At 31.3% G+C, this 70136-nt stretch overlaps 3 protein-coding genes, 1 long non-coding RNA gene and 1 pseudogene across 5 annotated transcripts; 3 read left to right on the forward strand and 2 right to left on the reverse strand.

Moving 5' to 3' along the window:
• Positions 1-9456: 9456 nt before the first annotated feature.
• On the reverse strand, positions 9457-11147 carry LOC122605141 (guanosine deaminase). The gene is made up of 5 exons (XM_043778021.1): positions 11009-11147; positions 10770-10829; positions 10134-10324; positions 9899-10003; positions 9457-9769 (listed from the first exon to the last, which is right to left on the reverse strand). The coding sequence occupies exons 1-5, from the start codon at positions 11022-11024 to the stop codon at positions 9581-9583; spliced, it is 561 nt and encodes a 186-aa protein (XP_043633956.1). The 5' UTR covers positions 11025-11147; the 3' UTR covers positions 9457-9580.
• Positions 11148-14441: 3294 nt separating this feature from the next.
• On the reverse strand, positions 14442-16604 carry LOC122603975. 2 transcript variants are annotated; one of them, XR_006324510.1, is made up of 4 exons: positions 16474-16604; positions 16291-16395; positions 15568-15784; positions 14442-15404 (listed from the first exon to the last, which is right to left on the reverse strand). It is a non-coding gene; the product is annotated as an uncharacterized LOC122603975 (long non-coding RNA). The 2 variants fall into 2 exon arrangements; XR_006324511.1 differs by having other exon boundaries at positions 14442-15784.
• A 4864-nt stretch (positions 16605-21468) lies between these two features.
• Positions 21469-26637, forward strand: LOC122603011 (acyltransferase-like protein At1g54570, chloroplastic). Its single transcript, XM_043775623.1, has 13 exons — positions 21469-22084; positions 22489-22540; positions 22644-22699; positions 22915-23073; positions 23173-23277; positions 23480-23580; positions 23676-23797; positions 24045-24153; positions 24259-24389; positions 25221-25584; positions 25676-25789; positions 25905-25990; positions 26191-26637. Exons 1-13 carry the CDS (start codon positions 21652-21654, stop codon positions 26489-26491), a joined length of 2133 nt encoding a protein of 710 aa, XP_043631558.1. The 5' UTR covers positions 21469-21651; the 3' UTR covers positions 26492-26637.
• A 1284-nt stretch (positions 26638-27921) lies between these two features.
• On the forward strand, positions 27922-31570 carry LOC122603012 (annotated as a pseudogene).
• Positions 31571-57857: 26287 nt separating this feature from the next.
• On the forward strand, positions 57858-61598 carry LOC122603526 (heavy metal-associated isoprenylated plant protein 34-like). The gene is made up of 3 exons (XM_043776252.1): positions 57858-57999; positions 58117-58198; positions 60034-61598. Exons 1-3 carry the CDS (start codon positions 57970-57972, stop codon positions 61413-61415), a joined length of 1494 nt encoding a protein of 497 aa, XP_043632187.1. The 5' UTR covers positions 57858-57969; the 3' UTR covers positions 61416-61598.
• The last annotated feature ends 8538 nt before the right edge of the window (positions 61599-70136 follow it).

Genomic DNA, 70136 nt, shown 5'->3' on the forward strand with positions numbered 1-70136 from the left:
AGGAAGAAAGAACGGAGCAATAACAGAGGCAGGTCTAAATCCAGGGGCAAGAGAGGAAATTCTAAAGTCAGAAAAGAAAGAACAGATATCAAGTGTTGGAACTGCAACGAGAATGGTCACTTCAGAAGTCAATGCACTAAACCACCCGCAGACAAGAATGAGTTACATTCTGCTACAGCCGCCTCTGATTCAGATGATGCTTTAGTTTTATGTGTTGAGGATGCAATTGAAGCATGGATTATGGACTCGGGAGCATCGTTTCATGCCATATGGAGTTCAAGAAGAATGAAGAATCTCAGGTTGGGTAATTTCAGTCAGGTAAAACTTGCAAATAATAAATTACTTGATGTTACCGAGATTGGGGATATTGACTTGAAAACAAGCTTGGGTACCGTTTGGACATTGAAAAATGTTAGATTAATTCCAGAATTTAAAAGAATGTTGATTTCTGTTGGGCAATTAGACGACCAGGGGTACGGTGTCTACTTTGGGGGTGGACAGTGGAGGGTTGTCAAGGGTAGTATGGTAATTGCCAAGGGAAAAAAACGAGGTAGCTTGTATATGGTTGAAGTGCCTGTAGGGAGTGCTAATGCCGTTTTCAGAATGCCGAGTTTGTCAAAGCTTTGGCATCAACGACTCGGCCACATGAGTGAAAAGGGGATGAAAATGCTTGTCGCTAGAGGAAAATCTCCAGAACTGAAGAAGGTTGAATCTGAATTTTGTGAACCGTGTGTTCTTGGCAAGAAAAAGAAAGTATCCTTTGCGAGGACAGAAAAAGCACCAAAGTCTCAGAAGTTAGAGCTTGTTCACACTGATGTGTATGGACCTACTACAGTTGCTTCGGTGGCAGGAAATCACTACTATGTCACCTTTATCGATGATTCAACACGCAGGGTATGGGTAAAATTTCTTAAGCATAAATCTGATGTTTTTGATACTTTTAAGAAATAGAAAATTGCTGTTGAAAATGAAACTAACTTGAAGGTAAAGGCTTTGAAGTCAGACAACGGAGGAGAATATGTCAGCAAGGAATTCGTTGAGTATTGTGCTGAACATGGCATTCGAATGATTAATACAGTCCCGAGCACACCTCAGGAAAACGGGGTTGCAGAAAGGATGAATATAACATTAAATGAAAGCAGAAATACACCAAGTGGGAGATTGTTAGTCGTATGTTGTCTTAGGCCCACTAATGGGCTACATAATTCCTGAAGTAGTTATTAGATGGGCTGGACAGTCGTCCTTAATAATTAGGTCGGTTTTAGATTACTTGGGGAACAAGTATTAAACCCTAATTATGTAGCTTATAAATACTCATCTCTTGTACAGGTTTTATTATCACTCAATAAAAGAAAAACCCTAGTTGCCCCCTGTGGATTAGTTCACACACATACCGTGTGCGAGATACCATGTTAAATCTTCGTGTTCTTTACTTTCTGTTTAATTTCCAGAATTTCAGTTTGTGTGTGTGTGTTCAATCAGACTCAAGTTCCTAACACATCACTCATTCAAATTTTGATGGCATTGCCACCATTCACATATCACTCACTACAATTTTATTGTTATTTTTAAAACTAAAATTCCATTATTAAAAATATTACATAATATTACTAAAAAAAAAAAAACTACATTAATAATACCAAAACACATAAAACAAATACTAAAAAAACATAAACCAAATACTAGTTCTCCTCCTCAACGACCAACTTGTATTGCAAATACCTCTAGACTACTATCCTTTAACCGCTCGAATGGTTCATCTATAAAAGTGGTGAAAAGACCATACTCGACTTAACCGTTTTATAAGATTTTTTTTCTTAGAATGTACTCAATTATAAATCTCGATAACTACATTAACCAAAACTAGTTATAAAAGACAATGCACAAAAATTAGAAATTTCTGCGTGACTCGTCTGTAAAATTGTCGTCAAAACCTGTTACGGATTATGAGTTTTCCAAAAATACATTTCAATCACAATCCAACACATTTCTAATACAAAATGACTCAATAGAAATAACCAATACTTCTTAATTCATACACTTGACGTAATCAATAATTATACCAAAATAATATATATATATCATGAGCCAATAGTTCAAAGGGCTCGGGTCCAATCAACGTCACCATTTTCCGCATTAGCTAAACCAATCAATATCCATAAATCAACTTCAAACTTCAATCTTTATATTACTTAACTTGGCTTCCGCTTCCGGGACAACATATAAAAATGGTAAACAACTAAAAAGTAAGCAAAACTTAGTGAATAATCTTGCATACGTTTATACACATGAAGGAAGGCAATGCACAAAGGTCTATTGCATATAGACTATGACACCGTCGTGCCATATCTATAATACTCACCTTTGTGTCAACGCATTACATATATCCATATAAGCAAATGATTACAATCTCAATAAACAATATCAATGCTCCACATGAGCTATGTCCCACATGGACTATGGCTACTACTTAGGCCTGTAATCAAAGACGGCCACTACTTAGGCTCAACGCCAAATCAATTACCACACACGGAATCCACCATCATATGGTAATTGACCCAAGGCATATATAAAAGTATGCAAGAAAACTCACCTCCTCTGCGATAACCAAAATCATTAATCAAGAAGACCGCATGAACACAAAACATGTATGCTTCAACCTAGCAACAAATCACAAACGCATATAGGTTCATCAATCACATACTAGACCATCTAACCATAATCACTAGCATCTTAGAACCAACCCATCTTTTATAGTCTCACATTGTTCTTAGTTTGATTTACAAAACATGCGTCTCTTATATCATTATCATAATGCCAAACTTATTTTTATAACAAAATTCCCATTTTTATATTTGACTAGGCTGCCTTCAAACAAGTATAACTCGAGTTCTACTCCACATTTTTACCCCATTCCAGTGGCCACTTCAAGAAGACACATAAATATACATTTTCTTTTTAGAACTCAACAAGTGATTTATCTTTTATAGAGGAGTTTTAATACACATTACAAAGTCAAAAACAGATTCTGATTTTCACTGTAAAACCAGGTTTGACCAGCTGTAAGTTTAAGCAAATTTAACTTACTTTAAAGTTGAACTAGGACCTGAAACCAATTTCATATGAAAGTTGACTCGTACACCTTTCAAATGACAGCTTACACGACTCCTACGGATTTACGAATTGAAAGATATAAGCATTTTAAAATGACACATTTTCCATTGAAGTTGCTGATCTAATTCCAAGTTTGCACAAAAACACTTCTAAATCAACTCAAACAAGTTCATGACACTTCCATTTGATAACCTTAACTTAATATACATACTAGGGGCTGTTTTTAACATGATTTTAACATCAAGTAGTATAGTATTATTATACTAAAAATCATCTCAATTCAATCACTAACCAAGTTCCCATAACACATATAAATAAATATTGGTTTCTTCTTAAAAAAACACATACATACTTTTATATATCACTACCAACAATGTATTATGAGATTCTAACTTTATTATTCAACTTTCAAACTATGTTCATTATTTATTTCATAAATCCTCAAATATCTATAACAATATAACCCTAATTCATAAGAAATCAAAATAAAGATTATACATTCAAGTAGATATATAATTCAAACACTCAATCATCCATGCAAGATCTAAAATCAATCTATTTGCGCTCTTTTTGCTTTCTTAATTTCGGCCATCACTACACCACCACCATAAAAATAGGTTTTCTTCAAAGATTACTGTTATATATTTAATTATATTATTTATTTGGTATATTTCTTTTCTTCTCTCTTTTTCTTCTTTAAATTCGGCCATATTTACCACCAATCAATCAATATTGTTAAATAAAAGATGGGTTTTGATTATTATCACAAAATCTCACTAATTTGATAATAAACTTTGGATTTATTGATGAATTTTTGTAATTTTCGGTTAGGGTTTGTTTCTATCATGAACACCTACACAAAAATAATGAAAATAGATGGAATGGGGTCTTTGATTCTTCTCCTACATGTTATGGACGATTTTTGCATTTAAGTCATTGGAGTTTGATCAAGTTTACAACTTTAGTCCTTTTATCCAATAACATAACATAACTTGTCCTATTTCTTTACAAAACTAGTCCTTTTTCTAACCTTTTCTTTTATAACTAATAAATTAGTATAAATTCTAAACATAACATTATAATAATAATAATAATAATAATAATAATAATAATAATAATAATAATAATAATAATAATAATAATAATAATACTGCTACTGTTGTTGTTGTTGCTGCTGCTCCTGCTCCTCCTCCTGCTCCTGTTGCTGCTGCTGCTGCTACTGCTACTACTCCTGCTACTACTCCTACTATTGCTACTGCTGCTACTCCTACTGCTACTACTCCTACTACTGCTACTGCTGCTACTCCTACTGCTACTACTCCTACTGCTGCCACTACTACTCCTACTGCTACTACTACTACTGCTGCTCCTACTACTGTTGTTGTTGCTGCTACTACTACTGCTAATGCTACTGCTACTTCTACTACTGCTACTACTACTGCTGCTCCTCCTACTACTACTCCTCCTGCTACTGCTACTTCTACTTCTACTGCTACTGATAATAATACCAATAATAATAATAATGATAATAATAATAATAATAATAATAATAATAATAATAATAATAATAATAATAACCTTTTGAATTTTGGGATGTTACAACTCTCCCTCACTTATTTTAGATCACGTCCCCGTGATCTATTTCTAGTCTTTGTTTTCATTTTATAATAACTAGATTATAACCCGCGTAAAACGCGAAAGAACCATATAAAAAAATACATATATTTAAACAAAAAAAAACTGACATAATAATAATAATTAAAAAAAACATTTAAGGTTTGAATTATTGGAAGAATAAATAATAAAATAAAAACAATTACACAAACTAACAATAAAAACATAAATATCTTTCTATATCTTCATTTGTTTTGAAAAAACTACAAATCATACTCTTTTTTTTTATCAATCAATCTTCTAACAATGATCATAATTTTTAGCCTTACTTTCACAATTTCTTGGACCATTAACTCATTCATATAAATTTTACTAGTTCTTACCCATCAAACTTAAGAGTCGAATCCTATAAAAATCTATTATACAATATCATAATGTAATCATTCATCTCTCTCTCTCTCACTCTCTCTCTTTCACTAATCATTTATCATTTCACTAATCATTTATCATTTTCATTTATCATCATAAGGGTTATTATAAATATTGAAAACATATCCCTACTTATTTCTTTTCATTAACTAAATCACATTTTATCAACTACTACCCTTTATTTCATTCCAATCATTCTCATTATACGCCATTTTCATTAATCATACATTTCCTTTCTTTGTTTATGATCATAATCTATAATCTTTTAGACTTAAATATATTATCTCTTGAGATATATCTTTCAGTTCCTACTTTATATTTTAATTTAAAGTCCTATTTATCTTTAAGATTGATTAATCTCAATATTGCACTCACCCTAGTTGTATTTCTCATAATCTCATCATACATTTATTAGTTCCCCATCATGACATTGTATATAACTTAAATCAATTTTCTCATGTTTATTCACCATCTCATAGTATTATTATTTGTCCCCAATATAAATCATCTCATAGTATTATTATTTCTCATGTTTCTTCACAAAATTGTGCCGCCAAGGTTTACGTGTGTTTTTAACATGAATGTTTTAATTACCGTCGTTGTTGGACGTGGCTGGGATCACGATGTAACACCCCGCTAAAGCGGAATATACGGGATGCACAGACAAGTACAAATGCACACAGTACAAGTTCAACACAGCCATTAAGATTAATCAAAGATCAAGAGAACAAAGTCATTACAAATCATAATTAAGCCTAGAACAAAAGTACAAATGTTATTACGGAATATATCTGGATCAGAATAGACAAATTCATGGGACAAAACAATTGTCTCATCGAACAGAACTTGAACTGGAATAGCAATAAAGTCTTCGTAGCTCCTGAACTTGTACGCACGAATCGTCACCAAAGGAATGAGCTTAGAACGGAAGACTCTTATGCTAAGATCTAGAACCTAGCCTGAAAAGCATGTAAGTTCAAAGGTCAACTACAAAAGTAGTTGGTGAGATTCACATAAAGTACTTTATAAATATACATAAGTCTGATATGTACAAAAGTCTAGTCAAAAGTTTGTATGCCTGTCAAAAGTACCTTGCTGTAATAACAGTAGATTAGAGTCCGTAATGTACTTAATATGCATGTCTATTATTACTGCTAATCCGCTTGGCCATAACGAGCTATGAAAATTCAGGGAACTCATGTAATCAGAAAGTATATAAGTACGAACTAGGTCAGAACCGGTGACCAGAGCATGTGATCAGAACAGGTGATCAATAAGTCTAGGTAATATGCATTCTCCTGTCCTGAGGAGAATGAGGATGGGCCTACCCTAACAGCGCTGTCCATAATACCTACGGTCCATTCCCAGAACAGGTGGGAGATGAATTGATAGCAGTAAATCATAGGTCTCGTACATAGACAATAAGTACATACAAGAATGTATTCAAGATCCTGCCCATTCAAGATCTAGAACACACATTTAGAAAATAAGTATCATAACATAAATAGTCTGTCTGTAAATAGTCTGTCTGTACATAGTCTGTCTGAAAATAGTCTGTCTGTACATAGTCTGTCTGAAAATAGTCTGTACATAAATAGTCTGTCTGTCTCAAGATAGTACATAGTACAGTCAAGAAGATATATATATATATATATATAAGTCTGTATATATATATAAGTACAAAATAGTTTTCATGCTTTTCAGTCCCCGATAAAGAACTTAAAAAAAAATGTACGAAGGGGGAACAAGTGAACTCACAGTGATCTGGTACAATATAGAGAACTAGTACAGTGAACAAGTACAAAGATAGATAAGTATATCTATCGAGATCCAATTACGCCTTGCCGAACTCTTATGCACATAATAACCATATAGAAGTACATATATTAGTCTAAGTGATTATTCAAATCACAAATGTCCTTGATGAACTGATGATTTGGTCCTTTGAACGTTTTGACTCCAAATAGTTTTAACTGAACTTTACGTACAGGAACTGAATGAAAGTGAGCCTTAAGTTCGTTTGACTGAACTGAACGAATTTAGACCTTAAGTTCGTTTGACTGAACTGAACGAATTTAAACCTTAAGTTCGTTTGACTGAACTGAACGAATTTAAACCTTAAGTTCGTTTGACTGAACTGAACGAATTTAAACCTTAAGTTCGTTTGACTGAACTGAACGAATTTAGACCTTAAGTTCGTTTGACTGAACTGAACGAATTTAAACCTTAAGTTCGTTTGACTGAACTGAACGAATTTAGACCTTAAGTTCGTTTGACTGAACTGAACGAATTTAAACCTTAAGTTCGTTTGACTGAACTGAACGAATTTAGACCTTAAGTTCGTTTGACTGAACTGAACGAATTTATACCTTAAGTTCGTTAAGCCAATTTCGTTTTGAACAAGATAATTTCGTTTGATGTTGCAGGCATACGGACATAAGACTGAACTTAACAAAATCACGAGTTTTGAAGATTAAGGCATGTTACGACCCAAATTTGATCACAAAACAGTTACTAGACTTATTTAAACATAAACCCATTGTTCTTTAACACGTTTTTGACATCAAAATCGACCAAATCATCAAGAACACAAGTCTAAAAGTTTATTTTTAATTTCATCAAAAACATAAGATTTGTTGTTGTTACCTCAAAACCGATTACAGAAACACGTTTTGATGATTACAAGGAAGCTAATGGTATCAATGATTTCACCCAAACCAACCAAAATCAGGAGATGAATCTAGTGTGTGTTTTAAGGTGTGGGGAGTGTGTGAAGAGAGGTAGGAGATGATGAATAGTAAACTTTTAGGGTTTTACACTTTCTATTTATACCTTACCATAAAAATGAAATTTCACAACTACAAGGACCATTTTGCAATTAATTTAGGCTGAACTCTTTTAGGAACTTTTAACATTTACGAACCGAACTTATTATATTATTGCACGTAATCACAAACTCGTCGTACAATATTAATATTTAGATCAATTTGAAGTTCACATAAGCACATAATGAACATCTAAAGTACGTCTATAACTCATATAAATTAGACTGTCTGACCGATTTAGTGGCATATGTACATTTTTAAGAACTTAAATAGAACATTTCTGGGACGGTTGTTACACACGAGGTCGTGATCCGTTCCAAGTGTGGGAAAGTTGTAACATCCTGAACTTTTATGACCAATGAAAATTAACCTTGATTATAGTTTTGACATTAAAATAGTTTCCTAGCATTTTATTTTTAAATACAGGGTTAAATCAGTTGGAACTTTAGCGGATAGCGGGTAAAATACTCTTCTTTTTTGTCAAGGGTGTGGCACTCATAGGAGTTGGCAACCATTTTTCTTTATGACTCATATCATTATTTTCTTCTTATTCCTTTCTTCACTTCCATTGATCTTAATTGCTAGTTTAAATTCAAGTATTTTCATCTTTCATTCAATTTATCAATTCTCTTAAATTACAATATCAAGTAATAATCATCTTTTAGAAAAGAATAATTTTGGGATGTTACAAGTGGTATACCAATTCGTTGGACCAAAAATGTAATTTTTTGAAAGTTAGGGATGAAAGTTGCAAGTTACCGCCCACAACAGGGACGATTTCTGTAATTAACTCTGGGTATTATTAAGTCAATTTGCGAGATTACCCATCACGTGCGAATCACGTGACTTGATTTTAAACGGACGTTTATGGCCAGGACTAAAACTGTTGACGGAGCAAAGTTTTTTAGACTAAAACTGTAATTTTTGAAAGTTAGGGATTAAACCTGCAACCTGGGTACCACCGCAGGAACGATTTCTGTAATAATAATAATAATAATAATAATAATAATAATAATAACAAAGAGTCGTTCAACAGTCAAATTTAACCTCGACATACGCACCACTAACTCCACGAATCGCGTGCTCCAACCACCCATTTTGCTTCACGCGTGAGTTCTTAGGTGACGGCGGCGGTGTGCAAGTGAGTTGTCCCACCACTTACTACCGTAAAAGTGGGTTCAATTTGAACATGGAGTTAGGGAAAGAAAGAAAGAAATAGCAGATATTCGTACCATAGTTTTTGATTGACATATTATAACGTACGTAATATACATTTGTGGTAAATTTAAGAGAAAGAGATATGAATATCACCTCCCAAAGGAAGACCGTAGAACTATAAGAGAGTGATGTTGGCGTAACAATACATTTTGTAGGTTAAGAGGATTGCTCACCTAAATATATCATTATTATCATATATTTGGTGCATAATGAAAGATAATTTAGGGAAAATCCCTCTAATTGTCAAAGCATAAAATGCAGAAACATCGGATTCTATACCTTTATGATTTCGTAAGTAAATATGAACCAAGGCAACAAATTGTTTCAGAAATTACAGAGTTAGAAATCAAATTCATATGCAAGTATGTGGTCATTTGAGATCAATACATTGAGAACTTGGCTTTGGTTTTCTCAAAAACTTGTTCGGCAATCAAGGCTCCATTACCATCTGCCTTTTTGATTTCCAAGTTAGCCTTCTGATAGAAACCAGTACCTCTCAATGCATCTGCTATAAAGTCATCAAACCCGATTGCAATTGCTGCTTCAGCTTTGGCACCGTAAACAAGCCTCTGCAAAAAATATATATATATATATAAGTTAAAAAAATCTGACCCCAAAGGCATTCTACATATAGTATTTTTATGTAGCATGCGTTCGTTGATGGTTAAATCAAGATACGATACGGGCAAGAACAGAACCTTAAGTCTTGAAAGATGAATGGCACCAAAGCACATAGGGCAGGGCTCACAAGAAGCGTAGATCTCACATTCAGAAAGCTCAATCTGGTTCAGCTTCTTACAAGCCTGATATGAAGTACAAAACGATTCAAAAGTAAATACACAACGAACAAGATGATCAAGCTTTTAACTTCACAAAATATGAAGCTGCTATCTCAAGAGATCAATTTATAATAACTGCAAACGTAAGACTAACCTCTCGTATAGCAGTGACTTCCGCGTGTGCTGTTGGGTCGGTATGCTTTAGTACCATGTTATGGCAACTTACTACAACTTCATCATTATGAACAACAACTGCCCCAAATGGGCCTCCGTCACCACATTCGACGCCTTTATAGGCTTCTTCGACAGCTCTGGTTAGAAACTTGTGGTCTCTATCCTGAACAACTGAATCAGCACCGAAAAGTTAGTTGATTAGAGATAAAGACAAGTAGGTAATCTCATATTAAATTTTCTCTGCAAAGCTAAAGCATGTTATAACCTTGTTCAATACATTTAACTACTTTAACCCAAATAACCAGGAAATCAGAACCAAAGTCACTTTTACAAAAACTCTCAAGTAAATGGTAAATTATGATATTCGTAACCTTTTTTTTTTTAACGGAGTAGTAACATCAGGGAACATCTCACCATGAGGAACGGTCCCATTCCCACATGGTTCAAGAGATGGCAGACATTTCGTGAAAAAAACACAAACTTGTCATTCCAAGGGTTGGAACCGTAAAAACCAGGGATTCATCTACCAGTTCTACTAGCATCAACCAATCTAAATTTTGTATTTTATTTATATATTTTTTTTGAACGGCAATTAATCATATGTAGTCTTAATTACCTTCCTGATGACCAGCAAATGCAGAAGCAACAGCGATCTTTCCGTCTATAGCTTCAACACCTACATTTCATTACAACACATATAAACAAATAAAAGTTATATTAGAATGTAAGATCGGTTTATATAAAATACAGAAGAGATGGAAATTGATATAATATGATGAAGAAAAACATGGCAAGAAAATATACATAAATATATAAAAATGATCAAATCGGAAAATTAAATGGGTCACTACTCACCGTTAATGTCTTCCATGTGTGAATCCAGGAAAAAAGATGACTTGGCGTATGTATATATATATTGATGTGTGTATATGTGTTTGATTCGTATGAATGAACAAAACGATATATTATATGGTAAGATAACGAGGGATATACGTGGAGGTAACGGGGACGTCGGTCCATGTATTTATATAGGTGTATACTAGTCACATTTTCATACCCAAACTTTTCCTAGGAATATTTTTTTCTATTTTTAATTTACAACAACTAATTTTTGTTTATCGTTTATTGTTTGTTGAAAATTATTAATCAATTGGTAAGTAGGTGTGAACGGAAACAAAAAGTCATGATTCATGTGTTAACTACTTTGATAAAATTCGTCACATTTTGTGACAAGGATTATGAATCCGCTAACTATATATAACATAATGTTTGGGACTTCATACATGACGCCTTAATGACCCGTTTATCCAACTCGGCCCTAACCGGATTTCTTCCTAACAAAGCTCGTCACACAAACACATTCACTTTCTTTGGAATAATATTGTTCCATTTAGTCGCATTACTTGTCCTTTCTCCATTTAGAATCGTATTCTCCACTTCCATTTGTCCCTAACTAGTTTCTTCAAAAAAACTATATATGGTTAACAACTTGATTTCTATTATAATAAATTCATTCATGTTCCAATACGTAATACCTATCTATATCTATACGTATGTAAACAATTAATTAATTAATCTCTTTACAATTGGGTAAATGTATGGGTGTATTGTGTATAAGAATAATTGAATAATGAATTGAACATAACAAGTTGCATACATATTTGGCATTTTTTGAATCGTTTAGGAGACGGACAAAATGAGCCAAGGAAAAAATTTAAGATTTCTATTTTAGACTATCTTCTCAACACTAGGAATATTATCCTTTAATTGTATCTTTGTGAAGTTAAGAAATAAAAATAATGTTCACTTATCATCATGACATACGTAGATTACATTGAAATTAACAAACTAGTACGCTAAAGTAAACTAATGCTTAAAATATCTTCGATCAAAATCGAAAGAATAAAACATCATGAATTACAAACTCATATAGCGTTTACGTTTTTATTTTATTATTTTATTGAAGAGGTCAAGTAAGCGTCACTTTTAAGTAGGCTAGCTTGAATTTCAATTGCTTGAATGCAACTCAGACTTCCGAAAATACCCGTTTTAATTCATATTTACATCCATCAATTTCATTGGCTTAAATTAGAATTCAATGTTTATGCAACTTTTATTTATATTATATAATTTGTATAACGCATATATAAGTAGTACCAATGACACACCGAATGTGTGTATTGTTTCCTTTTTTTCTTAAATAATAATTATCTATATCTATACTATCTAATAAAACAAATCATCCTTTTTTTTTAACTTTCTGCATTTAAAAAACTGAAAATATCTTTTACCTTTATTCACTAATTAATTTAAAATCTACATCTAATATACCTATAATACCCTTAATGAAATAATTTACAGTATAGATCCCCTAACACTTACAATAATTACAATATCATCTTTAATATCGATTACTTTTACATTTATCACCATCGACGCCCCTATCACCGTCTCCACTGCCGCCCCCACCACCGTCACCACCACCACATCCGCCATCACTACCACCACCGACGCCGCATTTGCGCGGACATAAGTCTAGTTTATAAATATAATACGAATTACCGATTATCCATAGATAGATTGGTATACCGTAAAGTTTGATCGAGTTCAAATCTTGGTGAGAAAAATATTTACAAAAGTAAAGATAGGGTTTTTGTTAAATTAATCTAAATATAAGTTTTCTCTAACATTAGAGTTAGATATATAAAAACCATACAAATCCTAAATTTATCGTTAAAAAAAATATGAATTTACAAAATGGATGAATTATAGGATAAGTATAGAGGCAAAAGGACATATTTTTCCACGTAATTCATAGTTCAACATTTTATCCATTTTACAGCTATCCACTTTGAGAAAAAATATGTGGGATGTACGTAAACTCGTAAAGACATCAAATTTGAGATACCTTAGAAATAAAGTGATGAGAATAAACGTGTATACAGATAAATTTATGTAGACATATAACATCTATACTAAGTTTTCTATGTAATTTTTTATATAAATATTTAGAGTAATTAATAACTAATTTAATTACTAATAAATTATAAATAAGAAGGTATCCTTTTGTTCGCTTCATACTAACACGGTATCCAAGCAACTGACGTCAGCAGTCTGGTATGGAGATGGCGGTGACTGGTGGCGATACTGGTAAAGGTGGTAGCGTCAAGTAGTGTAGGTTGATGTAAATGTTGTAATAGATATGTTTTCGAAGACTAAGTACCCGCACAATGTGACGGCGGCGGTGACGGATGGTTGATGGCGGCGGATGCTAATTACTAACTATTAGCTTGCTGTTAAAAAATATATATATCTATATCTCAAACAAAAAATTGTAGGGTATATAATTAAATGATTGTCATTGCAATGATAAAATCTATTTGTATTTTAATATTTAGTTAATTAATTTTTTCTTAGTATATTAAATATCTATTCAATATTTACTTTATGTTTAATAGGGAACAATTTAAATACAATATTATGTTATCATTATTTTTTTAAAATGACAATAGACAGTAAAAGGTCGCTGGAAGTGCAAAGAAATAACAAAACAAGGATAAAACCAACGAATACGTACGATGTCTAGATCAAAAACAACTCGACAAGATTATAGATACATCTTGAGGCTTAGATTGCGAAAATTACAAAAAAGGATTAAAAAAATTGTACCAATTACAAACAATATACAAGAAAAACCTTCACCAAATGAAGCCAAGCCATTGGTTTTTATTCCAAAGATGTATTTGATGTTATTATTGAACTAATGTATTGATATTTTCTTTTAATAATATGAGAGTATGTAATGAAACACGTTCTTGTTTTCTTAGATTGGAACACATCCTTCTTTTTTGAATTATTACTTTATGAATGTAAATCATGTCATACTTATCTCTTTTTGTCGATTGAGATATATTGTTTTATATGAAATGGCATGTGCAGATGTTGACTTGTTTCCATGAATGCTCCATTGAATAAGAGTTCTGTTATGGGGATCGTTTAATTTTATCGCATTGGGTGACAGGTTCTGTTATGGGGATCGTTTAATTTTATCGCATTGGGTGACAGTTAGTTTTAGCCATTTACAATAATGTTTATTTTATATAGTTGTACTAGCTAATCAATTCGGGTGATTATCCAGGCATGATTAAGAAAATTAGAAATTTAAGCCTTCTATAAATGATAATACTCACAGGCATGCAACATTGTTAAGCTTCAAATAGGAACCGTCTAATCACATTATAAATGCACACCTATAAAAACGAAATTATTACGATACACAACATTTAGATGACAAACTGGGCAGATCAAGTGAGTTAATTAAGGTAAGACAGATATTTTTGATACATGAGTGGGTCAGATCACCGGCACATGATTTTTCTGAATTTTCACAAAGTTCTTGCATTAAACGTGATTATAAAAACTACGCTAAGAAAATAATAATCTGATTAACTAATGGGTCATAAAAGTCACATTGGGGACACTTTGGGCGACTTTATACAAGCTGAACCTATTTAATATTGCCAACTTATTCAATGTACCCATTTGACCCACTTGGGATAAATATATTACTCAAGTTCACCATTATAGGTAAATGTGTTAGAAAAGATTACTTATAGATATTCGCTATAGGTTTCAGCATCAGGAGCACCTGGACCATTGTCCTTTATCAGGTTTCCTCCAATTCCACCATAACTCTTCACTTGTAAGAGGCGCTTACATCGGCTTCATAACATTAGGATTAATAAATGATAAAGATGTCCAAGCGCCTTGTTAAATTCATACTCAGTCAACTCCCCTATATCATTTTCATAAACAAAATCAGAAATCTCATATGTTGATTCATCTGATCTCTCATACAAACTTCTATCCTCCGCTTCCTGTTCGGGAGCTGTATTCATTTCTACTGACTCAGCAACAACACTCGGGGCTTTAGACGTTTTCCTTCCACTTCCAGGAGTTTCACCATAAGATGATGATCAAGTATCAATTGACACAGTGGCACCGACTACTTATGCTTAACCAACCCTGCCCTGAAGTAAAAGATCCTGCCCAAGGATATCTGCTCGAGCCCGAGAAGCCACCTTAACTTGACAGCCAGCAACTATGATATGACGCCAGCTCAACATAAAGATTCTCGAAATGACGTTCAGGTGGTTGTTCGTAAGGGTCATGTCATCTTTTTTTTTTCACACTCTAAACATGGAAATAGTTCTTTTAGTACTCGGCCTCATTTTTAGCTACCATACTGATGCTGGAAACAAACACCCAGAAAACATTAGTCAATCATACAAACACTACTCTACGTCATAGATAATCCACAATAAGGCATATAAAGTTATAAACTTAGATTTTCAAGTTTTGGCTACACATGCTAAAAATAGCAGTGCCTTATGGAAAAGGTCCCTTTTATATACCTGTAAATGGCTACATCGCCTTTTGAACACTATTATATGCCGTCTTTAGAATGCTTCCGTTTTGAAAGCTCGTGCATAGTGGTATTTCCAGGATAATAGTTCATAGGGGGAACCATAATCCAAACACAAAACTTGCAAACATGGATGCTTTAGTGATAAAATTAAATAAAAATGCCACGTACATTACCTTAAGGTCCGAGTCAACAATTTGTGGCCTCTACAATATCCAAATGCACCAAAAGGGTTTGCAGAATTAGTAGAAAAAGCGATGCAACATCAAACAAAATAAGCTACGGAATTTATGTGTATATGACGTTAAAAGCAATGATATTTGGTCACATTAGTTGCCTGAAATTAATCACCCGAACATTACCAAATAGGCTGGGGAAAAAAAAAGACAAGCGTCATATAACTGTTGATCTTACTTAACTTGAGTAAAGAAGGTACCTAAAATAGTGATGTTTTAAATTTACATACTTAGCTCTTATTCTTGAATAAGAACCTGAATAAATGTAAAATGTACCTAAAAGTAGTGATGTAGCAAACAATGTATGTTTTTCGAAACAATCAAATCTTTCTATGAGTAAACAAGAATTTGAAAGTTGAGAGGAAACAATATAATAGAACCCTAAAATTTACTCAAAAAATTAAGAAAATAATTATTATTAATAATAAGAACCCTAAATCTCAAAAACACCTAAACTGAAATAGGAAAATTGATACCTTAAATAGCTTAGTAATCCAGGCAGGTAGGTGTGTCGATTATCTCCAGAGGTTTTCTAATGATTTTTTGGCAGCCCATTCTCATAACTTATAGTATTTGATAACCTGATTGAAATAGAAGTAATTCAAATCAAGACTATCCATGGATTTTAATACAAATTATCTCCGTGGATTTTTTGTTACCTGATTAAAAGAGAATTATCTCAATAGAGATTTCGATAGCTATCTCCATGGATAGATGGTTTGGGATAAAAAGAGAAGAAATCCTTGGATCCGATTGTTTTGAGTAAAATCTAAAAAGATGGAAAAAAAAAAGAAAATTTCCCTTTTTTGCGGAAGTTAGCTTCAGAAAGGGTGGTAGCTTGCCACGTGTAACTTTTTTAAAGACTTTTGTTTTTGAATTCTCTTTTATCATAAAGAAAAAAATACTATGCAGAAAAAAATATATATTTGTTGTATATGGCTAATAGTTATTGGAAATTTCTCACCTTCCTATTGCATTTTATCTTTATTATATAAAACTAGCTAGTATTTTTAAAGTCTATATCATTACCATATGCATATACTATATCATAAATACTAACTTTCTAAATTATTTTATATGCAAAGACAACAACAATCCAATCCTCGCATAATTAAACTAGATATGAGAGGTAAGATAAAACTAAAAAAAATGAGTTAAATTGATTGAACAAATGTTTTCCATTTCATGTTACCTTTTCAAGCTCCGTCATTAACTAATTTCAGAAATTTTTGTGATTGGTTGAGGTTTGAATAGTTATCTTATACAATATTATAGACATTGCTTATGTCATATTTTGCACTGTCAAATACATGGATAATTACGATATTTTTAAAATAAAATTAAGTTTTTTATATATGTATATATATTTATAATATAAAATCATCAAATTTTAAAATATACCAAAAAACAAATTAGTAAATAAATATGAATAATGTAAGTCAACTAAAGTAACATAATATAGTTTACTTTAATTTTAAAAAAATTTATTAATAAATATAGTGAGTGGAAACAAAAATAAAAATTCTATAGTTATAAATTTATGAAATATTAAAAAGTATAAGTTGGAGAAAGAAAATTAAAAGAAAAAATAAAAATAAATAGTCACTAACATATATAGATTATTGAATAGAGTTCAATAGCTCCATAGTCTTTAAGACTTTGGCGATTCATATCAAAATAGGTATAACATTTATGTTCAAAACATAAAATATGAATAGTGAAACATGAAGAAGAGTATACCTTGTAGTAACATAATTGTTCTCCTATTCGATTACTTATCATAATGAACGTTTTAAAACTAAAAGTCTTTCTCATATTTGAAGCGATGACTTAAGCCTCTTTCATAGCTTAGGCCTTTAAAGTGAAAGAGCGCAACTCTTTAAAGTAAAGCCCTTTGATTCAATTCATGAATTAGCCCACTATGAACCTACTAGAAGCAAACCTACATAAGGTACAAGATCGGAAAAAAAAAATTCAAGCCCTAAATTCTCATTTCTTTCCGTTGGTCAACAACCAACAAAACAAAATAATTCCTCACAACTCCTACAGATTAGACCCTCTTTCTGCCTGGAGGGATTTAAAAAAGAAAAAAAAATTATGATGTCTCTAAAAAGACGTCTCAGTATAGTGTTCACAATGGCTTTTTCAACTATTTTAGGTAAACATTTTCTTTGGATTAATGATCATATGGGTTTATAGATGAAATTTGTATGTTACAAGTTCGAAACTTACCAAAACCAAGTGAAAAGGTATATCTTATGATCCATGTGTTAAGATTGTGATTCATCAGGCATTAAGTCTATGTTGTGTGTGCTCTGGATATATAACAAGACAGTACATGAGAGCAGAGAGTTCTTATACACTTTTTCTTAGATGTTAAGACAAACGAAATTAATGTTTGTTTTAATAATAACAATTATACATATATGTCAAAAATAAGCATTGTGGTACCATATATCATTAAATTTCACATATAATTATGTTAATAGGTGTTCATTAAGCATTGTATTAATTTTGGAGTATATGATTAAAAAAAAACCAGGACATTCCTTAATGATTTTTGTTTCATTTATTTTAATTTAATTTTAGTTTTGTAATAAAAAAACTCAAAATTAAATCTAAATTTTATAGTTAATAACAACAAAGCTATATAAAACCCATCATTGGAGATACTCTAAAATACTAACAATGTCTAACTATAAAACGAATACTTATTATATTATATGATAAAAATATTATATAAAATCATAAACTAATAATATGATAATGATGTATCATTATTATTTTTAATGGCATTCTATACTACTCCTACTTCTAAATTACACGTATGTTTGGAAACCGGGATTCTCAAAAAGTCCCTATTAATCCACCCCCACAAATATGGGAAGTGGGACTCGAACCCAGGTGGATCCTCCCAAGGTCAAAGACCTTACCAATGATAATGATGTATTGCATTAAGAAAAATAAATTTATGAAGAAACACAAAATCAAAATTTGATTCTCGGAAAGAAAAATGATTCAAAATTTAAGAAATATTACTTTTAATAATTATATCATTAAATATGTATAACATCATTGAAGTATTTTAAAGGTTAAAAGTCATATAGAGTTTCATTTAAAGAAAAAAAATTATGTAAAAAACTTTCAAAAGCTTAAAATAAAATAAAATAATGAGACATAATGAAAAGCTTAAAATTTACAAACTTATAGGTTTTGAATTATCTATTATTGATTATTTCATTTCAACTTTAAAATTTAAAAGATTTTGTCATTGAAGGCAAAACTTTAATAAAAAATCTTCTTACACATACTTTTTCAAAAAAACTACACTAATAAAAATCCACTATTAAACTCTTTATATGTATATAATGTTTATAATAATGATTAAAAAATAAAGGATTATAAAAATAATAACATCACTATTTTTTAACACCCTTTATATATATTTGTCAACTTAATATTTTTTATAAAAACTTAAATATTTTATAAAAACTATAATTTAATATGTCATTAAATTATAATTTAATCTAGTCTATGTATAAAATAAGAATTTTAAAAATCAATCATTCTTACTTAATTTCTATTTAATTTCTAACCTTTATATATACCCCATTGTCATTTTCAAACTATTTTTTTTTTTCTTGAACAGATTTCATAAAACTAAATGAAATTTAATGGCAGAAGACTACACACTAACACAAGTACAGAGTAGAGAGGGCCACATAAACTTTTGGACGTAAATGGGCCCCTTTTTGTCATTCCTATGGACTACTAATCACATTGGTTTAGGGCCAGTCCACTTAAAAACTTTTCTTTTTGTTTTTTATTATTTCGAATTTCGATTCCAAACATATCGTATTACTTTACCTCATGCCCCTGATATTTCTAACACATTACTTAATCATTTCATCAACAGTTCCTTTTATTATGTGATTAATTAACGATGTTTTAATCATTTAATTTGAACTTACTAAAAAACAAATGATTATTTTATTATGTGTTTACTATTAATTTTTGACTTTTTGTTATCTTAACATTTATATCCTATTAGCTAGTGCTTTAACTTCTTATTTATTTATTTTTTAGACTTTCTATTTACACACAGAAAGTAGTCCAGTACTGTTCAACATGGAGATAAACGATAACAAAGTTGGAAATAAATGTGTACATGATAAAATGAAAAGATAATGTGCGCTAATTTGTTATATGTAAATATGTAGTCAATAACAGTATCTGAGAATTTATAGAACTCGAACGAGTCAGAAAAAGGACCCCTAAGTTAGACGCAACGATTTATATTACTAATTTTACTGAGGTTATTAAGTTATCAAGTATAAACTTATAAAGGTTCTATTGTACATAAACTATTTTTATAAAATGACAAAAAAAAAAGTGATAGTATATTAATAAATATAACAAAAGTTATTTTTAATGACATGTGAAAAAATCAAGAAAAAAAAAAGGATTTAGTAGAATCCATATGTCATCACTTAATAGATTTATGAGGATTATTAAGTTAATCTTTAAAAATATATATCATTTTACAAATTATATTTAACGGAACAAAAAAAGATTATAGTTGAATACATTCATACATATAAGTTGGATACACTTATATATACATTAAATCAAAAGATGTAATAGTATTTTATATTGTTACTTCAATGAAGAGTAGTCTAGGTCTACAAGGGCATTAGAATAACTTGCGACAACATTCTAAGATTGAAATTTATAACTTTTTTCATCTCTAAAAAGATATGTAAGTGGGCTTTTTTATGTAAGTTAAGTTATATGGTCTAGTTTTTAGTTAACTTTATGATTTGTAATGAGCTAAGTTAAGTACATATATATTTTTTACATATGTAAAAAAAAAAAATAATTTAAAATCAGGCCCCCTAAAAAATCGGGCCTCGACTCGTCGTCCACTTTGATCACCTCCTAAACCGGCCTTGGTCAATAACTTTGTTCTTAAAGATCTAACTAGGGTAATCCCTTTTACCCAAAAACTTTGTTCTTAGGGTATGTTTAGTGTAGAGCTTATAGGATCATTTAGGAGTTTTGCGTAAGCTCATGCTTATATATACTTTATTTAGCTCTAAAAACTTTTGGTTGCTATAATTCCCATAAGTTTCAAACTTATAAAGGTATTTGAGTTGGAAGTAGATTATGAAAAATAAGCTACTTAAATATTTTCTAATACTATGAAGATGAGTAAAAAGAAAAAGAAGTTGTTGTCACTGCATTTTATTTTTGTCATTTATTTTTTTATTTTAGTAATATGATGCTTTTCCTTGGGCTACCTACATGTTTCGTGGCAAATAAAAAAACCAAACAAACTTTAATATTCCTTTTTTTCTCCCAAAAATCATCATCCACTAAACCAATGGTCATAAATCCGCCACATCATCTCCAAAACCCAATCTTTCATTCATTTCATTTCATTTTTATTAAACCAGAAAAACAATTTCATTTCATTAATACTAACACAAAGAACAATAGTACTAGTAAATAACTAAATATCATTTGCATCCATACACTAACACATCATTAGTTCCAACAATTGTATCTATATATATATATATATATTTCCGTTACATTAAATATTGTTTGTATGTTATACATTGGTCCCGCCTTTACTTTCCATTTTCCATTTCAGTTCAAAGTCTTCACGTTTCTTTTAGTTTTATGTTTCTCCAAATTTTGCATTGCTCACATGCTACCACCATTACTATATTGTAAATAGATACATACATGGTATATATATATATATGTACAACTTATATATATATATGAGTAATATATAGTACCAACCATTAGATAAATTTTGAAATAATAACATGTTTGTGAAAGCTGCAACAGCTTCGGTAGTTATGAATGTGTTACCATGTTTTGGGCTAAGAACATGTTGTCACAAAAGACGGTTTTCGCGGGTCGTTAAGTGTGTCGGGACAGCGCCCGATTCGATCAAGGTTAATGGGGTTACATATGATAACAAACTTGGGTCATTGAATGATGTTGGAAAGAATAATAAAGAGTTAATTGGTAGTAATGTTATTGAAGATGAGAAAAGTAGTAGTGTGTTGAAAAATGAAGAAAAGTTGGAGCCTTTATGGGATGATGGATATGGGACTCAAAGTGTGAAAGATTATTTGGATTTAGCTAAAGAGATTATTAAACCTGACGGTGGACCGCCTAGGTGGTTTTGCCCTGTCGTTTCGGATGGGAATGATACCCCGTTGCCTGATTCGCCTGTTCTTTTGTTTTTGCCTGGTGAGTGTTCATTTTGTGTGTGTTCTGCATACAATTGTATTTGTAGGCTATGTTCATTTTTGTGTTCTGCATACAATTGTAATTGTAGGTTTTTAGTTTTTAGATACTTGTATAGTTCTTAGATACTCGTTTCAAATTAGATTCCGTTAGGATAGATTAATGACTAAATAGGGGATTTCACTGCACTAATATGAATCTAATTTGTCGCGTTCTGTTACTGTGTCTAACTTTCCGTTTGTCTATTTTGAGTATCGAAATTTAGATTTTGCACGAATGTATGCGACCTATTATAGGCTGTAAATCGTTGATTTTGCATACTTGAACTCACTATTGGTGATGATAAATTGTTCCTCATTTTGACTTGAAATTAGTTCTAATACATAGTGACTTGGTGTTTTATATAGGCATGGATGGTCTTGGCTTGGGCCTCATTTTGCACCAAAAGGCTCTAAGAAAGTGAGTGGAGTACTTTCTTAAGTTTTTCATATGACAGCTAACTATCATTAGAGACATATCTTATTCATTTCTCATTTGTGATAAAGAAATATTCTGATTGCAGGGTTTTTGAAGTTAGATGCTTGCACATCCCCGTTTATGATCGAACACCATTTGAAGGTTTAATGTTTTGCTGTTTATATAAAGCATATATTGAAAATTGTTGCCATTTTCATGACTAATATATTTTCAGTGAGAAATGCAATTCTTACCATCATTTATATGGTATATATGTAACTGAAAAAAAAGGGGAAAAGCACCTCCAACGATGATTTCAAATGCAACATTTGAATTGGCACAATGGCTTATTTAGATCATTTACTTTGTATATGAAGATATAGTGACATTTGTGGGGGAAACCTTGAGGTATGAGCATGCTTTATTTCCGAGTAGGCCAATATATCTTGTTGGAGATTCTTTTGGAGGTTGTTTAGCTCTTGCAGTTGCTGCACATAACCCAACAATCGATCTAGTAGTTATACTGTCAAATCCAGGTTAATCTTTACACAAGTACTCGGTAGATAAGTACCTATTTTGGTAATCCATATATATTTTGGGTGACAATAACAGTCTATTTCCATTGTTTATTTTAGCAACTTCATTTGACCGGACTCAGCTGCAGCCTGTACTTCCCGTCTTGGAGCTCATCCCTGAATCACTTACCGTGACAATCCCTTATCTTCTTAGCACTGTAATGGGTATATCATCTGTTTCTATCAAATGCAGCAGCTAATAAATAATATTCCCTCCAATATAAGTTCTGTACTCATAAGAAAAAAACTTAGTACTAAACGTTTTCATCTTTAATACAAATTTATAATTTACCAATTTTTCACTACAAAATATATAGAGAACTTTCACCACTAGTGTCATCATCGTCATCATCTCTTGTTATCTCAGGTGATCCTATAAAGATGGCAACGGTCAATGCTGAAAGCTCGCGCTTTCCAGATCTTGAGAAGCTATCTAACAATCTCACTTCTTTGCTTCCTCGCCTTCAGGTAGAGATCCACTCACACATGTTTGTATGAAAAGGCAATTTTTGTTAACTTGAAGTACTTTTGAGCTTTTATTGGTTTTGTATTATTTATATTAGGGACTGTCTGATATTATTCCAAAACCAACACTTAGTTGGAAGCTAAAGTTACTTAAATCTGCTGCTGCATATGCTAATTCACGTCTCCATGCTGTTAAAGCTGAAGTGCTAGTGCTTGCAAGGTTAGTTTTCTTTGAAACAAATTTTCCCCTTATAAGATTAAAGCAGGGTATGCTCTGTAGTTCATAATTATATTTGTTCAAGAGCCATTTGTTGCATTCCTTTTGTGGTCCATTATACTTCGCGTTATGCTTAATGTTTCTTCTTTTGTATTTTCTTGAGAACGTTACGGATGCACATGTGTGTTGTTGTAATGAGGCTGACATGTGTCTCACAGTTTCTATCTTAATTTGTGTATTTACATTCTAGTGGCAAGGATAACATGCTTCCAAGTAGAGATGAGGCTGAAAGGCTTTCAAAAGAGTTACGGAACTGCAAAATATGCTACTACAAAGACAATGGCCACACCCTTTTGCTGGTACTTAAAACAAAAGTCGCCTCTTATATCTGCTTTTTCTTTCTTTTGACATATTGTGTTATGCGTTACACATTTAACTAATCTAACACATTTTTGTTTTATCAGGAAGATGGTATTAATTTGTTGACTGTAATTAAAGGAAAATTGAAGTATAGACGGTCATGGAAACATGATTTTGTAAAGGACTACCTGCCTCCTAGCATGTCGGAGTACAGAAGTGCCCTTGAAGGACACGGGTAATTCTGCACGCGTCTGAACTTTTATGTATGGACTACATAGTTGTGCAGACTATTAAACATATAATGCTGCATCATATAGACGCTCCTTAATGTTCACTTGAAGATATATAATTTTCATGGTAGTAATTTAGAAAAATGAGCTTCTGCATCTGTATATGAGCAAAAATCAGAGTTCAGAATATGATAATAAATTAGTCATATTCCCTTGAGTCAACAGTTGGGACGTTAAGTTAGACCGTCTGGGGGCCAAAATGGTAGAAAATGAAAAATATAAGAACGATGACTGAATTGAGAATATCCAATATAACAGATGTATAACTTTTACCCTTCTTCAAATGTTATGCCTTGCAGAAGACTAATTTTCTTACATCACACTTATTGTGCCCTGTATTGCTAGACCTTGAGTGAGGATTCTACATTTACTTATAGAAAGGGGAAAATTGTATAATAAGACTATGGTCTGATTATTATTGTGGATAGCAGACTTTGTATTCACTCATAAAAAAAGACCCAGGTCGAAAAAGTTGACAAGAATCCTCAAACTTCAAAGAAATAAACTTAGTCAAGGCAATCCAACCGAATTATCCCGTCAAAAGTGAAGACGTGTCAATTGACATGTCGGTAACCTTGACCATGTTGACTTTTCACAGATTTGGCATATGGATACCCCTAAACTTACAAGAATATACCTCATATGAAGCTTTTGTACTTTTTATTTTAGCCATAATGCAAGAGCAGTCTGTTGCCTCAAATATTAACTAAACCGAAGTTTGTTGCCTTTACCTAGCCGTATAGATGAATTTTACTGATACTGATGGTGGAATTCAGGTGGTTCCAGTTTGCTACCAGTCCAGTGATGTTTTCAACTTTAGAAGATGGAAGAATAGTGAGAGGCCTTTCTGGGGTTCCAGATGATGGTCCTGTACTATTAGTTGGTTATCACAATCTTTTGGGACTAGAACTTGCTCCACTTATATTAGGATTTTTAAGAGAGAAAAATGTCATAGTTCGTGGCATAGCACACCCCGAACTATTTACAAATAGTTCTACAAACAACGAATTCTCATATTTCGATATGATGAAAGTATTTGGTGCCTTGCCTGTCACCCCGAGCAACCTCTTCAAGTTGTTTTCATCAAAATCTTTCTCACTGCTTTATCCTGGCGGTGCACGTGAGGCTCTTCATCGTAAGGTTTGTAACTAAGTCCAATATTGTGATGGTGTTCTACTTTTTAAAAAAAATATATATATAACAAGGTTTTGTTGTGTCATGCATTTACCAGGGTGAAGAATACAAGCTGTTTTGGCCTGATCAACCTGAATTTGTTAGAATGGCAGCTAAGTTTGGTGCTACTATCGTACCATTTGGAGCTGTTGGAGAAGATGATTTGGCCGAGGTAAGAATGCAGCAATGTATACTCATATTTACATGATTATATAATACTACTCGTTCTTGTCTGACAATGCATGTCTTGCTTATACTGTTATTGATGGCTACCTCGCTTCTTTCAGTTGGTTCTTGACTATGACGACGTAATGAAAATCCCTGTGCTAAACGACTACATAAGGAAGCAAAATGAAGAGGGTATTAGATTAAGGTGAATTGTTTCCAAACTGCATTCTTTATCTTTAAGGGTCAGTTTGAATATTTGCAACTTCTTAATAAATTGGATTCTATACGTACATGTATCATATTTTATTTTAGTTTTACCAAAAAACTTGACAATTTTGGAAGGGAAAAAGGTAATCCTGTTGAAGTTTTTCACTCAGTGATGTAATTAGCTTGTTTTGGTTACAGGACTGAAATGGAAGGAGAAGTTGCCAACCAGGATTTTTACTTACCGGGCCTTCTGCCAAAGTTACCAGGCCGATTCTATTATAAATTTGGGAAGCCAATAAGAACAGAAGGACGGGAAAAACTGTTGAAAGATAGAGAAAACGCGAGAGAGGTATACTTGGAAATTAAGTCTGAGGTTGAAAATAGTTTGGCTTATTTAATAAAGAAGCGAGAGGAGGATCCTTATCGAGGAGTTGTTAATAGGATCTTGAACCAGCCTTTTTCGACCCCAGTGAACCAAGTTCCATCATTTGAACCTTGAGTATGTACATTTCGATCAAATAGTTACGGAACAGCAATGATCACATATTGCTGATTATTTAGTGATTTAAGCTCATGTAAATCTTATATATACACAAGTTGATGAAAATATGACTAATGAGATTATGAGAATGTATTCTTGAAAAAGTATAATTCGCCCTCTTTTGTTTTCGGACGAGGATAAAAAACAACCCAGAGTCATCCAGAAAATGAGAAAAGGCCTCGAATGGAAGGTGGTGATTGGTAGGTCAACAACCACAAAGTTTACAAATGAAATTAAAAATGGCAGTGGATTGTGGATGGCGCTGTCAGTCACGCTTCAAAACAAAGAAAATTAATAGAATGGCTTGGTTGGTGGGGGTCTGATTGAATTTGATGTGAATTTATTAGTCTCGGCAAACAAGTTAAGCTGTTAATCCCTTTTTAATAGCAAAATACCAAGACATTTATGAACCACATTTATAGATCTTCACATCATGACATTACTATGCAAGAACTCTCGGATGCTGCCAAGTAGCTCAACGAATTCAGGTGTGACGAAATCAAAGGTATCTAAAGCAAAAGGTATAAACACGTCTTAGTTGTCATGACACACCTTCTCATGTTGGCCACTTTGCATGAAACTACTATTAAATCAACATGACCCACCATGAAGATATTGTACCCTAACCCACAAAAGGGGAGACATATGTTATATGCACATGCATGTTTCCCCATCCATCCAAAGACTTTAGTTAGCTGATTTGAGTGTTGATCTTCTTTTCAACGAGTCAATCAAGAAATTCACAAACACTTCTTATTAGGCATGAGCATAGGTCAAAACCACCCTGACCAGACCTGAAAAACCTGAAACCCGTAGTTGCCCGAAAATCAAAACCGAATCCCAACCCATTAAGTTGTTGGATGGGCCGGTTCGGTTCGAGGTCAAGCGGGCCTGAGCCAGGTCTCAGGTTTTCGGGTCATTTGCTAATGCCTACTTTTTTTCTTAGAAGAAACCCTTTCACACTTGAGGTACTATACCCTAAGCCCACGAGAGGGAGACACATGTTAGATCCGCACATGTATCTTCCCCCCATCGATCCAAAGAACAAATTGTGAGCTGCTCTAAGTGTTATCCTTCCAATTGGTCAATCAAGAAATTCATGGGCGCTTCTTTCTTTGAAAAAATCCCAAGACTTAAAAATATCAAGGAGATCGTATCGGTACTTGAATCTTGAGAGCTCTCTATAGTGCATTGCATGCTCCCCAAAAGAATCTGAACACCGCTTGCGACAAACAGGGCATATCTCATCACTAGGAAATAGGAGGATCATGAGGCAGTAATTGAGAATAGTATGATACTCACCGGTGACATTTTACCCAATTTGCCGCTAGTTTATTGTAAAGAGATACCCGTATTACAACTTGTATATATATGAGTTATATAATAACATGTTTGTGGGAGCTGCAACAACTTTGGTAGTTATGAATGTGTTGCCATGCTTGGGCCTAAAAACATGTTACAAATGACAGTTTTTTCGGGTGGGTAAGTATGTCTGGACAATGCCCGATTTGGTTAAGGTGAATGAGGTTAAATATGGTAGCAAACTTGGGTCATCGAATGATGTTAGAAATAATTATAGAGACTTGATTGGTGGTAATGTTAACAATGATGACAAAAGTAGTGTGTCGAATGAAAAAAAAACAGCTTGAACCTTTATGGGATGATGGATATGGGACTCAAAGTGTGAAAGATTATATGAATTTAGCTAAAGAGATTATTAAACCTGACGATGGACCGCCTAGGTGTTTTTGTCCTGTCATTTTGGATGGGAATGAAAATCCTTTGCCTGATTCGCCGGTTCTTTTGTTTCTGCCAGGTTATTTTCATTTTTGTATTATGCATACATTTGTATTTGTAGGTTTTCAATTTTCAGATAAATGTATATGGATAGATGAATCTAACTTGTCGCGTTCTGCTACTGTGTCCAACTTTCAGAATTTAAAGTTCAATCTTCAATGCATGTAACCACTTCTGATACATTGGAACTTGGTGATTTATGTAGGCATGGATGGTCTTGGTTTGGGACTCATTTTGCACCAAAAGGCTTTAAGAAAGTGAGTGGAATACTTCATTAATTTTTCTCATATGGCAGCTAACTATCATTAGAGACATACTTTAAATGTAGTCATTTCTCATGTGTGATAAAGAAATATTCTGATTGCAGGGTTTTTGAAGTTAGATGCTTGCACATCCCTGTTTATGATCGAACACCATTTGAAGGTTCAATATGTTTATATAAAAACATATATAGAAAATTGTTACCATTTCCCTTAACATCAATTATTTGGTATATATGTAACTGGAAAAGGGAGAAAGGTACCCCCAACGACGATTTCAAATGTCACAATCTGAATTGGCAGATTGGCTTATTTATATGATTTACTTTGTATATGAAGATATAGTGATATTCGTGGAGAACACCTTGAGGTATGAGCATGCTTTATTTCCGAGTAGGCCAATATATCTAGTTGGAGATTCTTTTGGAGGTTGTTTAGCTCTTGCAGTTGCTGCACGTAATCCGAAAATCGATCTGGTGGTTATACTGTCAAATCCAGGTTAATCTCAAAACATGTACTCTGTAGATAAGTACCTATTTTGGTTATCCATTGATGTATCAAGTAACAATAACAATCTATGTCCATTATCTATTTCAGCAACTTCATTTGACCTGACACACCTGCAGCCTGTACTTCCCGTCCTGGAGCTCATCCCTGATTCACTTACCCTGACAATTCCTTATCTTCTCAGCATTGTTATCCTATCAGGTGATCCTGTAAAAATGGCAATGGTCAATGCTGAAAGCTCGCGTTTTTCAAATATTGAGAAACTATCTAACAATTTTGCGTCTTTGTTTCCTCGACTTCAGGTAGAGATTCTGGCCTCCTGCCCCATGTGTTTTTATTAAGTTGAAGAACTTCTGAGCTTTTATCGGTTTTCTGTTATTGATATTAGGAACTATCTGATATTATTCCAAAAGCAACACTTAGCTGGAAGCTTAAGTTACTTAAGTCTGCTGCTGCATATGCTAATTCACGTCTCCGTGCTGTTAAAGCTGAAGTGCTAGTGCTTGCATGGTTAGTTCCTTTTGAAACAAAAATTTCCCAGATAAGGTAGCAGTGTATGCTCCGTAGTTTATAATTATATTTGTTCAAGAGCCAATTGTTGCATTCCTTTTGTGATCATCTTCGCAGTATGCTCAATGTATCTTCTTTTTTCTTTTCTTTAGTTTCTACTGAATCTGAGTGAACATAGGATATTGGATACACATCTATGTTGTTGTAATGAGGCTTAAATATGTCTCACGGTTTGTATCTTAATTTGTGTATATACATTTTAGTGGCAAGGATAACATGCTTCCAAGTAGAGATGAAGCTCAAAGGCTTTTAAAAGAGTTACAGAACTGCAAAATATGCTACTACAAAGACAACGGCCACACTCTTTTGTTGGTACTTAAAACAAAATTTGCCTCTTAACGCGGTCAGAGCCCTGGGCTCCTCCCACTGCTTGGGAGCTTACGGAGTATAGAAAAGATATCCAAAATGATATAGATATCTGCTTTTTCTTGCTTTTGATATATTTTGATTGCAAATTATGCATTTTTAATTGTTATGCAGTACACATTAAATTATATCAACACATTTCTGTTTTATCAGGAAGATGGTATTAATTTGTTGACGGTAATTAAAAGCAAATCAATGTATAGACGATCACGGAAACATGATCTTGTAAAGGACTACCTGCCACCTAGCATGTCAGAGTATAGAAGCGCCCTTGAAGTATATGGGTAATTCTGCATACATCTGAATTTCTATTTGATTCCTGTTGAACGCAACATGCTGCATCATTTAGACTCTCCTTAATGTTCACTTGGTATATGATTATCATGGTAGTAATTTAGAAAACTGAGCTTCTGCATTTGTATAACAGCATAAAACAAAGTTCAAAACTAAACCGAAGTTTGCTACCTTTCTCAGGTGGTTCCAGTTTCAACTTTAGAAGATGGAAGAATAGTGAGAGGCCTTTCTGGGGTTCCAGATGATGGTCCTGTATTATTAGTTGGTTATCACAATCTTTTGGGTTTAGAACTTGTGCCACTCATTTCAGAATTTTTAAGAGAGAAAAATGTCATAGTTCGTGGCCTGGCACACCCTGAAAGTCTTTACATATAGTTCTACAAGCAATGAATTTCCATATCTTGATATGATGAAAGTATTTGGTGCCTTGCCCGTCACTCCGAGCAACCAAGTTATAGCTAAGTTTGGTGCTACTATCGTACCATTTGGAGCTGTTGGAGAAGATGATTTGGCCGAGGTAAGAATGCAGTATGTATATACTTATAGATACAAACAGAGGCGGTACCAGGAAAAAATTTCAAAGGGGGCAAACTTAGAAAACTTATGAAAAATAAATCTAAAAGGGGGCAAAATGTTAAAAACCTATAGAAATTTTTTAAAATTTTATGAAAAATTTAAAAATACATGACAAAATTTAAATTTGGAGGGGGCATTGGACCCCCCCCCCCCCCTTTAGTACCGCCCCTGGATACAAAGATTGTATAATTCTATAAGTAACGTACACTCATTATTCTTGTCTGACAAACCATGTCTTTCTCATTCTGTTATTGATGGTTACCTTGATTAATTCTTTCAGTTGACTCTTCACTATAACGACGTAATGAAAATCCCTTATTGAAGTTTTTCACTCAGTGGTGTACTCAGTGTGTTTTGGTTACAGGACCAAAAGGGAAGGAAAAGTTGCAAATCAGGATCTTTACTTACCGGGCCTTCTGCCACAGGTACCAGGCCGATTCTATTATAAATTTGGGAAGCCTATAAAGACAGAAGGACGGGAAAAAAACTGTTGAAAGATAGAAAAAACGCGAAAGAGGTATACATGGAAATCAAGTCTGAGGTTGAAAATAGTTTGGTGTATTTAATAAAGAAGCGAGAAGAGGATCCTTATCGAGGAGTTGTGAATAGGGTCGTGAACCAGCCTTTTTCGACCCCAGTGCACCAAGTTCCATCATTTGAACCTTGATAATGTACATTTCCATCAAATAGTTACGGAACAGCAATAATCACATATTATATTGCTGATTAATTAGTGATTTAAGTTCATGTAAATCTTATATATACACAAGTTAATATAGTAATTACAGCTTAGCTCAAGGGTCATGAAACCAGGCAACCAGCTATGCTCATATATATTCCTCCAAGCATATACGTATGTTTAATATTACATGATATAATACGAGTATTAATATGACAAAAAAAAAGTAAAAGTAATATGTTAATTTTGACATTTTATGGAGTATTTATAAATGTGATTCAATTCGATGGGTAATCAAAATCTGAACTTATGGCCTTTAGATAGTTACAAGATTTTAGACCCGTGTCAAATACAAGGTTTACATTGTTATAAAGATTAGATTATTATCAAAGTTTAATTATATGCAAGCTAAAAAGTCTTATTAACTCAAAAAAAAAATAGCCAAAAAAATAATCCAGAAAGATGTTAAGAACGTAATTAAAAATAAAGATAGATGTTTCATCCAAAAAACTGAGCTTTCATGCATGTTTAGCTATCAGAAACAGTGAGTGTGTGGTTTTACTTGAAAGTTTGAGATTAATCGGAACTCTCATTCTTCAAGTATATGTTTTTGCCCTGTTAATAAATAAACTTACAGTCAATTTTTAGTATATATATATATATATTATGAATAATATATTGATGGAAATGGATTACATGTTCATCTACCAATACTTAAAAAAAATAAGGGTAAAAGTACAATTACTTTTATAGTCTTAATATATTTATGTTAGATTTTATTTATATTCTATTAATTAATTTTATATTTATATGATAGAACGTATAGTTATGATATATAGTAGCTATTATTCTATTGATTACATATTAGTTTTTATTTAATTGCATATATTAGTTATTATTCATTAAATTAATGGTTAAAAAATGTAAATTTGTGATTGAAAATTAAAAAGTGTAGATTAAAATAATTATAAATTAAGAATTTAATGAGGGTAAAAAGTATAAATTATTGATGGAAAACAAAAAAATATAAATTAGTGAATTTTTTTCTAAAAACATTAATATAAATATAATATATTAATATATTTGGATAATTATTATTAGGATTTTTAATTTGTAATTAAATTAATAATGACATCATCAATTTCTAATTTTATAAAATTGAGAGCTATAATTGGTTAATAAGTTATTAAGTCAGTTGTCTTTCAGTATATATTAAGATATAACTTAGTTTTATCTATACTCTAGAGTATTGCGTTGACTTATCAATCAAAATGTCACGGGTTAAAGTCTCATGGTAGAAAAATGTGTGAATCATTGTATGTGGTGTCGATATGAGTCTTTTATGGTGGACAAATGAGTGAATAAATATATGAGACGATGTTTGTCTTTTTAGAAAGATATAAGAATACTATGACCACAAAATAAGAAATCAAACATACTCATGTGATGTAACGCATGTCAAAATGAAAGGATGTGATGAGCTGAGAAAAATGGCTATAAACACATATCATTATTCCTTTGTGTAAGATGATGAAATAGACACAAAATGTAGGATTTTACCTCTTTTACTCTTATCATACTTCGTGACCATTCAAACACTTAAAAAACACAACAGTTTTTGGGCCAAAATGAATTAATACTATATTGTTGCAGGATGGGGCCTGAAAGACTGGGCCTATGCAGAGATCCTTGTCGTTGGGTTTATAGAGAAATTAACAATTAAGTGGATTTTATTTCGACCAAAATACCCTCAAGTCCACAAGTCACAAGAGACACTACTCGTATTATCTACTGTGGAAAAACGATATGAAATGTGAATGTTATCATAAACATCTAAGATTGTGTTGTCGTTTGTTGGGTATTCCAAGATCCCAAAGACGATTAAGAAACTTTGAGCTATGTCAATTAACTAGGTAATGTGACTAGCTGATTAGTTCAACGTGTTCTACTTTTGATGTAGTTTGATGTGTTCTAAAGGTTATTTTTTGAGTCCACGGAAAGATAATTTTTGATGCCGTTAGAAAAAGTTTTCTCTTAACTAGGCTTGACGCGAGAGTGGCCCACATACATTTTCTTAATAGGTTTTTATAGCTTAAAGTTTGATAAGTGCAACCAATACATGAATGACTATGAGAAGATCAGGATTCAGGAGTGAGCTACATGTAATATTGTTATATTGACCTGACCATTGGAAAAAATATGGGACATTTGAGGACGATAGGAGGAGACTAATTAAAGAGGAGCCATATCATTTTACAAAGGGTTTATTGGTAATTTTAAACCTAAAACGTACCGTATCACATAAAGATGATTTTATGGCTTTGAGTGGATGGAAATCCACACATCTTTAGCATGAAAAGAAGTTGTTTTTAGGAAAGTGAAAAAACAAAATAGCAAACTACATTTGATGGGTTATGCTTTTAAGAAGTCACAACTAATTATTGACCATATGTACAATCAATCTATGAAGATCGATTACATCTAACTTTTCATTAAAATAACCATAACATGTGTACCCGAACCAAAATATGTCCTTTCTTTCTTTCTTTTAGGAGTTTATCACACTCATTTTACTTCACTTATTTGAAATTAGAGAAAATGTCACAAATGGTTTCTATGGTTTGTTATATTAGCATTTTGCCCCCTATGCTTTTTTTTTGTTGCAAACGGTCCCTTGGTTTTTCATTTTCATTGTCAATAGTCCCTGACACTAACAATCGTTAGTTTTTAGCCGTTAGTGAGGGTATACTTGTCCATTTATAAAAGAACACCTTCTTCCCCATTTTTCTTCTTACTCTTTCTTCCGGTCAAACCCACCACCACCAAAATCAAGTATGAAAATATGGCTACCTAAAAATGGCTAACACAATCTTTTTCTTTTTTTTTACAGAAGATACCATCTACGATCAAACCCCGACAACAGATCTACTCCAACACCAGCTCAATATCCCCTTTTTGAATATTCAATATCCTTTTATTAGATACAAGTCTTTTTCCCGATCATCACCTCCAAATAAATTTTACATCTCGATCTACATCTATATCTAATATCTATATCAAACACAACCATCCAATTACAAAATTATCATAACAAAAATCATCTAACGTATGGCCATTTGAAATTATAATCACAATTAAATATATAAAATGTACCAAATAATTAATTACTCGTGAGGATATACTAATAAAATAAATTCCAATTAAAAGCCAAACGTATTCGTAGCCACCGAATCTCCAAATTTCTATTATCATATTCTTTTTTTTTATTTGTATTGTTAGCTAGAAACCCCAACAAACCACAACTTTCAGTATATTAACTTGTCTCCAATTTTTTGCCTCAGTCCCCGTGAACCGTCGGTCCAATCAACCACCCAACACCGCCACTTTCAACTTCCTCTTGTTCTGGAGAATATATATACTCGATCGGGTTTTTCTATATCTATTTGTATTGCCTAAACATTTCTAATTAAAATCCTGAGATAACTTCAAGAATCAAGATTTGATGAACTTTTACAAATGAGTTTTGATTTATGATGAGAAACTTGATTGATCCAATTGGATTTTAATTTTTTAGTGATTAGAGAATAATGATATTGGGTTTTTGAATTATTAAACTAGTTGAGTTTTTGAATGATTCAAGAAATCATAGCTTTTTGTGTTAATAGATAATATTAGATCAAGATATGATACAAGAGATATCAGATATATGTATGTTGTGTGTATGTATATGAATCTGGTGTAAGATATACAGAGTTAGAGATAGATCGGTATATAATTAAATATTAAAATAATTTATTATTACAAATAGTTTATGTGACTGGCAAAAGGACGATTATACCCTCATGTGGTTTGCACGTGAGGGGTATAAATGGTGAAATCTAATAGAAGTTAGTGTTAGGGACTGCTGTCAACGAAAATAAATAACCAAGGGACCATTTACAATGAAAAAAAAACACAAAGACAAAATATTAATTTGACAAACCACATGGACCATTTGTGACATTTTCTCTTAAAATTACTTTAGATACTCATGCCACATCAGAAACATTCCGCTATAACTTTTCACCCAAAAGAACCTTCAATACATCATCAATCAATTACTATTTACTAGTTTAGAACTACTGTTTATTTTAATTTATACATATTTGTTTGTTTATTTTAATTTTATACATATATGTTGAACAAAAAGGGAAAAAAAAATCCTTCAAATGCCTCCTTCATAGCCGCTATGAACCACACCACCAAGTCTGTTAAACGATTCAAGAAGACCAAGAACCGATTAAATACCTTCTTCAGGTATCTCACGCCCGTGCCCGACCCAACGATAGAGTTGGCTGGCAATATAATTCTAAATCAACAAGGCCAAAACATCGGGCCTATCAAGACAACAATAACAAAATAAACTTATATGCGTGTAAAAGATGTTTATATGTACCAAATTTGTTCTTTGAATACAAATACAAATATCCGTTGACAAATAATTTTAACGAGTAAATACATATTGTCTTAAAAGTTCTTCAAAAGATAAAAAATAAAATAAAACAACACTACTTGTAGGACATATCAGATTATCAACATCATCTAAATTTTTAAAACCTTTTTAAGAATATACACCTTTTGTATCTATATTCTCAATTTTGACGATAAACTTGATCATATCAAAATCAAAGACGTTAGGTAAATGCATAGGGATTATAAATTGATTTTGTATCTCACTCCAACACTATTACTTTTGCAGGCTTGTATGTTTTTAAGAAACCTAGCCCTGGCACAACAAAACATCACCTTCATTCTGGGTGTTCTTTTGCATAATCTTTTCTTTTTGGTTTAAAACCGACAAAAGTTTTTATAAAGAAAATTAGTGTCACGTACTTTATAAAATAGAAACTTTAGTATAAGGAGTAAGGACTAGAAAAAACGTTATTTATTTTCGTGTTAAATATAAGTAATTTATCCACTTTAAATGTTTTCGAAAAGCTTAATTATAATCATAGTTGTTAAACTTTTACGAGTCACGAGTCGACTCGTAACTCTTACGAGTCGAGTCGATTAACACAAAAAACGAGACGACTTGTTAGGTGATTCTTTTTTATCCTGACTCTTACGAGTCGCGGTGTGAATTTGAACGAGTCAATACGAGTCTCAAACTTATGATTGTTATAGTTTGATAATACGGTTATATATTATATATCATATTTATAGTCACATTAACTTGTATGTTATATATGTATATTTGATCTTTTTTAGTACGGATTTGGAGATAAATTGTAATTTTATTACTCAAAAGTATAGAAAATGTAGTATTGTGGTAATGTATTAAGATAATCAACTTATATTTTGCTTATAAATATGTCACATATATATTATTATACGATATTATATAGTATATATAAATGTTCAGACTCTTACGAGTCGAATTACGAGTCAAAAATCATGTTTTCGGGTCGAGTTAAAAAATACGAGTCAACAACTATGGTTATAATTTAGGGATTTTATCATATATATCCTTATTAATCTTTATAAATTATAATCACATATTTACCCACTTAACTAGATCAATACCCGGTCGTTGACCGGGACAAACATTAAAAGTATATCGAACATGTTCAATTATATATATATATATATATATATATATATTTCTTTATAAAATAAACTACCTTCCTCATTTTTAACTTTTTACTTTTAAAATACCTAAAATACTCTTAACTTTTAACACATTCTTAACCCCACATTTACCCAAAATATCCCTAAAATATTTTCCAACCTTATCATTTCAAACTATTTATCTTTTTTTTTTCACTAATTTAATTATTTTCACCTAATATATTTAATTAATTATAATACTCTTAATGAGATTATTTACAAGATACATCTTTTAACCCTTGACTATACTACCTCTTTTTACATCAATTACTTTCACATTAATAATCACACCATCCCCACCATCACCACCCATCGCCAGTAACCGGCGTTGCATTGCGCGGGTACCCCTCTCATATATAAATACAATGAGTGCAAACATCTAAAGTTTTAAAAAATATGTTAATAAGGTAATACAATCTATTTAAAGTTGTTGAACATATTCAATCGCAATCTAGATTGCCATCCTTGAATCATCCGTCCTTTTGACGAACCAACAAACTTACTCGGTATACTTCACCCTTCTTCACTTTGTGGATTTAATTAACAATTTATTCATTACATTCAACTGTTAAAACATTATAACACAACTCCAACAATAGCGTGAAGTCACCTATGATAACATGAATGAAGGTTAAAAAATATCAAATTAGTCAAATACGTTTAGAAAAACAAATCATCATGATTAAACTATAAAATATATTTATTCTTCTCTGTCATGATATAGCAATATGTATACATATATATGATATTTTGATCATTAATTACGTTCTTTTTTAACATGATGAAAATTGATTTTTTTAGTGCTTTATGTACGAGATGGGTACCCGCGTAATGCGGTGGCCGTGGCGACAACGGGTGGTGCTAGTGGCGTTGGTAGTAACGATGTGATTATTAATATTTAGTAATTGACGTAAATGGTAGTATAGTTATTTTATGGTTAATGGATGTTTTCTTTGTAAATAACTAAGAATATTATAGAGATATTAGATGGAAACATTTAAATTAATTAATAAAGGAGATAGATAGTTTGGATAGATATGAGTATAAATATTTTAAGAATATATTGAGTAGATTTAGTGTGAGAGTTAAAAATGTGTTGAAAATTAAGGATATTTTGGGTATTTTAAAGGTAGAGAGTTGAAAAGGGAGATGGTAGTTTGTTTATTAATATATTAATATTAATATAATATAGTATAGATGGGCTTTGTGCAAGAATGTATACACGATATACAATTAATATTATAGATACTAACAAATTACAAACAAAAGTTGTACTAACTTATGTGTCGCCATTAAAATAGAGGGAGAGAAACATAAAAGGGAAAAAGATTTTATTTTGATTGACCCTTTGTAAACTTTTATTTATAATTTGTGTGTAGCTTTAACATGTCTCTTAATATTGATATTTGTTACTAAAATAAATACTTGCCTTGTATTGGTAAAAAATGAATTTGACTTTTTTGTTTCGACCAGTAAATTACGTGCAAGATTGTATAGCTTTTTTCATTTTAATATATTGTTAGAACTTCTATACAATTTACCAAGTTACCATATTTATAAACTTTTACTTTAACTTTTTATTTGAATGGTTTAGATTGTTTTTTCATTATATTTTCAATGGTTAAGATTAAGACTAATTTTTTTTTCTCTATATAATTTCAATAATATCATTAATACCCATGTTAAACACTTAACGTATCATACAAACCCATTTAATTAATTCTTACATTAAATAAAACCTCAACAATTTTGGTATTTATACATTTAAGGTATATTAACCACTATATCCTCTTAAAAGAGGCAATTAATCCCTAATCTTGGTTTTTTGTTTTTTTCTCACCGGTCCTTGATTTTCTATTTTTCTCTCAACATAAAGGAGCATAAAGGTGAAAAAACGTATCCCTTTTTGATTTAATCAGCTTCAATTATTGTTGATTTGTATGTATTTGAGTAATCGTTAATAGTATATATATTCACCTATTTGTTATGTTTTTAAATTAAAGCAAAACTGTAAAGAAATGATACATGATCATAGGAGAAAAAAAGAAAGATCATAATTATGTATTTCCTATTCCTAGTTTGAATATTTTACTTTTGCTATTGGTACTTATGTTTGTATGAGAGCAAGTACCAGCGCGTTGCAGCGGTTAGATAGTGGTGGTGATATCTAGGTCATAGAATGTGATAGGTTATAGGAGTTAATATGTCATAAAGTATGATAGTCAAATGCCTTAGTCGTACGGGTTCCGCCCTCGGATTTAAAAATTTGTCGAAAGTATATCGAATGACATCTCTAATGAAAGAGCATGAAATTTTAAGAACACCCATACAATTTTTATAATTTATCGATGTACGGTTTTTGAGATAAAAGATTTTGAATGAATTGGAGGAATAAATGATTTATGGAGGGGAGAGAAAAAAGATGATTGGTTGAGATTTGAGGAGAGAGAAAGAGTATTATAGTTATTTTAGATAAATATATAATCGATAAGAGAGACATTTTTAGAAAGTACTTAAAATCAATATTGAAAATTTCAAGTTCAATGTTGAAAATCTAAAAGAAATCTGTTTTATAATATAGATATGCATCAACCCGTATTACAAAATGAAAGAATATTACTCACCTAAAATGAAATCAAATGGTTCCAACATGAGTTTTTTTATTTACTTTGTCATTTTATGGTTTGGAGTGCAGTACGTACATCTTCCATTGTTTCATTTTATGATTTCTAAAATGAAGATTTGCAAAAATTAACGAAGATCGGTAGTTATATATTCTGTGCATTTGCCAAAAATATGTTAAGGGCAAGATGGGAATTTAGTTATGTGAAATTGTTTTTACTCATTTTTTTAATGAATTGGATGTATATGAGAGTTTTAATAGTTAGATTGTTTATTTTTGATATTATGTTATTTAGTTGGGTAATTTTAGAGGTTAATAGGTGGATATATGAGATTTTTCCTATAATTTACTTACACCAAAACTTTTAGATAACATATGTTCAAATATAACTTTTATAAACTTGCTAATATTTTTTTTTAATCTAACTTAAGACCATAGACCTATATAGAACCGTACGTACTTGGTTAAATACTTCTAGCAGTTTAAACGATATGTTGTCATTCTGCTTTGGCTTCCGTACACAGTAAAAAATTGTAGGTCTTATGTTGATATACATAGAAAGTTAGCACAAAACTATATAAAGATAGTTGTAGCTATCTTTATTTTTCTCTTGAATTTGTCTCTGGATACTTTTTTGGTACTTTGTCCAATACACATAGTCACATATTATGCTTTGGTACTTTTTCCAATACACATATTAATTGGTTTTAGTTGGTTTGGTTCGACATAACAGTTTGGACAGATTAGTTTGTAAAATCGTAAAACCGTATGTATTGGTTTGGTTGATATTTTTGACTAAAATCGTCCAAACCAGACCATGCACTTCTCCATCTATAGTAAACATTTACGAGTATATTTTTATAATGCGAGATTTTTCATTCTCTTAATTAGTTAATTGGCATGTCCGTGTTCTCCACAGGTATCGTGGTGTTTATGAAACCTCTACTTATTACTTAACAGTAGTCCTAATACTCGTACAATGTACAGTCAATGGCGCAGCTACATACCGGCCCCCCGAAATTTTTATTGCAATGTAGCGGGTATATTATTTTCGTGTAGAAAAATATTGATGTATTCGGTTTCGACCCCCCATTTTAAAAAAATTTAGATCCCGGCCCCTCACTAAAAACTTTCAAGTTTCGCTACTGTGTACGGTAGCTATATAGATTGTATCATAAATAAATTCGAATATGTTGTATACATGATTCATGAGTATGAAATAAATTGTTGTTAAAGTAAATCGATGATCGAAGCTAAATTATAATAAACAGAAATGATAAATAGTATATATATATGTGTGTGTGTGTAGTTAGAATTTTGGATTTACCTTAAATTTTTAGAACCACATCAAAATCGAACTTGTAAGAATAGTGGATAATGGCAAATAGCCTTGTGATTTCGGATTATAAACTCAAATTTTTAAAATTTTCTTGTTAATAACTTATAATAATTAATATAAGTAATAAGAGTTGAAAGAATTGAGAAAAAAAAAAGAGAAATTATTAATGACAAAACGATCAATCAAATAGTGTTATAATGTCTTTTGTATTAATAAGCCAAGAGTTAAAGTTTAATTATAAGTCTAATAAGCAATTGAATCTATATACAACTAAAAAAACTAATTTAACAAAATAAATAAACTAAAAGGACACGTGTCAATCAAGGATTACGTCACGTGTCGTTTCAAGAATAGGTCAATCCTGTTTTAGTCTATTGGTAGATGTCCGAAACATAAAACAAATTATGATGTAATTTATTTTAATTTTTCAAAGGTATTAAGGATAACTGGCTAACACTCCCGTCTTTTATGTGTTTACGTGACGTTTGTTCCCCAGTCTTAATGAGTATAGCATAGCTAAGATTTCCTTACTGTATGTGTATTTGGTAGGACTCGATCTCATCCCCAAATAAAATCATTTAGTAAATAACTATCTCATTATATTATGATTTGATATATAGAAAATGTAAATATAACATTCAATGTCGTCTTTCACGGATTTAGGATTCCAAAACTTTGACAGTGTGCGTATGAGAGAAGTTGAGATGTATACAGACATACAGTCTTACCTCTAGGTTCTATTAAACGATAAAACGTATGACATTTGTCTCCAAATACAAAGAATATTACGCCACCTATCCAAAATATGCTATTTTATGATATTATATAAAGAACTAGGATTTTTGCCCCGTGCAATGCACGGTTCTTGAATTATATTTTCAAAACTTTTAGTATTTAATCAATAAAATTTCTAATAAGCAACATTTGAATAAAAAATTATATAAAATTAATTGAAAGTATTTAAAAATCTAATATTCAAAATTTCCTTAATATCAGATCCACTACATTAATGAGTGAAAAAAAAAAATATTAGAATACATACATACATTTAGCAATAACAATTTTGTGAAATAAACTTGATATACTGATTTAGACACTTCGTATAAAACACATATTGATATAGACTTATTTATAGGTTAGCAATTAACAAACTTATATATTGAAAAAAGATGCTAGCAATTATTTATTTGGAAACAAATAAAAAGTTGACTATTTTATTTAATATATTGTTATTTTATTTTATTGATATTATAACGAAAAAGGAATGTAGTATATATTAAATGGAAAAATTCATGGAGATGACACATAGAAAAAATCTTATGTGGTAAAGTATAAAGATAGTTTTAAGTTGAGTTAAATGGCTTTAGAATGCTAGGATAACTACTGTTTTATTAGATATATAGATATAGATATAGATATAGATATGGATGTGAATATAAGAAACATGAGAGTTGTTTACTGCAGTAAGTCTACTCATAAAACGTTAGATCCTTTTAATGTAGATGTGCATCCCACGTGAACCTCAGTTATGGACTAGTGAATAGTCCCAACACACAATTGCTTATCTCATATGATACGTATACAGGGGAAGATCCGGATAAAATAAATAGATGTATGGACTAGATGGAATTAATGGATTTGTTAAAAAAATTTTTTTTATCATTTTCTATTTAGATAAAGATAGGTTTATTATGTTAGGGGGTGTTTGGTAGGGTGAAATGAAAATTGTGGAAATGGAATGAGAATCATTTTCCTTGTTTGGTTACACAAGAGAATGGAAATGAATAGGTAGAAGGGGGAATCATTTCCATACTCATGATTCCTCCTAAAATGGTAAAAAAATGGTGAAAATGAAATCAAATTACTTTTTTTTCCTTTTTTTCTCATGTATTTAATTATTAATTTTAATTATTTATATTATAATATTATAATTAGTTTTGGTTAAAAAAAATTTTCATATTAATTTGTTTATTTTTTATATTTCTCTTATTATGATTATCTGTTGTTACTAAACAATGTAATTATTCTCTTTCGTACTATTTCCATTCTTTATTACATTTTCATTCTCAATTATTCTCTCCTACCAAACGCCCCCTTAGTGTTTCGTGATATACAAAATTACAAATTAATTATATATATAGGGGGACAATCAAATAAAAACAGTCTTAAAATAAGAATGGTAAAAAACATCATTTTGATGCATTAAAAGTCCATAAAACTAACATAGTGCATAACTAATTATCATTATTTAAGTGTATAGCAACACATTGGCCTGTCAAAATGAAGAAAATCATGTTTTTTGTTTTATGCATCCATCTTGGATGCATATTCTTCAAAATGATGCATCCATCAAAAAACGTGATTTTTTCGATCTTGACGGATCAATGTGTTGTTAAACACTTAAATGATAATAATTAGTTCTGCACTATGTTAGTTTTATGGACTTTTAATGCATCAAAATGATGTTTTTTAAGTGTTCTCACCGTTCTTATTTTAAGATTGTTCTCACCGGAGTGTTACCCTATATATATATATATTGTTGGTAGAGCATGGAAAAAAAATTAATCTCTTACTTTTGATCTAAACCATTGAAAATAATTAACAAATACAATCCTAACCCTTTAAACTAAAAGTCAAACTATAAACATGATAAGTTATTATATATAGCAATACAACTAGCAATACAAGTATAAAACATAAAAAAAAACGGCATACAATTAAATAAGGAGTTAAGGACACAACAGAACAATTTTAAATTTTAAAAATGAAAGTATTAACATAGTATGTTTTAAACTTTATTAAATTAAGGAAAATACTAAATATAGCCCTTAGGGCTTTACTTAACGTGCATAAAAAGATTGTACAATTTTATATTAAAAACCAACCCCTAAATTTTATGTTAAGTGTACAACTAATTAATGGACCTTAACGAAAGCCCTTAGGACAAATTAAATATAACCATACACCTAAAACAAAAAAAGACACGGCACAAATGACTTTAAAGGTTTCATTAGGCCTTGTCAAAAATTCATAATTTTTAATATTTTGATATCTTTTTAAAAAGACACGGCACAAACAATTTATGCACTAATAATCAACTTTATATAAATCAATTAATAACTAAAATAAATATAATTATAATTATAGTATAATATATCGAGTTTAGGTGAATGGGTCGGTGCATAGAAAATACCAACCGAACACAACTTAATATATATATCGACTTTAAATCTCAACCAAAACTTACCATATTGTCAACCCATTTACTTTTATATAACATATTGTGGGTTTTAAGTTTCATAAAATCCATTTACTTTTATAAAACATTTTTTATTTAATTTTCATAATTGAAATTAAGAAAATACAATTACATCAAATAAGTTAATGAATTTTTTGGACTAACTGCATAAGAAAAAAATACCATACGCATACGCATGTGATGTGACGGCGATGGTGGTAGCGGCAACGATGTCACGGTGGCGGTAACGGGTGACGATAATAGGTGGCAGCAATGGGCGATGGCGGCGGCGACAAGTAGTGGAGGCGATAGTGGTGTCGGTAATAGTGGTCTGGTGGTAAATGAAAAAGTAATTGATGTTAAATGAGATATGTCATTATTTTAAGGGTTGAGATAACTATGTTGTAGATTTAATAGTCAACTGAGTTGGTTGGCCATTGGTAAGGTCTTTGACATTAGGGTATTCTATCAGGGTTCGAGTCTCACTTCTTACATTGGTAGTGGTGGGCTTTAGGCGGCGGCGGGTTGGGGGGGGGGGTTGGGTTGGGGTTGAAGATACCCAACTCGAGCCCGAACAGAGCTCAAAATCGGGATAGAATTCTTAACTCGAAGTTGTCAATCCGTTAACCCCAACCCAACCCATCAATCCACAAAATATCGACTGGCGGGTTAAATAGGTTGGTAGATTAGTTTTAGTTGAAACAAGTCATATGGGTTGGTGGGTTCGTAGGTTGACAGATTGATTTGAGGTCAAAAGGGTTACGGGTCCATCGGTCATTTGGGATGGCGGGTCGACCTATTGGAAAATTTTATATACATTTAAAATATTTTCGAGTTAATGGGTCGACCTGTTTTTCGAAAGGTCAACCGGCCTGAAAGAATCGGTTTGGCGTGTAAAGGGTCCAAAATATGCAAGTATAAGTCGGTTTTTTTCGTGTTGGCTTTCGGTTGGATCGAGTATTGATAGCCTAAATATGTTATACCAAAAAATATATAAGTGTTAAAGGTTTATCTTAATATTATGTCTGATTTGATACTAAACTTTGTATACTACAAATCTCATATTTTTCGCAATATGTGATGAAGGTATAAAGTTATTTATAACCCGGTCACCGACCGGAGTTTAATCTAGTTATAGTTTTATTGACATACATTGCATAAAAAGAATTATGAGATAACAAAACACAATTTAATGAGGTTGATCACATATGTGACAGAGCTAAGATTTAATATCAACACGTGCGGCTGTTGATTGGTAGAGACCGGTAAATATTAAATTAAAAAGCTTTTAAATAAAGAGTTGTTAAGTAAACCCCCTTATTAGCCACCTCGCATTATAGGAAACAATATTTGTATGGAACCACTTGTATTTACAAGCAAAATTCGCATTACGAGTTGGTCAATTTGCTTTAATAATAAATTTTATTAATACTAGATAGATGTCCACGTAATACAACGACGATGATGACGGTGGTGGCGAGTGGCCGCGGTGGAGGCGACGGGTTGTGGCGTTAGTGGTGGTGGCAGTGTAATTATTAATTTAAAAGTTGTAGATATAAATGAGGGTAGTATAGTTACTTTAAAATGATGCATGTTATAAAAAATTTCAACAAGAGTATTATTACTACATTATGTAAAGATCTTTAAATTAATGAATAATATTAAAATTTTAAAATTTTAAAACTTAAAATTGCAAAAATAAGAAATGATAGTTCGGATTATAATATTACTAGTTTTAAGACCCGTGCGTGATGCACGGTTTTGAAAAATAAATATTTTTAGTACGCAATACATGCGTTATGTAATAATTATTATTATTTTTATTTATATCAAAAATAATTAATATGCATGATACTTCTTTTATTTCATTTTTTTACTATACAACTAAATAGTTTATAACCCGGTTTAAAATAAAGCGATGGTTAATCTACCGCTAGTTGTTAATAACCTTTTGATTATATAGATCAGAAGACATGAAATTCGCTTAAACATGTTTATAAAAAAACCCCGATATTTATAAATAAATAAAAACACCATACGATTGGTATATATAAAATTCCACTATTAATTAGTGTGACGACGGAGTTTAATAAACTTAATCAAAAAGCCATTTGGGTAGTTAGTATCTAAACATTCTCTTAGTTTTCGATCAATGTATTGAACAATAGCATCTTCTTTAATATATATTAAAACAAAACCCTTAATTAGAAATTTAAAATATATGAACCATTGATTGAATTTGATAACTTATTTTTCACCATTAGATTATATTTATGACATCCTCAATATTCAAAAAATTAATTAATAACACTTTTATTCCTTAAACTTTTATATAAATGTGTCTACAACTCAATAACTTTGTTACTACATCTTTTTAACAATAGTATTCTAAATTTCTTAACGTTAGTAACTTATAACTATATAAAATTATATACGACACTATAATATATTTTCATGTATATAATTTTTTTTTTTGTATATTGTTATTTCTAATGTCGTGTAAATGATACGAGTTTTTGATAAAATTTTCATTTAAAATTGATTGACAAATTGAATATGGTATTTAGATTTTGATAAAAAAAAAAGAAGTTATTTGATAAACTTACTACGAGTTTATTTATTTGTCGATAATTTGTACCATTTGTTTTACTAACTTTCTTTTGTTAAGAATCTTAGTTGTATTAATTTTTATTATTTTTTAAGTATTTATTCATAATAAAGCATTAAAAACTATGAAATTATTACAAGAAATTTTAATTAAATTTTCTTTTCATTATTAAACCTTATTTTCAATGACACCACAACTTTTTTTAAATACTTTTATACTGTTTTAGATGTGATTTTTAAATCCATAAATTAAAATAACACATTTGGTACATTTACTATGAGTAGAAGATATGTAGTTTAAACGTAGTGTTAATAAAGATATCTATCTAATATTTCACAACTAAGATAATGATGAACAACAATTATTAGAATATATGTGCTCCATGTATATATTTTAGTTTTATGGTTAGAAAAATTACTTGTTAGCATTTTAACTTGACAATAAACATGATATTATAATTGTAGTTCAAAAATCTGTAAATTTTTATTTAGATGTCAATCATTTTCATTTATTAAAAGTTTTTTAATATAAAAAATCATATACAAATCTCACGTATTACACAGATAATAAGCTAATATATTATAAATGCGTATATAAGAAGTAGCTTATCCAAATCATGATTTAATGTATAACATATAACATGACGCTCATAGATAGAAGTATAGAACTATAACTCGATGGGGATGAATTATAAAACACCGTGGAAAAGGAAAACAATGAAAGTATGTTTTTATTATGAATTTATTATCTATACTATATTATAAAAAGAATAGCTCTCATGTTGAAAGTTATATGGAAAAAAATGTTCAAAATGCCCTTAATTATTATATTATATTACTAATCATTTATCTTTTAAAATATCTACATTAACTCTTTACATCAATTATCTACATCAGTCGTCGTCACCTCTACCACAAATAATCACCATCACGAACACCGCCGTATCGTGCGGGTAATATGCTAGTCCTATATTAACTTGGATTATGATCACTATTATTTGGTAGATAATATGTAGTATAATGTTTGTAGAAGCTTTACCAATATTAAAAAACTAATTAGAAACCAATAGAAATGCATCCTATATATATTACGGATATCCTACCCTATTTTAATATAGAGTGATATTAAATTTAATTATTTATAAATTTTCTACTTTAAATACGGTTAGATATATATAATTAAACGAGATGGGTACCCGTGCAATGTGGCGGTGGCAACGGGTGATGCTAGTGGCGGTGGTAGTAACGATGTGGTTATTAATCTAAAATTAATTGACGTAAATAGTAGTGTAGTTATTTTATGGTTAAGATATTTATTTTTTGTAAATAACTTTATTAAGAATATTATAGAGATATTAAGTGGAAATATTTAATTTAATTAATAAAGGAGATAAATATTTTGGATAAATATGAGTGTAAAATATTTTAGGGATATATTGGGTAGATTTAGTGTGTGACTTAAGAATGAGTTGAAAAATAAGGGTATTTTGGGTATTTTAAAGGTAAAGAGTTGAAAAGGGGAGGGTAGTTTGTTTATTAATATACGTGATGGGTACCCCGCAATGTGGCGGCGGCGGCAACAGGTGGTGCTAGTGACGGTGGTGGTAACGATGTGGTTATTAATCTAAAAGAAATTAACGTAAATGGTAGTGTAGTTATTTTAATTAATTAATAAAGGAGATAAATAGTTTGCATAAATATGGGTGTAAAATAGTTTAGGGATATATTGGGTAGATTTAGTGTGTGAGTTAGAATTGTGTTGAAAATTACGGTTATTTTGGATATTTTAAAGGTAGAGAGTTAAAAAAGGATAGGGTAGTTTGTTTATTAATATTTATTTTAATTAATATGATTAAAACGACACTTGTTTTAATATAGTGCCATGTGTCGATAAAATAATGTTGCATTCCTGTTTTAGTTTATTGGTAGATATATGGAAATAAAGATAAACAAAAGCATATAAAGAAAAGCATAGAATGTCTAGAGTCAATGGTCACTCCGTTAATGGTTTGACTGACATAACATAATGAGAACATTTTATCATCTTATGTCAATTATTGTTTATTTAAAACTTAAAAGACAAACAAACAAAAATGCAAACAATATTACAAGTAGAAAAGTAAAGAAACTGCTGTTAAAAAAAAAAAAAAAAAGTTAAAGAAACTTTTAAATGCAAACAATATCATTGGTCTTACAGGTGTTGTCATCCAATTCATTCGCTCATGCACAATCTGGTCTATTTGGATAGCCAAGTGTCTCAAAGGAACTGCATTAGGTTAACTCAAATACGGGCTCGAATTAGTGGGGATCATAGTTAATTGATCTCATGCTGATAGATTCTTAGTTACTAATTATGGGCTCTATTCACATGGGCTCTAATTATCGGAATTCGGTTAAGCATAGGTAGGGGTGAGATCAATGTTAGCCCACACTAAACCAAATTTTCCTTATTAAGGTCCACACACAATAGGTGTCGCGAAAACTCAGTTTAATTTCTTGGTGTATTATCACTCATGCCACAAGAATCAAGGGTCACGCGTCTGAGTTTTTTAGTTGTATATAATTTGAAAAAATTAAATGAGGACGAGGACTTAAACTCCAGCCACTTTTTAATCAGTTTTTAATCTTTATGGGCATAGATGGATTTGTTTAAAGATGTTATAAGAACATGTATATATATATATATCTAGTGAGAAATGCATGTTTATGCAAAGGTTTTCGTCCACAAGAAATTGAGCTTCTGGTCGATTATGTACCAGTCGGCGAGCTAGTAGACGACACAAAAGATTGTTATGTAATCGCTCGATCATATATTAGGTAACTACTGTAACATAGTTTTTAACTTTGATAAGAATTAAACTTAATTTTAAGAAAACCGAGATATACTAATGAAATCCTTTTGTTCAGTTTGCTTTATTTCGAAACTAACGGAAATTAAAACAAGTTTGTTAAATCCATGTATAAACATTACATTCAATATAAGTTCACAAATTGAGTTGACTAAAATTACAAAATAAGTACCACCAGGAAACATCACACAGTAATAACTACGAGTAATAATTTAGATACGAGTATATAGTTTGTAAAGATTAAAAAAAGAAAACGTAACCTCCCCGAAATGGGAGTCATGTAACGATGGATCAATGTACCAAGGAATTTAAAAAATGAAACAGAAAAAGGTAGTGGTAGGAAGGGGGATAAATGAGTATCAATGCGGTGTCGTATTGTCGTTGAGTGTCAGTATGTGTTGGGTTTTTATAATCCGAAGAAGTGATCAGTATCAGCTTCACTTTTTGGTCTACCACTGTCCACTATGTATCCAACCCATTTAAAGTCAAGGAAGCAACATACCAATTTTCTTCGTTTTCTCAAATATTATTATAATATTTGTGCTAAAAATAGTCGTCTACATCTGTTTGGATTGCTTAATATGTTAGATGAGTGGTAAAAACTCTGACCTCTAAAGTCAAAGATTATAGGTTCAATCCTCATCTCATACAAAGATTGGAGTGCTTTTTCTACCATTAAGTTAGAACATGGAAACATTCTCTCTATTTTTGTAGAGGTAAGGTTTGCCTACAACTTAACCTCTCTTATATACCGTCGAGGTATTAAGACTTAAAATCCATAAAAAAAAAAAAAGGCACTGAACAGTTTTTTTTTTTTTTCTTTGAATAGGTACTTATGTTACTCGTAGTTTGTATACATTTGTCTGGATTGGCAGTTTGGCACCGTCTTGAAGAAATATTTGTGTGTTACATGTCATATACATGACTAAATGAGTTATTGTGTAATTTTTTTACTCCAGCCGACTAAGTTTTATAAATTTATTGTCTCTTAGTAAAAGTAAGAGTAAAATCACGGATGGTATTAAAGTATAGCTCAAATTACTATTTTGATTAAAAAAAAATTTTTAATTCCACTTGCAAACTCAAACTGTTGTAATTCCACTTGCACTTTTCTTCTCGGACCCTATTGTAAATTTTAAAAGTTGACAATTGTTGTAGTAAATTACTTGTAGGTATAATCTGAATGGAAAAGTACATATTCGGGTTGGTCCGAATAAGACTTTAAAATTTTGTATCAAAAGGCTAATCCGAAGTATGTTTCAGGAATTATCCATATAATTTACTCTAAAAATAATTATCATTTAGGATAGTTGCGTGTAATGTGATAATTGTATATATTTGTACCTTTTATTTTCAAATATCTAAAGCTTTGTTGACTCTTAAAATGAAAGTTTCAAGTAATTACTTAAGAATCTAGCTGAAAAAGCAGTTATTTATAGCTAAAAATAAATGAAATATGACAACCTTTATTTGTTTAGAAATCGTTAATACATTTCGCAATTATTCATTAACTTTATTCTTTTATCTTCACGGTTCGTCATCGTAAGTGTTTAGACATTCTTTCTAAATATACATATATATGTTGTATCTTTGTTAACACGTCTATCTTTTTTTTTCTTTTTTTTTTTCTTGTCGCACGAGCATATAAGAGAAAGTCGTTAACAAAAAGTAACGAAGATGAAACTATAACATCTTAAGATTTTGTAAAACGAAATTGCAACCTAAAACTTGAGTCGGCCAGTTGCTAATACAATAATGTCGGTCAATACGGCCACATGCACTCTGTAGAAAAATATAGTCTGACCTCTTACTATTTTAATTGGCAATAAACATCCCCCAGTAAATGGACTTATTGGCAGGGCCATTCCCAAAAAATCCATGGATTAGTACATTTTCGTCATAAAACTTTATTATACAGACAACGACGACAAAAACAACAATATACAACCTCTTCAAAAATGTAGTATCATAAGGTAAAATACTAAAATGTAAAAAGTGATATGTTGATATGAAAGATAGAAAGACTATTTCTATGAAAACTTCTGACAAAAATATGTTTCTTACTTTCTCTTATCTATAATTCGAAGTGTCAAGTAAGTTACTAAACCAAACGAGAATATATATATATATATATATATATATATATATATATTGAAAAGTTATTTTGAGATTTTTTTTTTTGCGAGAACCTTTGAGAACTTTTCAAATCAAGCCTAACTGATGATTATTCTTTACATGAAAATTGTTTTTTTATTGTTTTCCGAACAATTTATGTGTAATTTTGAAGTTTATAATTGTGTGGAGGCATGAATTATCATCCGTTATACCATTATGTGGAGATTTGGATTCTTGATCACATGTGCACGAATATTGCTATGATTACATGTGATCATAGTAATTTTCGTGCACATGTGATCAAGAATCCAAATCTCCACATAATTGTATAACTGATAATAATCCATGCTCCTACACTATTATAAACTTCAAAGTTAAACATAAGTTATTCAGAAAACAATCAAAAAACAATTTTCATGTTAAGAACAATCATCTGTTGGGTTTGATTTGAAAAGTTCTCAAAAGTTCTCACAAAAAAATGGTTCTTAAAATAACTTATATATAATATATATATATATATATATGAGATAGCAATGGCCAACGGGGCTCCTATTTCTGCTGCATTTTTATTTTATTTTTTTTACTTCTATACATTTTTCAGAGTTCAATAATATACATCGTAAGTTAAAACTAGCTACCCTCGATAACAATCAGATATATATACTTATATTTATATTACTATATAAAATATCAACTCCTTTTTCATTTTCTCAAATTACAAGTTTGATCTACTTAAACCCTTTACCATTAACAAACTTACCACCAAACATGGTCTACCAAAAACACATTTAATGAAATACTTTACAATATTTATTCCTCAATTTTTAAAATAACTAAACTAGTGTTTTTAAATCAATAACTTACATTACTTACTGTCACCATTAACCGTCTTTGCTACCACCATTTTCGTACACGAGTCTAGTATATATATATATCTATACTCCCTTTTAAAACATATTGAACATCTATTTTAGGAAATTAAGCACTTTTTTCAGTATTCCCATAATACCCCTCACACCCCTACTTAAACATAAAACTCTTAAATACTATCTTTTCCCCATTCAATCTAATCATTACATGCTTTCATCAACATTCTATCACCCTACGCGCCGCCCTCTTTCTCCACCGCCTCCCTTTTATGTTGCTTTCGCCTTCTCGCCACTGCAAAGCGCGAGTACTATGCTCGTATATATATATATATGTCATCACTTATTAGATATTTATTTGGTAGTGAAGTAGTCAGGAGTCCAATATAATCATAGAGATGGCAAAGAAGTACACAAGAAGATGGATGGATATATCATGTCAAAACAAAATGTAATTAATTAAACAAATAAATTTCCAGCTGCCCTTTTAAATGTCGACCCACCCTTTCTAATTGGAATTTTCTTTACGAAGAATATAAAATAACAGATAACTTTATGCTATATTATTGATCGCTGTTTCAGGAGAAAGTTATGTAAAATACTCTTTTTTAGAAAAGAAAATTTTGTTTGACAAGATTGTCTAGCAACCGAGTTTCATATGGTTTTGGATAGTTTCATTTTTATAATATAATAATGGTTTTGATCATAGTAGATGTGTATGGGTTTAATGATATTTGGCTTGCTTTGATTCTAAAAGAAAAATGGCTGTGGAACTCCAACATATATAGAACTGGAGTTCAATGATTTAAATTATGGATCGAGCCATGTTACTTTAAATATTGTTAAGGGTTTATCCAAGATGCATGTCACTTTAAGGCTTTAAGCACAATTGATATTAATGAGGGGCATTTTAACAGTAGTTAAGTATGATTCGGAGGGGGGGAAAATGTTTGATAGCTCAAATATATGACGAATCGGGGAGTCTTTGATAAAAATGATCGTCTATATGAAGAGCTGAATTTAAGAGTAGAAATGTGCTTTATAGATGATTAATTGAACAAAACCATTAACACACTTTTCTTTTAAATTATGCTATTCAAATCAAAACAATCTTTACATATACCACTTTCGACAAAATACAAAGTCATAGTTGTTATGATTAGCTTATCTAATTTAAATATGAAATAATAGCATTACCATATCTTTTCTCATTTATAATTGTATATACGAGTAATAAATTAATATACACACAACAGTACTTTCGTGATGATTAGTTGGAACTTGGAAGAAGAAGATGATCAAGAAATTCCTTCTCTATTTTTAAGGTTAAGTCCACTTTGACACTTTAAACTGTTGGATCACCTACTTGAACATTGTGTTGACCATCTTGAAGGGTTACCCACTTCTAGTTGTTAATTTCCAACTTACAAAAAATTTAATTCAATTTTAAATTCTTTGTTAATAAACAACTCTATTCATGAGCTTTTTAATTCTAAATTCTATAATGTGCACAACTTATTTCATAATCATTAAACACACTTGTTAACATTGATATGTATATATTACACATGGCAATTATTTTAAGTTCTTTATATTTCAGTTATGGTTGTCATAATCAAATGAACATGATGCATTAACCATCAGCTAGCAAATAGAATTTATTAAATCTTTTAACGAATTAACTTAGTATAAAAGTTAATTGTGTAACGTGTTATTGCACATATGGAGAGTAATAAAATATATCAAAATGACCTAAATAAACTTTGTCGTTTCATCGAGATAGCGCAGCCATAACTATCACTATCACTAAAAAGTAAGGTGATAAACATTTCTTCAAATCACATAGCAAACACGATGTATATTGGTGACTTGGTGCAATTATTGATCTTTTTAAGAAGTGTTAAATAAGCAAAATATTATCGACAAACGTATTTTGAGCGATTGAAAATTAATTATACATGAGTAAAACATTTATAAAGAGGTTTTCTTTTTCCGAGGGACAAGTATATTACTAAACACGTTATACTCTTCAAATTTTTCATCGTTTGACCGGAGGTTCTTATGAAAACAAACTCTCTACTTCCGGTAGAGACAAGACTGACTACTTCTCACCGCCCTCGTATCTCGCTTGAAGTGATTAAGTTTTGTTGTTGTGTTTTTTTTTCAACGGATGTTTCATAAGTTTAACGTAAAGAATAAAATGAAATACGAGTATAAAAAAGGAGACTGCTTGGCTCACTAGAACTAAACTCCTTCCTAGTCTCGCACAAAGATTGAAAAGTAAGATACAAGTTTACAACATTACAATCCGATCTTATGAGGCACATATTTTAGATTTTTAGTGATTATGGATAAAAGTATATGTTGTTTTTTTTCCTAACATTCAGATGAGATATGACATCAGGGAAACCTTAAAGTATAATGGTAAAGTTATATACTTACCCTATACAACGAGATGTTGACATTGAGTCGTTGCAAGTATTTAGAGAGAAAAACCTCAAACCTTTTCATCCTTAAAAAATCAAAATAAAGACTTGGTATAGCGAGGATGTCTCTAATTAGTTGTGATAACCATAGTTGTCGACTCGTAACTTTTGACTCGACTCGAAAACCTAATTTTTGACTCGTTACTCGAAACGTGACTCGACTCCTAAGAGTCAAGACATTTGTATATACTACATAATATTATATAATTATGTGTGTGTGTAAACAAAATATAAGTTGATTATATTAATACATTACCAAAATATTACATATTCGATACTTTTAAGTCATAAACTTACAATTTATCTCCAAATGTGGACTACAAGAATAAAAAATACATATATAACATACAAAATAATGTAACCATAAATACGATATATAGTATATTACATATTAGGCCTCTCCATAAGCTATACCTCTTCCACACTGCCACATCAGCTTTTCTCTTTCTTCATCCACCTCTTCCACAATCACTCCCTATAACCCCTCTTCCACATCTCTCTCACAATTTATTTTTTTTTGTTTACGTTCGGCTGGCCCCACCCCAAGCTCCACTTCTTTGTCTACACTCATCGATGCAACGAAACTAAAAGACGGAAGAGCCAGTCGACAAGTTGCTCCCTATGAAGTCCACATGGATGAGGGGTCGACGATCCGGTCGACGTACGCTTAGGGATATTCCTTATCAAACTAAAACAATCATAAGTTTGCGAATCGTATTGACTCGTTCCAAATTCACTCCCCGACTCGTAAAAATCAGGAGAAAAAAGAGTCACACAACGAATCGTCTCGTTTTAGGTATAAATCAACTCAACTCATAAGAGTCGACACGTGACTCGTAAGAATCTACTATTATGGTGATAACCATCATTGACTGGAACGGTTGAAGTACATGGTTACTCTAAAATAGATTGCTTCGTAATATTGCTACATCCTACCACAAGAATGTGTGGTATCCCATTTTTTTTTTTTTTTTGGAAATGTTAAATGCGGCCCTAAGGGTTATATTTAACGTGTATAAAAAACATACTTTTCATATTAAAAGTCAACCCCTGAATTTTATGGTAAATGGCAAACCTCCTTTTTTTATTATTAATATTCCTCTAAATCATTTGATATGTGAGGTTTTTTCAATATGATTATAGATAAAATTGACATTTTTAAAAATTTATAGTGATTTAATGTGGCAAATGACATAAAATCACCCCTATAAAATATCACACATACAAATAAAGTTGAGGAACTCGTGATTCGGACTCGACTCGGCGAAAAATGGAATTAGGAGTTTTTGGAGAATCGGACTCGCCTCGGGGAGAACTCGGATTATAATTTTATATAGAAACATAAGTATTTTTGAAATTATATGTAATTAAACTTTAAAAATATATTTCAAACTTCAAATTTAAGCATAATTATTTAAAAATATTAACATAATATTTCAAACTTGAAAATTAAATGTTAGATTAGTTGATAAGATCACGTTTCATCATCATCCTGTCCGTATTAAAGTTGGAGAACTCGTGACTCGGACTCGACAAGGTAGAGAGTTAAGAATTTATTTTGAAAACTCCGGTGGCTTGGGAAAGTTATACAAAAGGGTAATGATCAATCCTCCTAAATTATTAGCCTAAAAATACTCCTTATTAATAGGATTGTGACATGTGGAAAATCAGTGGGTGAAATTAGGAAAGAGAATTAGTGGATTCCATGTGTTAACAAATGAATATATTAGGAGGATTTTTAAGAGAATTGGTTAGGAGTATTTATTATCTATAATATAACTAAAAGAGGGGGTTGGGGGTACACTTGGCACCCTAATCCACCTCTTTGAGTTTAATCCTCCCTCCTTATCAATCTTTTAATTTTTTTTAATATTAATCTAAATTAATTTACACTTTTTGGTTTTCCATCACCAATTTATACTTTAACCCCAATCTAAAACAATTAATTTACACTTTTTAGTTTCCCATCACCCATTTACACTTTAGCACAATTTAAAATATTTAACTTACACTTTTTGATTTTCCATCACCAATTTACATTTTAACCTAATTTATATTTAATTATACTTATATATATATATTTTACACTTTTAGAATATATAAGAAAGTGTAAATTTTTTATTTAACTAAAGTCGAAAGAAAAGGGTAAACTGAAATCAATATTTATATGGAGTTAATTTTCGTATGTTTCTTCATTGGGCGGATAATTTTTGGAGTATTTAGACCGATGGAATGACTATTCAGCTAGTAAATTTTCAAATTGATTTCGGTATATCTATTTAATATATTTAAATGCTAATTTTTTAGCTTTAATTAATATATTTTGAGACTCTCCGTCCATTGGACGGGCCTGACCACTAGTTTCCTGTGAAAAAATACAATTGCTGAAATACCAACCAAGCTGGAGCTGGAGGTACTGTAGAAAGAGGGCCAGGTAGGGGCCCACGTGAAGCTTTGAAATAAGTACTACCACACTCCTCTCTCCCCCCTACCGCTTTAAATTTAGTGTGTTTTTTTATTTCATACACACTTCCCTTCTCTATCTCTCTCTCTCTTCTTCTATATATCTCTTCCCTTTATTGATATAGTAGACATACCAAAACACACAATATTTCAAGATGAACAAACAAGACTTCATGAAACTTCAGGTACTTTTAATTATTATCATTTAACTGTTATTTTAGTTAATTCATTTATATATGACCTTTACTTACACAATATATATTACTACTAACTCTGTTTTTTGAATTTTTGTGAATATGCAGACTTGTGTTCTAAGAGTGAATATACAGTGTGCTTGTGATGGGTGCAAGCAGAAAATTAAAAAACTCTTGAATAAAGTTGATGGTTAGTTTCTTATTATTCATTCTTTTATTTTCATTATCTTTCTTTGTTAATTTCATTTATTTATAGATCTAGAGCATCTCATAACTAATGTAATTTTTATTTGATATTTAGTTAATTTACAATATGTGTTTTTTATTTATTTATCTATCATAAACACAAGTAATTTTTATAAAATGTTAATATCTTACATTGTAAGGCTAAAATAGTCATATGAAATTTACAAATAGTCATGTTTCAAAGTGTCAAATTCTAGTTACAAATTTGGATATTTGGTCATTAAATGATATACCTTATATACCCTTTTGTTAACTTTTTTGTGCTCATTTATATTTAAAGTTTTTGGTCCATTAAGAGATATTTCTAGATATTTTTCTTGGTAATTACGATAGTCCATTATATGGGTTTTTGTCTTGGGATTTTGATTAGCCTGTAAATCGGGTCGGATACTTAAAAAGAAGTGGTTTATTTAAATAAATAAATAAATATTTTATAATAATGTAGATATTTATTAGAGAATAAAGTTTGAAAAAGTTTAACATATCATGAGAGTACAGATAAAATGTAAGTGGTAAAGTGATAAAGAAAATTAATTTAACAAAAAAGAAAAAAGAAAATAAAAAATGTAATTGATATGACGATTCTTGGTCCATGGGTCTAGTCTTGCTGAAGCTTGCTGAGACCAGTGCTGACATGACCTGTCTGTCCCCCTTCCTTCACATGCAATTTTTTTTTTTTTATGTACTATATTATTTATAAAAAAAATAAAAATGTAATCACTAACGAAGTGTAATTAGTGTATATAATATGTATATAGTCGACTAGTCGTACTCTGTAAAAAGATTGCAATATATGTTTCTTTGTTTAAAAAAGTAAACCACACCCAATGAAGTTTCTTATCTTTAAAGTATGTGTAACAAAAGGACAAATTAATGGCCAGAGAGTTGACTGATTGGTGTTGTGTGAGAACATGCACTTTTTTATATTTATCATGTTTTATTATATGATATATATATATATATATTTCTTCCTAGGTAACAACACTACACACAAGACAATGTTTTGATGTGTTAGAATAACTATTGCTAAATAAAATAAAATTTTTAATAAAATTTATGTAAATAAAAAAAATTAAAAAAAGGAAAGCAGTAAGGCGGTGGCAGGAAAGTGATGGGTAGTGAGAAAGTGGTTATAGCGTGTTTTCACCTAAATAAATTTGTTGCTTTTAGCCAAAAACAAGACATCATAAGGGAAAATTGTGAAAGTGTTTTGCGTGTTTACACACATTAGTTGTTTCTTTTAAGTTTTGACCATTAGTGGACTAGTTTGTTTGCTTTTTTCAAATATATAAAAGTAACTAACTGCGTAGTGCCTCCGGGATTTGAGCACCAATACCTTGACGGTGTATGGGTGAGGTTAAGATGTAGGCAGACCTTACCTCTAGCTAAATAGAGAGGCTGCTTCCAGTTTCTACCTAAATGGTAGAAAAGGCCCTTCAACCTTTGCATGGGATGAGGATCGAACCCATGACCTCTGTCTTCCAGTTTCAAATATATATGATTTATTATTCTTTATAAATTATAATAAGACTGTTTAATAATATTTATAAAAATTATTGGTGCATAATGATATTTGACTATTTGGGCATAGTGATATAAAGAAGTGAGTGGGGGACTTAGAAAAATGTACAATGTTTTATTAGTAAAATTATTGTTGCATAATGATATTTGACTCTTTGGGGCATAGTGATTTATTTATTAGTAAAGGTAATTCATTGGTGCATAATGATATTTTGAGAGTTTGATGTGCTCTAATATTTTGGTATTATATATGAACAGGGGTGTATAAAACTAGCATAGATCTTGATCAAGGAAAAGTTACTGTGTCTGGAAATGCTGATCCAGCAGCACTTATTAAAAAGCTTAACAAGGCCGGGAAACATGCTGAGCTATGGGGACCACAGAAAGGTGGGAATGTTCTTAATAATCAGTTTAAAAACATGGTTTTAGATAACAAGGGTAAAAAAGGCGGCGGTGGTGGTGGTGGAGGTGGTGGTGGGAAAGATAAGCAGAAAGATGGGAAGGGTAATCAACCGATACAAATACCCATTAGCGGGTTTAAGGATTTAAAGTTGCCAAACAAGGACCAGAAACAGGTGAAGTTTAATATACCGATTGGTGGTGGTGGGCATGGCGGTGGGGGGTTTGACGATGAGGACGATTTTTACGATGATGATAGTTTTGATGATGATGAGTTTGATGATGAATATGATGATGAAGATGATGATAGTTTTGATGAGTATGAGAAAAAGCCCAATAAAATGATGGCTGGGCCAGGGGTGGGTGGACATGGACCCCATGGGCCAATTGCAATGATGAATGGTAATGGCAAAAAAGGACCAGGTGCAGGGTTTGAATTGCCTGGACAGTTCAAAGGCATGGCTGGAAAAAATGATGCTAAAAATGGTAAAGACAGTAAAAAGGGTGGTGGTGAGAGTGGTAAAAAGGGTAAAGATGGTAAAAGTGGGGGTGGTGGCGGTTTTGGTGCCTTTTTTGGAAGTAAGATTGGTGGGGCACTTCTTGGTGGCGGTAAAAAGAAACAAAGTGCGTCAAGTCCTAAGGGCGGCAAGAAAGGAGACAAGAAAGGCGATAAAGGCGGAAAACATCACGACGAGGGAAAGTTCAATGGTGGCGGTAAACAAAGCGAGTTTCTAGAGTTCAGTAAACCTCAAAACGGTGGTGGTGGGAAAAATAAGGGACAAAACGGCAGTGGTGGGAAGAATACGGGGCAAAACGGTGGAGGTGGTGGTGCTCGTAATATTGGTCAAATGGGTGGTAACCCAATGATGCCTCAAATGGGTAACTACTCAATGGGTCAAATGGGTGGTTACCCAATGGGCCAAATGCCATCGGCACAAGGTTTACCAATGGGATACCGACCTCAAGGGATGGAGCATGGTGGTAACCCGTACCAGCAACAACAACAATTTCAGCAACAACAATATCAGCAGCAACAATATATGCAAGCGATGCTGATGAATCAACAGCGGGCTAATATGTACCACCCTCAGATGCTGTACGGCGGTCAGCCACCACACGGTGCATACGGGCCACCAATGGGACAACATGGTGCGTACGGGCCACCAATGGGAGCACCGGCGAACGATAACATGACTCATATCTTCAGTGATGAGAACACTGATAGTTGTAGTATCATGTAGGATTTCCAAGTATTTCTGTGAGTTTTAATTAGTTTTATAGATGAAAATTTAATTTTATAGGAGGCAGAAAAGGGGGCCTTTGTGGCTGTAGGGTAGAAGAACATGGAGCTTGTAGTTTGTGTATTGTTTATATTATTAATGTTTGTTATTATCTATGATCTAAAAATCAAAAGTTTTGCCTCACTAGAGATTTTAATATTTGTTTGGCAGACAAAAGTTTACAGATAGTAGTAGTGCATTGTTGATGTTTTCATGATCTATATTATCTATAAAAAGTTGTATAAATATATGCATATTGTTGATGTTTTAATGATCTATGTTTTATTTATAGTTGGTTTGGCAAAAAGATGTATATGCTAAGTACTACTCGTATATAATAATGATATAAGATATGTTGTGATTGCATACCCAATTTTAAAATGGATTAGTCGTTATCAAAGGGATTGCTTTAATGCTTTTAATTTCGATTTTGATTGTTGAAATATGAATTCGTTGAATTTTGGGTATTAAATTAGCTTCCAAAAATACCTAACGTCCTAACCTATGAAACTCAAGTTGATAAGCCTCCATAACAATAATGACATTTCTCATTATGCAACATGTGTGTAATTTCATTAGTGAAAGATACCTGAAAAATTCTCCAAGCTTACAATTTCAAAATGATCTGAAACTCGTGTTCAATGATTAATGAATAATCAAACTATCGAAAACGACCAAAAAAAAACCTAACTTATTTGGTTATTCATGTGTAGGAATTAACGTTATGACTAGGGGTTTTCAATGTTTGACTGTACAATTTGAATTTGACCAAATGGTTCGGATTTTAGATTAGTTTGGACGAAAAGTGGATTTCATATTGATTTTGGTGTTTAATGCATACCGAATAATTTCATTAGCAATCTATCAAAGTATTTGTACACCAGAAAGGAATACTATTTTTTTTTTAACGGCAGTGGTGATTGAACTTAGCGGCATGCCTCTTCATTGTCCGGTAAAGATTGGTCACGTTACCAACATAGTCAATCCAAGGGCATACTGGCGGTGGAAGTCACACTACCTGTTCTGGAGAAAACTAGCTAATGCTAGAGAAAACCCCCATGCTAAAAGACATAAGGGGCATTAAATCTTTCAACATTTTTTAATACTAATTGGTGATACCACTTTGTGAATGATCATGAACCTCAGAACATTTTTTATCCTTTAAATCTTTTAAAATTTTTAAGTCAAAATAAAACCATTAGCTCATAACTTATTAATTTTTTTTTTTTTAAAATGCAAAACTTTCATTAACAAAACTAAACGGAGCTCAAGACAAACAACCAACAAATTACAACATCAAGAGAGGGTTAGAAAGTCACTGCTCTCATTTAATATATAATCTATGATTTCTATGCTTATATCAATATGTTAAAATGATAATCTTATTCTCTTAATCTTATACATTTGTTCTTATTGTATGGTTAAGTGCTATGTTTCAGGTTTGGATGATACATGTAAGCTATTAAGAGTTTGAGGGATTGAAGCTGTGCATTCTGAAACTTAAAGGACTAAAATTAGATAAAAGAGTTAGAAGTTTGGTTGTGTATAAATACACAATTATAACCCATTTAGGGTTATCATCCGACATTATTCATTCATATTCGTCTTGTATTTTCTCTCAATATAGATACATATATTTCATATATCTATATCAATCATATTGATATAGATTATTATACTTGATTATTATGTATTAGAACATTCAACAATTTAAGTTGAATGGATCACAATTGAATAGCAGGGGTGATTTTGTGTTGGTTTGATTATTTGCTTGAGATCAGATTTCAACTTAGTAGATTAATTGAAATTAATCTATAGATTTTGTTTTTGTTCACAATCAAAAGAATAAAGTTGGATATATTCAAAATTGTCGCCTTGTAAACTATCCGACGACTTCAAAACCAACATATTCCACATGTGCCATATGTACCACCAAGCCGTGAAGATGATTGAAAGAGTCAATTATTTAGCATCCGTCTTTATTCTAGCGTTGTCCACCAAGTCAAAGAAAAGGTCTGAGCGTACTGGAGCAATACAATCTAAGTCTAACCATATTGCTATACAAGAGATAATCCGAGAAGCCAGGGAGCATTCTGAAAATACATGAGCAGTGGTTCCTGGCCGAGCATTACAAACTGGACATAAAAGGACACTGATTTCAGACCGCGAGAAGATAGATTGAATATGGTAGGAAGTCTATCGATCAATAAATGCCAAGCAAAAATGTTTACCTTTCTTGGAATAAATATCATCCACCTGGTTGAACGATTAATGGTAGGCAAGGAAGCCGAATCAATTAGACAACTTAATTCTTTCACAGTGAACGTAAGGTTATCATTACTATTCCATACCCATCTATCAACGACATCAAAGATAAAACAGTTATCGATGAGATCCAACATCTCAGAAAACTGGCTCATTTCCCTGCAGCGTCTCCACTTTCATTTCCAATGATTCTCATAACACATCTCCAATATATTAGCTTGTTTATCAATTGTTAGAAAACTTACTAAATTTTGATGCTCCAATTTATAAACGCATAAGATTTTGTTCTTTTAGTTTATACAAAAATGAGCCGTTTATGTATATCTAATGTTGTTCTTCTAGTTTATGCAAAAATGAACCGTTTTTTAAATATAATGTACCATAACTCGGTATTTCTATGATCGTTTTTAAACTTTTCCTGTAGTCTACTATTTTAAAAATGTACACATAATGACATAATGAAACTTATAAAAAAACAAAATAAATCACAACTACACAACCCTTTAGGATCCTGTGTACCTTATATTAGTTGTGAAGCAGTTCTCAAATGCATAGTGAAACATTCATCTAGCTTGGTAACTTATCAAACAATTTGGCTGGCCGACAGATTTATTTTCTTTTCCTTTTTTTCTATTCTCGTAGTTTTATTCCGATTCTTTTGGGGTAACTTTTACATAAATCATTCTTTTTGAAAACTTGGGTTAATATCTATTAGTATTAACATTGGGACGTGATATTCTATTATCCTTTCTGATAAATTTATCATAATTTAATACATGAATATGGCAAACTAATTAAAAGATATGATACTAATATCATTTATCGATAACCAAACATCAAACCTCATGCCACAATATCTTCTTCGAGTCAAATATATGTAGAAACTCAACTATATTGCCACTTCGGCCAACTCATCCATATCCGAGTAGTGTGGATGGCAGCTTGTAGACGACTTGGGGGCGTCTTTTGAGGGAGGACGTTTCACTCTCAATAGTCTCGATTCTCAATTATGTTAAAGTTCAACAATTTTAAAAGCATCTTCATCTTCAATAGTAATTAGTTATTAATAGAAATTTTTTTTACCACATCATTATATAAACTATGGAGTATATAATTTTAGGAAACTCATTTGCCTCTCATTTTCTTGATTATATTGAATGTATTTGTAATAAAGCTTTTGCTTCAATCAGTTGAAGAATATCAACCAATTAAAGAAATAAGTTATTCATCTATAAAAAACTTTTCAATAATTTTTTAGATGAAAAATGTCTATGATCTAACTTACCTAGATTTTCTAAGGCTACCTATATTAAGGTTGTTTGTGGGAAGTATGAGATGAGGTGTAGGATGTATTTAGCGAGTGTTGTTGTGGGTGATGATCACATGGTCCATCTATGAGTGTTTGTTGAGAAAAATTAGGAAGAATGAAGAGATAATTTTTGTATGTATATAATGGTGTACCCGTCCGATTCATCGTACGAAGATTATAAAGCACGAAGCATCCCCACGAATGGCTTAAGCCGGGAAGTGCTTGATTTGATTAAATAGTTAAGGATTAAAATAAATCCTTTCTAAAGATAAAAAGATATTCATCCAAGGTTAAGTATATCCAACTCAAATTAGGATGATTATCTTAAGAAAGAGATCAGATAACTATGACAACTAAATCAAGATATGCATGACAAGTGTATATCGAATCCAAGAAGGAATGAGAAATCCTAACCTTCTCCTATAAAAGGAGAAGGATTCTCCTTCATAGGCACGACCTACAATCGGCTGAAAACCTTAACACACATAATTGGCGTATAGAGACATTGTCTGACCTTCAAGGAATCGCCAATAAAACCTAAAACCCTTTCTACTATCTCCTTAAATCATTCTCTTTACTCACAAAGCATACGACGCGGTTTGGTGCACAATCAGTGTATTATACTAATGTTTTAAAAAACGGTAATTTAGTCATACCGGTGGGGAAAAAATTCATGGTATTACCATTATTATCTGTATTACCGGAATTACCGGCCGATACAACTTTTTTAGTTTATTAAATTTTTTTAATGTCTATAAAACTATTAACAATTTAACAAAAATAGTCAATATATAATTATTATCCACTCAAAAAATAATACCAAAGAACTTATCTGATAACAAGATATAAATTTTAACGTTTACATATAGCAAAAAAGTATAATAAAGTATCATAAAAATAGTTTTAAAAAATATTAAAATGCCGGAAATAACAGAATGGTAATACCGAAAAATACTGAAAAAAACCGACCGGTATTGAATAGTGAAAGTACCGGAAAAATATTAGACTTAAAATACCAGAGTACCTTTCAATACTAGTAATACCGGTTGGTATATACCGATATTCAATATATTGATATATAATTGTATGTAAATATTTACGGGATGTGTAACCCCACCAGGGGAAAATGTGTAACCCCACCATAGAGGGTATTAGCGGCGACGTCGCCGCTAATAATGCGGGCCCCCATGTCTGTAATGGTAAATCTGAATGAGAAATTAGCGGTCCCCCTGTCAGTGTCAGAGTATTAGCGGCGACGTGGTCGGGTTGACTTTTGCCTGGTGGTGTTACTCTCTGCCAAAATTTATTGGATATTTGTGAAAAATCTGAATATGTTATTTATGTTAGTAAGAAGATGTTTATGGGAAAAATATATAAAAAGCTAATGTAAAATGTTAGATTAGGTTATTTATAGAAAGAACAACCTCAACTAATGCGATAACCTAACAACCATATACTGTATTTTGTAAACCATCTCGTATTTTGAACAATTTTGACAAAAGAGGCGGAGATCCCAGTAGTAGTAGACTTTCATCTTTAATTAGGAATTGTTCCCATCAAATTACACAAATTGAGATATCAAACAGTAACTTTACTGTCAATTTTCGTGTTTAGTAAAACCGAAAAAAGGACAAAAACGAAGAGAGACATGATGTCTGTAAAAGTATCATTTTGCTGTCATAGAACACCATAATATCTTCTCTCCTGATATGGCAAAAGATTCTGTTTTTGCTTCTTTTCATGCACTATTTTACTTTTACACATAACTATGGGGGATTCCATAGACTAACACAAATTTCTTGGAGGACTAAAGTGTAAATTGTAATATATATATATTTTTTTCGAACATTTAGTCGATACACGACATCAGAGAAACCTCACTGTATAATGGTGAAACTTTGCACGTACCCCAGACAACGGGATGTTGATTATAGGCCGTTACAAGTATTTGGAGAAAAAAATCCCAAGACTTGTCATCCCTAACATAAGGATCAAACTCAAAACCTTGGGTTAATTCTGAGAGTTCCTCTGTAAATTGTGATATCTTCATTCCAAAGCAAAACATGTTTCGAACCAAAACTATTTGTGACTTGTGACTACTAACGTCATTTTCAAAGGCATGTAACAAAAAATTGAATTTGTTTATACTTTTAGTGTGTAAAAAGAATACTTCGTGAATTACGTTGAGGATTTATAAAATATTTATTTATAAAAAATGATATATTATATTTGATTAATTGTTAATTATAAGTAAGGGTTAATTTGATATATGAGTACTTGAGGTTAGAAAATTAGAAAATAATATCAAATATTCTTGAAAATGATGATATTCATGATTGATATTTTTAAGGGAAGTGATAAATCTTTCTAAAAATCTATCTAATATATCCATTTGTTAACACATGTAATCCACTAATTCTCTTTCTCAATTTCACCCGCTAATTTTTCACATGTCACGATCCTATTAATTAGGAGGACATATAACAAAAAAATATGATCCTAAATTTATCAAATTTAAATGTTTCGATCAGTATTTTTTCATATCAGTAAAATGCATTCAAGTTTTTATCTGAATTGATATTCTTAGTATTATATACCACAAATCACAAATGATTTATAATATTCAGCTAATTCATATTGTTAAACTACCATGTGATATCACTTGATTAAATCTTACTTGTTCGATCATTGTTGAAAACATAACTGATTTTATTTAACTTTGTATCTAACATGATGTACGGATGTAGATGAGTTATTGAGTTTACTAAAATTTTTAGATTCTGTGATAGCTAGACTCATAAAAATAGAATCTTAAACTTCAATCAGCACATGTATAATGATGGCGATGGACGGTGCAAGGCTTCGTTGACTGCCTTTTTGTATTGTCTAATGCATGACTATATAGAATTTGTGTTTATTATTTGTTGTTGAAAAATAGTAGTACAAATATGAAAAACAACATATGGTAAAAAGTAACATAGTAAATTTCTTGCACTTAACAATAGCCCCTCTTTTTTTAATGTTAATAATTATAAATTTCGTAATTCTTTGTTGATATTTGTGCAACAATTTATAGAAAAGGGGAAATAAACGAGTAAAGATACAAGTGTACAAATCTATATTGTAAGTGAAAAGTTTAACTATCATGCAAGTATATTAACCAAATTAAAAATTAAACTAAGTCTGTCAAATATGATCTTTTTGAGTGTTATCGTTGGGCTTCAACTCTTCAAGTGGGTTTCGGTTGGACTGTGGTATATAGTCAAAACATGGGCTTCTACCGTCGAGTTTCCTTTTTAGAAGTCCTTATGTTCCTATTTTCAAAGAATCAGATTTTTTTTTTTAAATAGACGGAGCCGTTTCATGTACAATTGGAAAAAAAAGAAAAAAAGGAAAGAAAACTAGAAGAAATATACAAGTAGAGCATTAACATTTGGATTGTCTTAACCATGCTTTAGGGTTATGACTTAAGGATCATGATTTTTATTTATAAGAGCCGTTATATACTTATATTTAAGTACGATAAGCTTATACGGATTAACAAAGACTTCAATACAAATATTGTATACTAATTCGAGACAATTACATATTACATAGGGACAACCGACCCATTATTGACCTCTAACGAACTCATTTACGTAAACTTATGATGAAAAGGCATTGGGTACGTGGGAATTAAATACCTGTTCTCTGATATTTTGCCACGTGTCCTTTGTTTTATCAAGGAGTTGTTTGAGAATTGGGAAAACTATGGGGTTAGTGATCGATATGAGCCCGTTACTCAAAGCAGGCAAAAAAAAAAAAAACAGCTTACATGATTTGAACAAGCCCATTGGTGTTAACAAAGTAGCACCTGAGTGGGCCGTTCTGCCATCAGTACTCCGCAAATTCGATCCACTAGAACCCGAATAAATTCAAGTAGGCTTGGTCATATTGAGTTTACATTTTATGATTTTAAACTTAACTTAGCACTTGAAGCTTCAAAAAGTTTATACATAATGTAAGATTAGTAAAAAAAAGAGTTTATAATTGCTTGTGTAGTTACCATGTAACATGTATGTGAAAAATATAGATATTGTATCCAATTGTGGTACTAAAGTCCGTGTTCTTCCCATTTATCCTTAAATTGTTGTGAATACTATGAAGTTATCATCATTTGGAATACAAAATGAAGAGGTGTTTGGTTTATATATGGCATCACCATAATGGTTTTCAAATCCATCACCTTAAGTTGGGTACGAAACTGTCTTAAAGTATTTAGTTTGATAACCAAGTTATATTCTTAAAGTTATTACCCAAGCAATGTTAATGATAATGAAATCCATTCCTTCATTCCCATACCCCTAAACCAAACACATCTTAAGTTGTACGAGTGGTATAATTACATTTGTGTTTTTACGTATTAGACAGAAGTTTCGGGATGAGGAGGGTTTAAGTGTGAGTATGCCTTTCAAGTTAAAGAAAATGTTGAACCAACTTATATTCGAGTGACACATAGCTAGAAAAAGACTTTAGTGAAAGTTAAAAAAAAAAAACCCTCCAGTGGAGGCTTGTAGCAATAGGGACATGCAAATCATTCATTTGAAAGATGTGTTGCCATAACGAAACTCCACTCCCCAACCTGACATCGGCTTCTACTTGGATTGACCGGTCAAGGCATGCATTGAGTCACGGTTATATGTTTTGAAATTCTCTCAAATTCGAACCTTAGTCAAACATGTACGAGTAATTAAAAAAAATGTTTGAAAGTTAAAGACTAGTGTTTTTATAAGGTGTTTGGGAGTATTTGGTTTGGATATTGGAATTGTCAATGAGCACAATGGTCAAAGGCATTTTTGGTTTTATTCAAAATCTTGAGTTCGATCATCTGGATAATAAGTTTGGGGATTTTTTCCTTCGAATATATGTAACAATTCATAGTCAACAGTTCGTTATATAAAGTATGTGCATGACTCCATCATCATATCATAATCTTCTTTCTCTAAAATAAATGTTTGTAAAAAAAATAATTTGTGTTGGAATGGAGGTCGCAACTCATATCTATATCTATACTTCTATACTAGTTTATAAAGTAAATTACCACGACCTCTTTAAGTAATTAAGATTTT

This window comes from Erigeron canadensis, chromosome 6, assembly GCF_010389155.1.
Source record: "Erigeron canadensis isolate Cc75 chromosome 6, C_canadensis_v1, whole genome shotgun sequence".
Classification (NCBI taxonomy): domain Eukaryota; kingdom Viridiplantae; phylum Streptophyta; class Magnoliopsida; order Asterales; family Asteraceae; genus Erigeron; species Erigeron canadensis.

Coding starts and splice junctions, on each gene's coding strand:
- LOC122605141 (XM_043778021.1), bottom strand. Junction 10,325..10,769: donor ATTTGCTGGTCATCAGGAAG/GTAATTAAGACT, acceptor GTGCTGATTCAG/TTGTTCAGGATAGAGACCAC. Junction 10,004..10,133: donor AAGTCACTGCTATACGAGAG/GTTAGTCTTACG, acceptor ACTTCATATCAG/GCTTGTAAGAAGCTGAACCA.
- LOC122603011 (XM_043775623.1), top strand. CDS start 21,652: ATGTTTGTGAAAGCTGCAACAGCTTCGGTAGTTATGAATGTGTTACCA. Junction 24,154..24,258: donor ATGGCCACACCCTTTTGCTG/GTACTTAAAACA, acceptor TTGTTTTATCAG/GAAGATGGTATTAATTTGTT. Junction 24,390..25,220: donor AGTGCCCTTGAAGGACACGG/GTAATTCTGCAC, acceptor GGTGGAATTCAG/GTGGTTCCAGTTTGCTACCA.
- LOC122603526 (XM_043776252.1), top strand. CDS start 57,970: ATGAACAAACAAGACTTCATGAAACTTCAG. Junction 58,000..58,116: donor AAGACTTCATGAAACTTCAG/GTACTTTTAATT, acceptor GTGAATATGCAG/ACTTGTGTTCTAAGAGTGAA. Junction 58,199..60,033: donor ACTCTTGAATAAAGTTGATG/GTTAGTTTCTTA, acceptor ATATATGAACAG/GGGTGTATAAAACTAGCATA.